Source organism: Nyctereutes procyonoides, unplaced genomic scaffold, assembly GCF_905146905.1.
Source record: "Nyctereutes procyonoides isolate TBG_1078 unplaced genomic scaffold, NYPRO_anot_genome, whole genome shotgun sequence".
Taxonomy (NCBI): domain Eukaryota; kingdom Metazoa; phylum Chordata; class Mammalia; order Carnivora; family Canidae; genus Nyctereutes; species Nyctereutes procyonoides.
Genome location: NW_026575140.1, coordinates 79,547,651 through 79,618,486, shown reverse-complemented (window position 1 = coordinate 79,618,486; position 70,836 = coordinate 79,547,651). Strand labels below are relative to the sequence as shown.

The following is a 70,836-nucleotide window of genomic DNA, read 5'->3' as shown; positions in this document are numbered from 1 at the left end:
TCATTGCTCTTTGCCTTTTTTTTGGATCAGCAGCATTCATGTATCTTAAATATTCTTCTTCTGGATCTATGGAACTGGGAAAAATTTCTTCAGTGTTTTATACTAACGTGGTACCCATGCTCAATCCCCTGATCTACAGTTTGAGGAACAAGGATATCAAAGTTACACTGCAGAAAACCTTGCTTAAAATCCAGAGTAGAAGCATGTTTTAATTAGAAGTTATAATGTAAAGAAATTCAAGTTTAAAAATTTTTTATTATTGTTTTTCAAGAAGGTGTTTTGATCATTACCAATATTGTTTCTGTGGATTGTGTCATGTGTGGTTTAATAGACTTGTCTTAATCATTTTCCTTATAGCTACCTTGTTTCATTTTTGCTTCCATATTTCTGTACCTGATACCAGTTTACTAACTAATAACATGTGTATGAAAAGAATAAATATATTGACTCTTTTCTTTTCTTTTCTTTTCTTTTGCTCTTACTGTTTCTGTCTCTAGGCTATTTCTAATCTGGACAAATATGGTAAGGTTCATAAGTCACAGGAAGTTGAAATTACAGCTTGCTCACCTAAATACAAAAGTGCCAAATACTATAGAAACATTCTTATTCTCCATATTGTTACAAACTGTGTATATAGCTTAAAGTATAATCAAATCCCTCTGATGTTTGCATTTTGTTCTATTTTCTTTTTTCTATTTTCTTATCAACTTTTCTTTTTGTTATTCTCTTCTTTCTTGTTCCCTTTGAAAATGGCAAAATCTATACTACATACCACATGCTTTTGAGAATTTCAATCAGTCCAGTTCATTTAAATTGAATTGAATACATATGACTCCACCTTTTATTGTCAACAATCATATTAGCATAGTATGATTAAAGGAATAATATATATCTCAGGATCCAAATATGGGGGGATGACTGATGTATTATAAGACTTGTCTTCATTACTATCTAAAATAACATCAAATATTTTGAAAAAGAGCATAAAATTCTCACTGTAGTCTGTTATTTATCACTTAAAAGAAAATACCACATATTGGGAGAAACAGACATTGTTTTACTTATTTAATGAAGTTTTAAATGAGAAAAGGGTATATGTTAATGATAATAAACTTTATTTCTAACAACATTTTGAGCTTATTTACATCTGTGTCTTAGTCCATTTGGGCTGTTATAGCAATATCACAGACTCGGTGGCTTATAAACAGAAATTTATTTCTCACAGGTCTGAAAGCCATTAAGTCCAAGATCGGGGTGCCTGGTGGAATAGGTAAGGGCACTCTTGTAGTTTGCAGACCTCTCATTATGTCCTCACATGGTGAAAGGACTAGTGATCTCCATGTAGCGTCTTTTATAAGGCACAAACCACACTCATGAGAATTCCATTGTTGTGACCTATGCATCTCCCAAAGGTCCCACATTCTAATATATTTGGGGGTTAGGATTTCAATATTTGACCATAGCACTTTGTCTCATGAATAAGATAATAAGCATTTAAAGTAGATTCTGTTTCCCATAATGTTCCTATTTCTCAATGTTTTCTCATTTGTATATTTAGAATGTCAGATATTGGGAGGACAAGAATTAGATTATCTTGCTTGAATAACAACAATGTTTATTGCTAAAATAATAATTAATAAAATATAATAAAGTAATAAATAAATCAGAAAGAACTTTGGGGTATAAGTTGCTTCCGGGAGTGGATTGTGGCAATCATAGAGAGGTATTGCTCAGCTCTTTGTTGACTGATAGTCCAAAGCTGATACTCCTTTGGATTCACCATTGTGTTCAGGTAGAGTCCACGCTCACTCTGAGATGTCTGTCCCCAGGTAGTAGCTTAGCATGATGAGTCATACAGGAGTTGGCCATTATCTATATAACACAGGTGTCTTCTGATAGGCAATCTTTTCATAGGGACTTCTTGTCATCCTAAACAGAGAGTTTTTGGGACTGCACTATAGTCCGAGATTTTCCTACTGTGTCCTTCCTTTCTCTCTTCTTTCTTAGGTGTCAGAGTTTCAACTCAGTCTGAAGGCCTTTATCACTGGCTCCTTCTCCCTCCGATTTTATCCTTCACAACTCTTTCACAATAAATGTCTTGCAGGTGTAATTATTTCTTGGCATCTGCTTCTTGTGGAACTCTACATGACACAGAAGATTTACACTTCACACTAACTGATTTTAACACTTAGGTATATCCTCTGATAATGCAGATAGATTGGTTTTGTTATTAAGATAGATAAGTCATGGTACAGTCTCTTTTCTCTTCAGAAAGAGACCCTTACTTATATAGTCAATTGATTTTTGACCAGGCAACAAAGTAAATCAATAGGGATAGGAAACTTTTTAAAGCAATCATGCTGAAAATACTGTTCTTGAGAAATATCATCTCCATATCACACCATATACAATGATTAGTTTTAAATGGATCACACTGCACACATGAAGTTTAAACATAAATCTTCTAGAAGAAAACATAGAAAGTATGTTGGTGTAGACAGATTTCTAAAACATATTCTAGAAAGCACTAGTCTCAAAAGAAAAAAAAATATAAAATAAACTGCATTAAAATTAGAGCATCTGTTTACAAAAAAAATTCATAGGCAACCACAGATTTGAAGAATATTTGCAATACATTTATCTGATAAAGGTATTGTAACCATAATATATAACAAGATAAAAACTGAAAGATACCTTGACAATAAAAGAATATATCATAAATATTCAGATGATTTGAAAGACATATTCCCCCAAAAGGCATGCAAATGGCCAATAGGCCCATGGAAATGTGTTTAACCTTCTGCATCTCCTTAGATGTGTAGTCAGTAGCTGCACAACACTCTTTTGGCAGCTATACTGTCGTTCCTCGCTTCATTGCATGGGCTATGCCACTTGAGAGGTTTAAGCACTTGTTAGGCCTGCTCATTGGTCTTCTTCCATGTTGGGCCCCGCCCTGGGTTGAGCCTCTACTTCAGAGGTCCAAGCACCATATGTGGGGCACCTTGAAACCCTCCATTCATACAAACACAGGCATATAGAGCTTCTCCTCTAGATGAGGAGATTCTAGAATCTGGTTATACTTCCTCTTTTCATGTGTTTTACCAGTTGTGAGAGTAGTAGCTATTTTCTGTAGTTAGTCTGTATTTTTCAACTTTTTTCTTTTCCCCCTTACAATACAGAATAAACCAATTCTTTGTTTTAAATAGACTCTTTAAGAAACACATATTATGCCATTTGTTTTTCTGATTATACTGTGTATGATACAGGTAGCACATTTTATGTGATTTTTATAGGTGGATTTACTTACTTTAGGAGACATTATCTTGTCCAATCAACACATTCCAAACCTCAATGGCAGTGATTAGTCAATAGTAGACATTTGATTTGTGTTTTCTATCATAACTATTTTTTTAACCTTTCTTTTCTCCCTAGAGTTACTGAGTTGTTAAGATTAAGTCTAGGAATTTTGTTGGTTCTTTTTGCTACCTTGGGAGAACCTTTCTGAGATTAAAACTGTGTAGAACTAAGCAGAACAAAAAGTGGGAAGAGAGACACACACTTGAATGACTTGGTCCTGTACATCCATACAAGAAGCCAAGTACATCCTCAATTTACTGATTTCATTTACCACTTTTGTGGCATAGGCTGGCTTATTTAGTTAGATTCACTTTGAATTTCTGTCACTTAATTTGAAGGATTCTTAATGTAATCTACAAAATATTCCACATATACCACACAATTCTGCATAATGTAGTAGTAAAAGAAATTAATTCTGGATCCATAGACACGAAAATATGAATCTTGTTCTGGCAGTTGCTGTTTTGAACATGGAACAGTCAATTAATCCTTCCTGCCTAATTTAGAGGATGGGCATCAAGGAGGATATGAGGGAAGGTGGATAAAGAGTCTAGCACTGTGACTAGCTAACAATAACTAATAGTGGTATAAATCTATGTCCTTAGATTTCTCTCTAATTATACTGAGAAATCATAAGGTCAAGGCCTATACCTCATTCTGTGTGTGTTCAGTCTGTCTTGCAGTCTAAATGCTCAAAAATTGTTCATTAAATGAAATGAGCCAGGAAGACCTCTAAAATAAAGAGTGTCTATTTATGGAGTTTTAGCACTCATGTACCATCTACTTTGGGTAGAATAGAACTCTCAAGACCTGGAACATTAAATTCCAGGGTTCAGGTTCCTATGGACTTAGTGTTCTCCTAGCTTTCATCCTAAAAGTACAGTGGAGGACTCTGGTTAAGGATGAAAGACTAATGTAAGCAAGTTGTCTCTATTTCTTCTTGAAATCACTAACATGACAGAAAAGGGATTAAAAATGGCACCCACTCACCTGATTTATTATTATAATCATACAATAGTAGGAATTAGGAATAGAGAGCAAGAAGAGGATGTGCATGTCTGTACAGTGATGGTACAGGTTGGAAAAGTTACAAATTCTCATCTTGGTAGTAGTTCAGGTTAGAAAACTATTAGAGTAATCTGAATTGGAGATGAAGAGAGAATATAGAAGCTGTGTAAGAGGGAAGGCCAAATCTTTCAAGGAGTTGGATTCTCTGGGATTTGGAGACTGGATGAAGATGGTAAGCAAGAAGTTTCTTGAATTTAGTTTGTAGATTAGTTGCCTGGATGATGGTGGAAATAATGCGGAAAATGATGACCTGGAGGAGGAGCAGTGGGAATCATCAGAAAATTCTGACTTTAGTTTTGGGCACTTTGGGCTTAAGGCATATAAGTAGACATAATATAGAACTTTCTGAGGGGCATTTATGGAAGTACATATACATGTAGATACAGATCTATATATGGATCTGCATTTCTCAATATAAGTGATCTTGCCACCAAAGGGACACATGCCAATGTCTAGAGAACATCTTGATTGTCATCACACCTGGTGGAGGGGGTTACTACTGGAATCTAATGGGTAGAGGCCAGGGATGCTTTCATCTTATGATACACAGGACAGCTTCACAATAAAGAATTATCTAGTCCAAAATGTCAGTAGTGCCAGGGATGAAGAACCTTGATATAATAACTATGGTTTGGGAACAGGGGAGGGGTATTAACACTTATCAGGCTCTTTTTGTGTGTCAGTCTTTTTTCTGACACTTTATATGATTTAACTCATTTAATCCCCACAACAACCATATGGGATGATTAATCCTTTAAATTCATTTTATAGATATACATAGGTGTATCTAGATATAAAAATATACATACAAGGGCCAGAGAATTTATATTATGGTCTTCAGTCTCACAATTGAGGATATTAAAGTTCAGATTTAATCTCAGTCTGACTTGAATGTCCACTCCTACTTTCTTAACCACTTTGCAGAACATCCTTTTACAGAAGTGAAATCCCCATGTTTGGATAGTGCTAAAAGTATGATTTAATATTTTACTCATGCAGTCCCCAAGAGTTTAAGAAAGTGCTAGAAATGGCAAGTGACTATGCCCCAAACTTTCCTCTTAGCACTGTGCATAGACTCCAGAAGATGATAAAGGAAATGATAAATGGAGGCACTCATTCCTCTGCATTGGGGATTAGGAATTCCTATTGTAAAATGATAAACTGGGCAAAATATTGAGTCTCAAAGGATCCAATCCTAAACCTGTGACACAGAATATGAACATGGGCTCAATAATTTCTACCCTCAGTGGAACTCATTTAACTTGGAAGGAAATAATGAGGGAGAGAATAATTTTCTGTGCTTCTAATAAATTTTCTCAGAACTACAGGTCATGGAATAGATTTCCATTTGAGTCAACTGGTTGTTTTGGAGTTAATATAATATTGTTTTTGGCCTTGCACGTTAAGAGGACTTCTGGGCAATTCTCAAATAGAGATAATGGCCTGTTCTCCAGAATACCTCTTTTAGCAATGTCAAAGCCTGAGGGCTCTGCTGATGGATATTGCCTCCTTCCTAGTCAGAAACTTTGACCCCTCAGGATTGTAGAGTAGAAGGTCCAGCAGCAGTGAGGCCTCCAGGACAAGGAAGATGAGACTCATGGAGCTACTGGAGAAGTTTGTGTTTTAGGTGCCCAAGGAGCACCCATAGGTACTGCTGTCTGTGGTAGTGGGAAGCCAGGCAGGAAATCCTGAAGTTGCTTCAGAAAGATGACCAACATCTGTTTCCTCATTTCAGATACTCCTGACAATTTCCAGCTGATGTATCCTGTTAGTACCATTTAAACTAGTGCGGTTGCTCTAAGAATGTACAAGCCTTCTTCAAATTAGGGCTTCTTTGTTATTTTGAAGTATTTGAAATGAAAACATGAAATTGGCTCTAAATTGCTTTACCATTAAATCTCAATGAAAGAAAAAAGTTTTCATTATTTGAATGATTTCAATTGTAAATTTTGAATTAAAAAATGATTTCAGACTCTGTGTTACCTTCATGTTCATAATTTTTGAATTATGGTGATTGTAAAAAAATTTATGGCTATAATTATTAAGAATTCCTGATCAGTAACTGTGTAATTCACAAAATATGATAGAAAAAAATGTGCCAATGTGCCCTGTGCTTGCATTCTCTTGTTGACCCACCCTATCCAACACACCCTTGGTAGAGCCCATCCAAATCAGTGCCACAACCATGGAAGTATGGTACTGACCTGAGACAAACATCCTGACATGGAACAATACCACTCCAAATGACTCCTGCCTTGGAGAGAGGGCAAGATAAACACATCAGTTCAATTATGGCTCCAGTAGTGGGCTGGGGGCAGATATCTGATATGATGGTAGCCATACCCACCAATGAAAGCTTCTTAGGGAACCAAAAGAGTGCCTGCTGTTCCATGCAATCACACTGCTGGCAAAGGCCAAGTCTACCCCATTCAAGCCCAAGGTGGCTCCAGACTGGCCCATGAACAATAGAAGGACTAAACCCTGCCCACAATAGGCAAGGAGAACCATTGCAGACAACTGGACCAAAGACAAACATGCCTAATCCACAATAGTAGGGCAATAGACAGAGGAGGTAACACATAGCAGGTAATAGACAGGTAACACATAACAGGTAACATGCAGAGGAGACACTCTTGAAGTGCCAAGTTCTGGTGAATAGGGGACATTGCAGGACCTCTTATTCATAAGGTCACTACTTTCCAGAGCAGGAGACATAGCTGCCTAACACATCAAAACAGACATAGTTAGACAAAATAAGTAGATAGAGAAATATGTCCCAAATGAAAGAACAGGACAAAATTTCAGCAAAAGAGCGAAATGAAATGGAGATAATAAGCCCGATACAGAATTTAAAATAATGTTAACAAAAGTATTCACTAGACTTGAGAAAAGAATGGAGAGTCTCAGTGAGTCCTTCAACAAAACAATAGGAAAAATAAAAAAGGAACCACTCAGAGGTGAAGAATTCAGCTGAAATTAAAAATAGACTAGAGGAAGCAGAAGAATGGATCTGTGACCTAGAAGACAGAATAATGAAAAGCAGTCAACCTGAACAGTGGAAAGAAAGAAAGATAACAAAAAGTGAGGATATATATATAAAATAATAATAATAATAATAAAAAGTGAGGATAGATTAAGGGAATTCAGTGACATTATTAATCATAATAGCATTTGCATTTTAGGGATTCCAGGAGGAGAAGAGAGAGAAAAGGGGGCAGAAAATTTATTTAAATAAATAATAGCTGAAAAATTCCTGAATCTAAGGAAGGGAACAAATCCAGATCCATGTGCCACACAAACCCCCAAAAACCAACTCAAGATGTTCCACACCAAGATACATAGTAATTAAAATGGTAAAAAAAAAAAAAAAGTAATGATGACGAGTATGTTAAAAGCAACAAGAGAGGAAAAAAAAAAAACCCAGTTGTATACAAGGAAAATCCCATAAGGAGATTAGGCGATTTTGCAGTAGAAACATTGAAGGCTAGAAGGGCATGGCATGACATATTCAAAGTATGGAAAGAAAACAACTTGCTATCAAGAATACTCTATCCAACAAGGCTTTTATTCAGAATAGAAAGAAAGATAAAGAGTTTCCCAGACAATAACAGTTAAAGGAATTCATGACCACTAAACCAGTCCTCCAAGAAATACAAAAGGGGACTCATTGAGTGTAAGGGAAAGACCATAAGCAGGAGTAAGAAAAGTGGGAAGCACAAACATAGTAAAATAAACATATCTATAAAAATCAGTCAAGGGGGTCACATGGTAAAAGGAGATCAAGCACGACACCATCTACCTAAAATATGGTGGGGGAGAGGAGTAAAAATTTAGTGCTTTTAGAATGGGTTCAAACTTAAACATCTGTTTGCTCAATATAGACTGCTATATGCATAAGGTATTATATACAAACATGATAGTAACCACAAATCAAAACCCAGTAATGGATGTGCAAAAAATAAAAAGAAAGGAATCTAATTATACCACTAAAGAAATCCAGCAAATTGTGAGAAAAGAGAGGAAGAGAAAGACTATAAAAACAGCCATAAAACAAGTAACAAAACGGCAGTAATTTCATACCTGTCAATAATTACCTTGAATATAAATGAACTGAACGCTTCAATCAAAAGATGTAGGGTGACTGAATGGATAAAAACAAAGCAAGGCTTGTCTATATACCGCCTACAAAGGACTCATTTTGGACCTAAAGATGCATATAGATTGAAAGTAAAGGGATGGAGAAGCATTTATTATGCAAGTGCAAGTGAAAAGAAAGCAAAGGCAGCAATATTTATATCAAACAAAATAGACTTGAAAACAAAAACTGTAATAAGAGACACAGAGAGACAATACATAATAATAAAGGGAATAATCCAACAAAGAAGGTATAACAATTGTAAATATTTATGCAACCAATGTGAGAGCACCCAAATAAACAAAGTAGCTATTAATAAAAAGGAAATAATTGATAGTGATACAATAATAATAAGGGACTTTAATACCCCACTTATATCAATGGATAGATCATCTTAACAGAAGATCAGTAAGGAAACAGCGGCTTTGAGTGACATATTGTATCATATGGATCTAACAGATATATTCAGAACATTGTGTCTGAAAAGAGTGGAGTAAATATTCTTCTCAAGTGCACATGGAACATTCTCCAGAATCGATCATACATTAGGACACAAAACAAGTGTCAACAAATTCAAAAGAATTGAAGTCATACCATGCATCTTTTCTGACCAAAACACTACGAAAATAGAAATCAACTTGAAGAAAAAATTTGGAAAGACCACAAATACATGGAAGTTAAATAACATGCTACTAAAGATGAGACAACTAAGACCTCAAAGAGGAAATTGGAAATACATAGAGACAAATGAAAATAAATACACGATGGTGTAAAACCTTTGGGATGCAGCAAAAGCTTTTCTAAGAGTGGAGTTTATAGCAATATAGGCCTACCTAATCTTAGACCTAAAGGAGCTAGAAAAAGAAGAACAAAATCCCAAACCAGTAAAGAAGGAGGTATAAAGATTAGAGCAGAAATAGATGAAATAGAAACTAAAAAATCATAATGGAACAGATCAATGAAACCATGGGCTGATTCTTTGAAAAGATCAACAAAATTGATAAACCTTTAGCCAGACTCCTAGGAGAGAGGGAGAGAGAGAGAGAGAGAGAGAGAAAGAGAAAGAGAGAGAAGAAAGAGAAAGAGAGAGAAAACTAAAAAATCAGAAATAAAAGAGGAGAAATAACAACCAACACCACAGAAATACAAAAGAGTACAAGGGAATATTATGAAAAGTTATATGCCAACAAATTGGACAAACTAGAAGAAATGGAAAAAATTCTGGGAAATGTATAACCTCTTAAAACAGAAGCAGGAAGAATAGAAAATTTGAACAGATGGATTACCAGCAATGGAATAGAATCAATAATCAAAAAACTCCCAAAAAACAAAAGTCCAGGACCAGATGGCTTCACAGGCAGATTCTACCAAATATTTAAAGAAGAATTAATACCTATTCTTCCTCAAACTCTTCCAAAAAATAGAAGAAACACTTCCAAACTCATCCTACAAGGCCAGCATTACACTCATCCTTAAGCCAGGTAAAGACATTACAAAAAAAGAGAACTATAGGTCAATATTGCTGATGAACATAGAAACAGAAATCCTCAACAAAATATTAGCAAACTGAATCCAACAATACATTAAAAAATCATTCACCACAATCAAGTGGGATTTATTCCTGGGATAGCTGGGATGCAAGGTGGTTCAATATTCACAAAACATCTAACATGATATATCCCATCAACAAAAGAAAGGATAAAAACCCATATCCTCATTTCAATATGCTGAAAAAGCATTTGACAAAGTACAGCATCCATTCATGATAAACAGTCTCAATAAAGTAACAGCTGACATCAGCTAGTATCATAAACAATAGTGAAAAACAGAGCTTTTCCTCTAAAATCAGGAATAAGACAAGATGTCCACTCTTGCCACTTTCATTCCACATAGGACTGGGAGTCCTAGCAATTGCAATCAAAGAAAAAGGAATACAGAGCATCCAACTTGGTAAGGCAGAAGTAAAACTTTTACTATTTGTAGATGACATGATACTATATATAGAAAACCCTAAAGATTCCACCAAAAAACTACTAGACTGATAAATGTAAGGTTGCAAGATACAAAATCAATATGCATAATTCATTGAGTTTCTATACATTAATAATGAAGTAGCAGAAAGAGAAGTTAAACAAACAATCCCATACATGATTGCACCAAAAATAATAAAATACCTAGGAATAAACTTCACCAAGGAGATAAAAGACTTGTTCTCTGAGAACTATAAAACATGACTGAAATTGAAGATGACAAAAAACAATTGCAAACATATTTCATGCTTATGGATTGGGAGAACAAATACTGTTAAAATTTCTATACTACCCAAAGAAGTCTACAGATTTAATGTAATTTCTATCAAAATATCAACAGCATTTTTCACAAAACTAGAAAAATTTATACTAAAATTTGTGTGGGACCACAAAAGACCCCAAATAGTTAAAACAATCTTGAAACAGAGAAACAAAGCTGTAGGTATCACAATACTAGATTTCAAGTTATACTACAAATCTGTAGTAATCAAAACAGAATGATACTAGCATAAGAATAGAAATATAGATCAGTATAACAGAGTAGAGACTCCAGAAATAGATCTATAATTATATGATTAATTAATCTAAGACAAATCTTAGATCAATTAATCTAAGAATATACAATGGAAAAATACAGTTTCTTCAACAAGTGGTATTTGGAAAACTGGACAGCTACAGAATAAAAGAGAAATCTTAACAACCTACACAAAAAATGAACACAAAATGGTTTAAAGACCTTAATGTGAGGCCTGAAACCATAAAAATTCTAGAAGAGCACAAGGAATAATTTCTCTGATATTGGCCATAACAACATCTTTCTAGTTATGTCTCTTTGAAGCAAGGGAAACAAAAGAAAAATAAACTATTGGGACTACATCAAAATAAAAAACTGCACAGCAAAGGAAACAGCAAACAAAAAGACAACCCACTGAATACTGAACAGAAGAAGACATTTACAAATGATATATCCAATAAGGGGTAAATATATAAAAAAAGAGGTAAGTATCCAAAACGTATAAAGAACTTATATAATTCAACACACAAAAAGTAATTCAATTTAGAAATGGGCAGAAGACATGAGTAGACAGTTCTCCAGGAGAAGACATACAGATGGCCCACAGACACATGAACATTTGCTCAATATCACTCATGTGAGGTGAGGAATATCATCTCACAACTGTCAGAATGGCTAAAATCAACAACATAGGATACCGAACTTTCATGCACTGTTGGTGGGAATACAAACTAGTGCAGTCACTGTTGAACACAGTATTGAGGTCCCTCAAGAAGTTAAAAATAGAGTTACTTATGATACAGTAATTCCACTACTGGATATTTACCCAAAGAATCGAACACTAATTTGAAAAGTTACATGAACCCATGTTATCTATAAAAGCTAAAATATGAAAGCAACCCAAGTGTCCACTGATGGATGAATGAAGAGATGGTATGTAAATTCAATAGAATAGTAGCCATAAAAAAAGAATGAAATCTTGCCATTTTCCACAACAGTGACGTATTTAGAGAGTATAATGCTAAGTGGAATAAATCAGCCAGAGAAAGACAAATACCATATTCACTCATATGTGGATTTTAAGAAACAGAACAAAACAAAGAAAAAATGAAACAAAGAAAAAAATCAGTCATTTAAAAAAAAAATCAGAGTCTTAAATAGAGAACAAACTGATGGTTACCAGAGGGAAGGTGGATGGAAGGATAGGTGAAATAAATGAAGGTGATTAAGAGCACACTTATTGTGATGAACACTTTGTAATGTATAGAATTGTTGAATCACTACACTTGAAACTAATAAAACTGTACCTTAATTATACTGGAATAAAGGAATAAGAAATTAAAAAATCTTTATTAGAGAGAAAGGCATTAACCTTTTTTATGGAGGTAATCCAGGAGAGACAACAACTGAATTGAATTATTGGAATCTTTGAAATATTTGATGTAGAGAAATATAGAAGCCCGTAGGCAGATCCTATGGAAATTTTTCATTTAGAATACGGAAAGAAAGAACAAACCTATGCAATAGATGAAGATGGTAGAAAGAAAGGAATTTATTTTTGCTTTTGCCTTGAGGGATGTACAATCCTGAGAGTGGAGTGTAAACTTGATTAGATACTGAGTCCCTAAGGGATTAAATAGAGATTGTGGTCCTGGGTGTAAAAGCAATCAATCCCCTTGTTTCCCTTTTACATATAGAATCTATTCCTCGGGGAAGAGACTGAGCAAACTTCTACCCTGTTTTTATAACCAAGTGCACTTTATCATTCAACTCACATTCAATCTTCCGTGTCTTTTATCAAGTAGCAAATGTGATAATAAAGACTATTTTTCTCCGCTGCTTGAGAGAACTCAAAGTTATAATCTTTCAAATCATAATGATTTGAAGTCCAGCAATATTTGAAGGCCATATTTGAAATTAGGTTTGGGCTAAATCTTTTTAGAATTAAAGAAACCAAAGCCTCAGAGCCTGAAATTGCCCTTCCAGGACCACGGGGATAAATACCAAAGATTAGGAAGTACTGATGTTTTCTGGTCTAAGGAGGGTGAGTGTCTTGATTTTGTTTATATCGATGTCCTTCTTATTTTGAGATGGAAGTCTAAAAATCTAAGATAAGCCCCTTTCTTTCCCATTTTGTGTAGTCCTGAGACTCAAGTGAAATGGGGAGGAGAATATGCTTCAGGGAAATTAGAGAATGTTTGGAGATCAGGGGGTACAGTGGATGCAGTATCTCAGTAAGTTCCCTTTCCATAGATGGAGCTCTCAGTCTTCTGGATTTATGACTTTTTATCTGTGACATGGGAGAGTAACTCAATCTCCCCTAGACTCTGGTCCCTTGGTGTTGGATTAGGAACAATATTCATGGTTTCCAATCCACCATTCTAATCTGGCTCATTAGAGACCAGCTTTAGGTTGTTAGGGTCTCTACCTCCAATTTTTCTGGTAAGATGGTCCAGTGAATAAAGAAATAGTGCCATCAGGGAAGCATGATTCTATCCTGGGCCATGCTTCTTCTTACTGACCCTTGACCTTCCAGCAGTGACATTTACATATGACAACCCTGGCTTTCCCTCTGCTGTTAAGTCTGTGATGCCCTTTGCTATATTTACCTTATTAAGACTCTAGTAAGAGAAAGTTGCATCACTTAGTCTTATGCTAATGGAAAAGGTAGATTCTATGTGTCCAGGTTGGGCTAGTCTCAGACATTCCCAGTGTACACACTCTCTTGTAAGATAAGCTGTTTCAGGAAGAGCAAGTTTTTCTGTAATGCAGCCATTTTCTCCTGTGTTCACAGATCTCCTCAGAGAAGAATGGCTCCTGGAAATGCTTCTCTTGTAACTGAATTCATTCTGGTGGGGCTCACAGACCTACCAGATCTCCAGCTCCCCCTGTTCTGCCTGTTTCTACTCATGTATGTGGTCACTGTGTTGGGAAACTTATGCTTGGTCACTCTTATCAGGCTGAATTCTCACCTCCACACCCCCATGTATTTTTTCCTCTTCAATTTGTCCTTCATAGACCTCTGTTATTCTTCTGTGTTTACACCCAAAATGTTGATTAACTTCACATCCAAGAAGAATATTATCTCCTACATAGGGTGCATGACCCAGCTTTACTTTTTCTGTTTTTTTGTTGTTTCTGAATGCTATGTGCTGACATCCATGGCCTATGATCGCTATGTGGCCATCTGTAACCCACTTTTGTATAATGTTGTCATGTCCCCTAAAGTGTGTTCCCTCCTTATGCTTGGTTCATATTTGATGGCATTCTCAGGTGCCATGGCCCACACAGGATGCATGCTGAGACTGACCTTCTGTGATGCAAACACCATCAACCATTACTTGTGTGACATCCTCCCTCTGCTCCAGCTCTCCTGCACCAGCACGTATGTGAATGAGCTGGTGGTTTTCATTGTGGTGGGCATCAACATCATTGTGCCCAGTGTCACTGTCTTTGTGTCTTATGGTTTCATCCTCTCCAGCATCCTGCACATAAGCTCCACTGAGGGCAAGTCCAAGGCATTCAGTGCCTGTAGTTCCCACATAATTGCTGTTTCTCTCTTCTTTGGGTCAGGTGCATTTATGTATCTTAAACCATCATCAACTGAGTCTATGGATGAGGGAAAAATCTCCTCTGTCTTTTATACCAATGTGGTTCCCATGATGAACCCTTTAATCTATAGCTTGAGGAACAAAGATGTTAAAATTGCTTTGCAAAAAACCCTCAGTAGAAGAACGTTTTGATCAGAATGAGTGTCTCTGTGCAGGAAGTTACAGGGCAGGGAGATTCCATGTGTTTACTTACAATATTTTTACTGATAGTGCCTTATCCTATTACTTTCTCACTGTGGTGAAGGAAATTTGATTTCAATTGGTTCCAATTTTTTTAGGGTTGGTCTGCTTCCTTTCATCATCATTTTTGCAACTTCTGTTCCTTTCCCTTATTTTCCAATATAAGAATAACATTAAAGAAGAAATTCATCTCTATTTTTATTGTCATTAATGGACTTTTTTTCTCCTGGAAAAAGATGAATGATTCTTCAAAGATCATAAAATAACACCAGTATGACTTTGTGCCTTGTGGGGTTTCTTAACTGCCATCTGTAATGTGCTGTTGGAAACATGAATCAGATAATCTGTCTGTACTCTTTTTTTTTTCCTTTCTACTGTGGAATGTGACTTCTTCAAATGTCAGTGTTTCACAATTCTAACAGATTCCATGACAGCTATCAATTTTACTCCACTTTGCAGATGTAAACCCTATACATTAAAATTCTTTAGTAAAGGTTTCATATTTACCTCTTTTCACTTAAAGTCACACATCTATATATTGACATTAATGTTAACTTCAAGTCACACAGCTTTTCATGAAGAATTCTAGAATAAGCTACTAGCTACCTGATTTCAAGCCAACTACTCTTTTTAAGTATACTTTCTTTTTTTTAAAAAAAGGATTTATTTATTTTAGAGAGAGAAAGAGAGAGCACACATGTGCATGAGTGGGAGGAGGGGCAGAGGGAGAGAATCTTCAAGTAGACTCTCTGCTGAGCCCAGAGCCCAATGTTGAGTTGCATCTCACGAGATCATGACCTGAGCTGAAACCAAGAGTCTGATGTTTAACTGACAGAGCGACCTAGGTGCCCCATTTCTAGTATACTTTCTAATTAATTTTATTTCTGTTTTAGTAAAGATGAAATATGAGAAAATGTTTCCATTTTGAATGCTGACTTTTTTTTTTTTGTAAGAAAAAAAGAATGTGAAATGTTTTCAGGGTCTTGTAATTCAAAGAACCAGATACAGGAGAAAAATTTTCCCAGGAGCATGCTATTGGTGTATAACCCAAAGAGATATATGGCCAATAAATAAAAGCTCCATCGGTAGCGAATGGACAATGGGATTTTTTAGAAACTGTATTTCATTCTCAATTTGTAACCTGTTCCATAGAATAGTGTCATTATCCTTCACTGTCCATAAAGTTTTCATTAAAAGTTATAATACACAATGACCATATATTAATAGTGGTCTTGGGAATGAATACCAATACTACGGCCACATTTGTGGGAAACCAGGTAAAGTGAGGAGAGCATATTAAGGAGATAAAATAATGGATGGTGATCAAAATTCAATTTGGGAAGAAGGAATAGAAAGTAAAATGATGGGAAAATAAAGCTTTCTGTAACTTACTTTTGGGAAGGCTCTAGAATATTATGTGGATGATAGAATTTCTCTGGATAGAATAAAAGCTGAGGTTATTTGATTTTAAAAAGTTAAACTCATAGGAGTGATGGAACTAGAAACAATAACATCACTCTTGTTTTTGTGGCTTCCATATGCTACTCCCATATGGATTTTCAAGTGCAAAAGCTGGAAGAACAATGGCAATTTGAAAGAACTATTTGATGAATAAATGAAATTGTGATGATGTCTTTTCTATAATGGGATGTGGATTGTTTTTCTTTTGAGATAATGGGCAAAACAATGATTATTCAAAAATCCTTAATATGATGTGTGAAGTGATAATTTAAACATGTTCTAAGATAACTTTAATAACATTTACTATATTAATGTTTTCTAATCTTCACTCAATGTTTAGGTATTTTGAAAGTTAGCATAGCTAGATTATTGGCTTTTTGTGGTTTTTAAATGACTACTGTTCCCCTTCTTCTACCTCAATATTAATATGCTTGATTTTCACTTAACTATTTATATGAAATAGCTGATCTTGGGTGGAGTTTTCATTTTGCTTTTCTTTTACTAAATGTTTTGATAAAATTGCGATATTGGAAAAAGGTTTATAGCTGTGGTATTTGAGATAGTTTGTAGACATTGCAGAGGTGCATTCGCTCTTTATGTATTTTATTACTATTTTAGGTGGCCCAAAGAGTGGATTTAAAAGTCATTAATCTTTTTTTTGATGACACTCAAATACAAATAAAATCTTTCAATTTCAGAAAAAATTCTTTCTTTAAAATTAGGTTCCATTCTTTCAGATTACTTTGGAAACAATAAGAAAAACAGACATAAAGACAGATTGTAAAATTTAAGGGTGGTAAAGTTTTACTAGAGGCTATTTATTTATTTATTTATTGTTAATAAATTTAAGTACTAAGAAGCTGTTTGTAACTTCTTTCAAAGGGAAGAATATGTTAGAGGAAACAAGTCAGGTGTTTTACATCCACAGCATAGGGTTATCCTTTGTAGTCTTGTATTCTTTTGTTATATGAAATGTGATAAAAGGAGTTTTGAGAGGAAGTATAATGCTACTGAAGTTGTCACAGCTGACAGTCAAATAGGTAAGCCATAGGATTCACCTGTGCCTGTATATTTGGAAGGGGATTTTTGTAATTTGGTGTGAAGGCTTGGATTTTCTCAGCTATAATAAAAAGTGGTCCTCTTAGACAAACCATAAAGAAAATGTCCTGATGCTGTAAAGTTGTTTAATGTGAACTTTCTGTAAGTGACCTACTATTGTTACTCAGGATTAGGTTTGGAATGGGCATGACCAGATTGTGCTGTGGTTAGGAATTGGCGAAAATCAGATGTAAAAGGGGTTTTAATTCTAGTGTTTTTAATTCCTGAACCCCAGCTTTGTTAAACTCATATTTATATTACCTCCCCCCCCACACACACACATGCACACAGTGTATTTAAGTCTTATGAGATTTCTGCCTAACATTTCTTTTTTTTTTTTTGGTATATTTTAAAATTGGAATTCGATTTGCCAACACATAGAATAACACCCAGTGCTCATCCCATCAAGTGCCCCCCTCAGTGCCCGTCACCCAGTCACTCCATCCCCCTGCCCACCTCCCCTTCCACTACCCCTAGTTTGTTCCCCAGAGTTAGGAGTCTCTCCTGTTTTGTCACCCTCTCTGATTTTTCCCACTCATTTTCTCTCCTTTCCCTTTTAATCCCTTTCACTATTTTTTATATTTCCCGAATGAATGAAACCATATAATGTTTGTCCTTCTCCGATTGACTTACTTCATTCAGCATAATACCTTCCAGTTCTATCCATGTCAAAGCAAATGGTGGGTATTTGTAGTTTCTAATGGCTGAGTAATATTCCACTGTATATATATAGAGCACATCTTCTTTATCCATTCATCTTTCAATGGACACTGAGGCTCCCTCCACAGTTTGGCTATTGTGGACATTGCTGCTACAAACATTGAGGTGCAGGTGTCTCGGTTTTTCATTGCATCTGTATCTTTGGGGTAAATCCCCAGTAGTGCAATTGCTGGGTCATAGGGTAGCTTTATTTTTAACTCTTTGAGGAACCTCCACACAGTTTTCCAGAGTGGCTGTACCCGTTCACATTCCCACCAACATTTCTTGAATGGGATGCAACCCACTTTCAATCTTTGCAAGAGCATTCAGGTACATGGGTCCTGTTTCCAGCTCCAGTGAGGCAGGGCTGAGTGGGACATGCTGCTGAATCCTGCAAGAGGAAATGGTTATTGTTTCAGTCATTCATTTAATTATGTAATAACAACAACAACAACAGCAGCAGCAAATATGTTTACACCTGCTAAGTATTTAGTGATGTGTGCAATGTGTGATATATCACAAACATAAATAAGGTAGAAGGATAGAAAGGTAGATTTTCATATAACAACACAGAAGAGTTACATGCTACACATAGAATCTAAAATCTGTCTTATATAGTCAAAATTATTATTGAAAATTGATTATGGTGAATCATTGTCCATGTTGGGAACTGTCATGGTATTTTTCCAAAAGTCTGGTGCCGTTGGTTTTTCTCCCTAGCATTGGCACATTTCACTATACATTCAGCTAAGCACCAGATGGTTTATATGCAGGGCTCTGTGGTAAAAGAAAAATGCATATTTGAACATTAAAATCACTCTCAGTGGGTAGTGTTACTGTTTTCTTTGTGCTGTTACATCTGTCAGACCATGTCCTTCTCAGCAAATAACTGGGAGGTCAACAGGGAAAGACAACCAGTTTTCAACTTATGGATGGTGAAACTGACTCTCAGATTTCATTGGCTTGTTCCCAATCACAATTTATAAATGGTAGAAGTTGAGTTGGGGACCCAGGTGTTTTCATTCTAAATCTATCAGAATTTTTAAAATTATTTTAAAATTTGCCATTCTTTTAAAGCTTTTAAAACATGAACAGTGGTTTTAGTGACTTAAAATGACTCAGAACACAAATAAAAGCAAAGTACTCAAAGAAGAAAATGTCTAGGAAGTGTCTTTCACATTTCATTGACAGTACTGATTGGTTCACACAGAAGAAATCAGTGGAGGTCAAATAACACTTCCAAAGTAATCCAGAGCAGTCCAGGGCAGAGACAATCCCTTTACCATACTTGAATAATTTCCACTGGTGTCTGAGGGAAGGAGAAAGTCAATGAACAATCCCATTGTATAGATTTGCAGAGGGTTATATGTCATTTATTTTTAGGGTAATGGTAATGAGGATATAGTTCTTATTCCATATCATATGATTTCATTTTATTAACCTTTTCTACTTTCTTCATACAGTCTTCTATTTTTCTTCTTCAGGCATTATTTTTAATAGCTCTGTGATGAAAAGAATTTGGGAATGTAGAAATATGGAAATATTTAGGCATAGAGAAAATGAAGGAAAGACATTAACAGACAAGTCACAGAAAGCCAAATTTCAAAGGTTTATAGATTTATAAAAGAATACTCAAGCTCATTAATATTTAGTGGAATTTAATTTAGAAATACTAGAAGAGATACAGTTCATAAATTATCCATGGGAATATGAATTGCAATAGTCTTTGGGAAATCCAATATATAAATGTACAAAATGAAAGACAATATTCTGGGAACTTATCTCATTGAAATAAAGTTACTGTCATATAAAGATGTATGTATAATAGTGATGGCATTGATTTGATGGTGAAAAGCTGGAAGATAGTGAATTCCTATCAGTATGGAGCAAATGGATAAGTTTTGATATATCTACAGCATACAACATTGAAATCATTTCAATGGAATATTTTTAAATGACCACAAAATTACATCTTTATTCATTATAGAACACCCAAAACATAAATCAATAATTAATTTACATGCATTACTATCTTAAATTATGTAGGAAACTAAATGTGGTGTTACAAACCAAAGCTACAATGTTAGCTTTTAGACCTTTACTTATTTTTTAATGCACTTGTCTCTTAAGTCATGTAGAAAAAAAAACCAGAGTTACATACCATTGTTATGATATTACCTTTTAAAATTGCCCGTGTACTTATTAATTGAAAACTTAATTTCCTTATGAGGCTTAAAGTTACTATGTAGTATCATTTCACACTACAGGACTCCCTTAAGCATTTATTACAGGACAATGAACTTTTTAAGCTTTTGTGTATCTGGAAATATCTTAATTTCTTCTTCACTTTTGAAGAAAAGTTTTGTTGGGTATAGGATTCTGGGTTGACAGTTTCTTTGGGAGGTTAACTTAGCACTTTGAACATATTAGCCCACTGTCTTCTTGCCTCCAAAGTTTCTGATGAGAAATCTGCTAAGTTTGTTAATGATCTCTTGTATGCGATGTGTCGTTTTTCTCTTGTTTCTATCAAGATTCTCCCTTTGTTTGGTCTTGCAAAAGTTTAATTTTCACATGTCTAGGTGTGAGTCCCTTTGAGTTCAACTTTCTTAAAATTCAATGCACTTCTTGGATGTTTATATTCATGATGTTCATTATTTGGGAAGTTTTAACCTTTTTTTTTTTCAAATATTCTCTCTCACACTTTCTCTTCTCCTGGACTCTCACAATGAGTATGTTGGTGAGCTTGATGTTATCACACAGATCTCTTAGATTCTCTACACTTTTTTCAATCTTTTTTCTTTTTGTTCCTCAAATTTTATAAATTCCATTGTTCTACTTCTGAGTTCACTGACTCTTTTTGCCTGTTCAAATATGACTTTGAATTGCTCTAGTGAATTTTTCATTGCAGTTATTGCAATTTTCAGTTCCCGAATTTCTTTTTTGGCTTCATTTCAGGTTTTCTCTTTCTTTACAGACATTTCCATTTTGTTTATAAATTGTTTTACTGACTCTCTTGTCTTCTCCTTTACATACTTCAGCCTCTTGAAAAAGTTACTTTAAGTCTTTATTTGGATGCCTGGGTGGCTTAGTGTCTGGTGGTTGAGTGTCTGCCTTCCACTCAGGGCGTGATCCCAGGGTCTGGGGATGGAGTCCCACATTGTTCCCTGAAGGGAGCCTGATTCTCCCTTTGCCTATATCTCACAAAGTTAAAGAGTGGAGGATGGGAGCTTCTACCGTACTAAGAACAGAAATTGAAATTAACTGGAATATACCATCCAAGACTTTCCTAGAAATTGCAAGCCTTCAGTAGACTCTAGAGTTCCAAATTGGGTTACATCAGAAAAACTCTACAAGTGCAATTTTTCTTGAGAAGGAGAGAGAGATTTCTGGTGTATTGTACTTAGCCATTCTCCTAGATTCCTCTTTTCTTTTTCTCAGCACAATGTGGTAAATAAGACCCTGTACTCCAAATATGTTGAGGAAACATGCTCTGATTAATGATTGCTACTTCCAATTTCTGAGGTGCAGATTAAAAGATGAGTAGTGTTTATTGTTGCAATCCTCCACTGTGGAAAGCTCCTTCCCTTCTTACTGAATTGACTTCCAGTAGATTTAAATACCAGTGCCCTTTTTACCCCTTTTCTTTTTGGCTTTCTTTTTTCAGCCTTTGAGAGCCTTTTGAGAGTCCTTAAAAAACAAGGACTTTCAAAATCCATTGTATACACAAGAGAAATTAAAAATTCTTTGCAAATGTATAGGGAGATGGGCTGCATCTGAAAAATCTGAAAAGACCTTAAGTTAACACCTCAGACTGATGCTTGGCACCGATACACTCTACAACAATTTAAAAAAAATAAAAAACAAACAACAACAATAAAACAGTAAACCCTGGTGAAGGGGGAAATCCAATTTCTAGGGTTACCATATTATTAAATTCATATGTTCTGTTTTCAACAAGAAATCACAAACTATATAATGAAGCAAAAAGTTTGGGCCCTTTAGAGGAAATAGCAATCAACAGAAACTGTCCCTAAAAAAGACTTCATGGCAGATCTACTAAACAAAGACTTTTTTTTCAAGATTTTATTAATTTTTCCATGAGAGACACAGAAAGAAAGGCCGAGACATAGGCAAAGGGAGAATCGGCCTCCCTTCAGGGAACAATGTGGGACTCCATCCCCAGACCCTGGGATCACGCCCTGAGTGGAAGGCAGACACTCAACCACCAGACACTAAGCCACCCAGGCATCCAAATAAAGACTTAAAGTAACTTTTTCAAGAGGCTGAAGTATGTAAAGGAGAAGACAAGAGAGTCAGTAAAACAATTTATAAACAAAATGGAAATGTCTGTAAAGAAAGAGAAAACCTGAAATGAAGCCAAAAAAGAAATTCGGGAACTGAAAATTGCAATAACTGCAATGAAAAATTCACTAGAGCAATTCAAAGTCATATTTGAACAGGCAAAAAGAGTCAGTGAACTCAGAAGTAGAACAATGGAATTTATAAAATTTGAGGAACAAAAAGAAAAAAGATTGAAAAAAGTGTAGAGAATCTAAGAGATCTGTGTGATAACATCAAGCTCACCAACATACTCATTGTGAGAGTCCAGGAGAAGAGAAAGTGTGAGAGAGAATATTTGAAAAAAAAAAAGGTTAAAACTTCCCAAATAATGAACATCATGAATATAAACATCCAAGAAGTGCATTGAATTTTAAGAAAGTTGAACTCAAAGGGACTCACACCTAGACATGTGAAAATTAAACTTTTGCAAGACCAAACAAAGGGAGAATCTTGATAGAAACAAGAGAAAAACGACACATCGCATACAAGAGATCATTAACAAACTTAGCAGATTTCTCATCAGAAACTTTGGAGGCAAGAAGACAGTGGGCTAATATGTTCAAAGTGCTAAGTTAACCTCCCAAAGAAACTGTCAACCCAGAATCCTATACCCAACAAAACTTTTCTTCAAAAGTGAAGAAGAAATTAAGATATTTCCAGATACACAAAAGCTTAAAAAGTTCATTGTCCTGTAATAAATGCTTAAGGGAGTCCTGTAGTGTGAAATGATACTACATAGTAACTTTAAGCCTCATAAGGAAATTAAGTTTTCAATTAATAAGTACACGGGCAATTTTAAAAGGTAATATCATAACAATGGTATGTAACTCTGGTTTTTTTTTCTACATGACTTAAGAGACAAGTGCATTAAAAAATAAGTAAAGGTCTAAAAGCTAACATTGTAGCTTTGGTTTGTAACACCACATTTAGTTTCCTACATAATTTAAGATAGTAATGCATGTAAATTAATTATTGATTTATGTTTTGGGTGTTCTATAATGAATAAAGATGTAATTTTGTGGTCTCAATCACTGAAAGGAGGTTGTATAGCTGTAAAAGCACACAACTCTTACATGCTATTGAAGTTAAATTGGTATAAATTCAAATTAGAGTATTAAAATGGTAGGCTATTCAATGTAATCCCCATGGTAACTACAAAGAAATATTTTATTTTATTTTATTTTTTTTTAATAAATTAATTTTTATTGGTGTTCAATTTACCAACATACAGAATAAGACCCAGTGCTCATCCGTCAAGTGTCCCCCTCAGTGCCCGTCACCCATTCACCCCCACCCCCCGCCCTCCTCCCGCTCCACCACCCCTAGTTCATTTCCCAGAGTTAGGAGTCTTTATGTTCTGTCTCCCTTTCTGATATTTCCCACACATTTCTTCTCCCTTCCCTTATATTCCCCTTCACTATTATTCATATTCCCCAAATGAGTGAGAACATACACTGTTTGTCCTTCTCTGATTGACTTACTTCACTCAGCATAATACCCTCTAGTTCCATCCACGTTGAAGCAAATGGTGGGTATTTGTCGTTTCTAATGGCTGAGTAATATTCCATTGTATACATAAACCACATCTTCTTTATCCATTCATCTTTCGATGGGCACCGAGGCTCCTTCCACAGTTTGGCTATTGTGGACATGGCTGCTAGAAACATCGGGGTGCAGGTGTCCCGGCATTTCATTGCATCTGAATCTTTGGGGTAAATCCCTAACAGTGCAATTGCTGGGTCGTAGGGCAGGTCTATTTTTAATTCTTTGAGGAACCTCCACACAGTTTTCCAGAGTGGCTGCACCAGTTCACATTCCCACCAACAGTGTAAGAGGGTTCCCTTTTCTCCGCATCCTCTCCAACATTTGTTGTTTCCTGCCTTGTTAATTTCCCCCATTCTCACTGGTGTGAGGTGGTATCTCATTGTGGTTTTGATTTGTATTTCCCTGATGGCAAGTGATGCAGAGCATTTTCTCATGTGCATGTTGGCCATGTCTATGTCTTCCTCTGTGAGATTTCTCTTCATGTCTTTTGCCCATTTCATGATTGGATTGTTTGTTTCTTTGGTGTTGAGTTTAATAAGTTCTTTATAGATTTTGGAAACTAGCCCTTTATCTGATATGTTATTTGCAAATATCTTCTCCCATTCTGTAGGTTGTCTTTTAGTTTTGTTGACTGTATCTTTTGCTGTGCAAAAGCTTCTTATCTTGATGAAGTCCCAATAGTTCATTTTTGCTTTTGTTTCTTTTGCTTTCGTGGATGTATCTTGCAAGAAGTTACTGTGGCCAAGTTCAAAAAGGGTGTTGCCTGTGTTCTCCTCTAGGATTTTGATGGAGTCTTGTCTCACATTTAAATCTTTCATCCATTTTGAGTTTATCTTTGTGTATGGTGCAAGAGAGTGGTCTAGTTTCATTCTTCTGCATGTGGATGATACAAAGAAATATTTATAGAGTATACTCAAAGTAGATGAAAAATATTTAAACCTTTCAGTACAAAAGCAACTAAACAACAACAAAAGAGTACTACAAGAAATATGGGACAAAGAGCTAGAAGACAAGTGGAAAACAAATAGTAAAATTATAGAAGTAAATCCCTCCTTATCAATAATTACTTCAAATATAAATAGATTAAAATCTCTAAATAAAAACTAGAGACAGGAAGAATGGATTTTTTTTAAAAGGAATTCAACTATATGCTATATATAAGAGACTCACCTTAGACCTAAAGACCCTAATAAGTTGAAAGTGAAGGAAGCCAAAAATTTTCTATGAAAATACTAACCAAAGTAGAGCAACGGTTGCTATATTGATATAAAACAAATAAACTTTAAATAAAAGAAATTTGCAAGATAACAACCAACACCACAGAAATACAAGGGATTATAAGAGAATGCTATGAAAAAATTGTTATTATAATTTTAATAAATATTTATCCTTTGGAAATACATACTAAAATATGACATCTGGGATTTTCTTCCAAATAACCCAGTTGTGTGTGTGTGTTGAGTAATGATGGTATAGGTAAACAGGATTAGCTATGAAATATTAAATTTTGAAACTTGGTGAAGGGGTCTGGATAGTAAATTATAACATGCTCTCAACTCTTGTATATGTAGGACATTTTTTCATATAATTTAAAACTTCAAATGTCAAAATGTCAAAGAAAAAGTCAGAATTGAAGGTGTGAATATTATAATCACTTCCATTGAAATCAAAAGGATTATAAGAGAGTACTATGAACTATGCCAATAAATTGGATAACATAGAGAATATGGATAAATATGTGGAAATTCAAAGTCTACCAAGACTAAGTCCTGAAGAAATAGAAAATCTGAGTAGACTTATGACTAGTAAGGATATTGTATCAGTAATTAAAAAGTTCCCAGTAAAGAAAAGTCCTTGACTTCATGACTTCACTGGTCAGCCAAACATTTAAGGAATAACCAACATCAATACTTCTCAAGCTTTTCATAAATGTGAGAGTATGGCACACTTCCTAACTCAGTCTTTCAGGCTACCATTATCCCGATATTAAAGGCAGACAGAAACACTACAAGAATTGAAATCTATAGACCAATCTATAGACGAATCTCCTTCATGAATATTAATGCAAATATCCTCAACAAATACTAGCAGATCAAATGCAGCAGCATTTTTTAAACATTTTTTTAAAAATTGTATTTATTTATGATAGTCAGAGAGAGAGAGAGAGAGAGAGAGAGAGAGAGAGAGGCAGAGAGAGAAGCAGCCTCCATGCACTGGGAGCCTGATGTGGGACTCGATCCCGGGACTCCAGGATCGCACCCTGGACCAAAGGCAGGTGCCAAACTGCTGCGCCACCCAGAGATCCCCTGCAGCAGCATTTTAAAAGGACTATACAAAATGAGATTATTACAGGAATGCAAGGTGATTCAACATATGAAACTGATCAAAGTGACACATCATATTAATAAAATGAAGGAAACACACACACACACAAACACACAAAATCATGCCAATTGATTCAGAAAAAAGCATTGGGCCAATTCAGCGTCCTTTCATGATCAAATTTTTCTTTTTTAAAGATTTTATTTACTCATGAGAGACCCAGAGAAAGAGAGAAGAGGGAGAGAGGCAGAGACATAGGCAGAGGGAGAAGCAGGCTCCATGCAGGGAGCCCAATGTGGGACTGGGTTCGGGACGTCAGGATCACACCCTGAGCAGAAGGCAGATGCTTAAACGCTGAGACACCCAGGCATCACATAATAAAATTTCCCTCAGACTAAGACTAGAACGAAACTACCTTAACAGAATAAAAGTTGTATTTGAAAAATCTAGGGAACATTATACTCATGGTGAACTCTGGGAGCTTTTTCTCCTAGTTCAGGGTCAAGGGAAGGACACTCACTCTCACAGCCTCTATTCTTTTTTTTAAAAATATATATTTATTTTTTATTGGTGTTCAATTTGCCAACATATAGAATAACACCCAGTGCTCGTCCCGTCAAGTGCCCACCTCAGTGCCCGTCACCCAGTCACCCCCCCCCCTGCCCACCTCCCCTTCCACCACCCCTAGTTCATTTCCCAGAGTTAGGAGTCTTTCACGTTCTGTCTCCCTTTCTGATATTTCCCACACAGCCTCTATTCAACACAGCACTAGAATTTCTAGCCAGGACATTAGACAAGAAATAGAAATATATGGTATCCGAGTTGGAAAAGAAGAAGGAAAATAATCTAGCTTCTCAATTGTTGGGATCTTATATGTAGAATATTCTAAAGAGTCAACAAAAAATTAAAACCACAAAGGAGGTTAAGAAAGTTTGGTTAGGATACAAAGTCAACACACAAAGATCAGTTGCCTTTATAAACACTAACAATTAACAATCCTTAAATAAAATTAAGAAAAAACAATTCCATTTATAGCAGCATCAAATAGAATCAAATACTTACCCAAGGAGATAGAAGACTTGTAAAATGAAAGCAAAGAAAACATTGCTAAAAAGAAAGTACAAAAGGCATAAATAAATGGAAACATACTCTATGTTCATGGATTGGAAGACTTACTATTATTAAGATGTTAACGCTACCCAAAATGATCTACAGATTCAACACAATCCAAGTCAAAATTCCAATGACTTTTTTTGCAGAAATAGAGATACCCATCCTAAAATTCATGGAAACTCAAGGATCACTGAACAGCGAAAACAATCTTGAAAAAGAGAAAAGCAGGAAGACTCATACTTCTGGTTACAAAACTTACTACAAAGCTACAATAACCAAGACAGTGTGGTGTTGGCATAAAGATGTACAGGGAGGCCAACGGAATACATGAGAAAATGCAGATATAAATTCTTGCATAATAGGAAGATTTTCTTGGATATTATGCCAAAAACAGACAAAAGAAACAAAAATAAGTGGGATTACCTTAGATAAAAAAACTTTAGAGCAAATAAAACAATCAGCCACACGAAAAGGTAATCTATAGTATGGGAGGAAATGTTGGTAAGACACATGTCGGATAAAAGTTCATATCCAAAATATGTAAGGAACACCTGAAACTCAATAGTAACAACACAAAACAAATAACTATTAAAATGAGCAGAGGACCTGAAAACACATTTCTCTAAAGAATACATATAAGTATTCCTTATATACTTATAAAGACCAAAAAGTATATGGAAAGATGCACAGTATCATTATCACCAAGGAAATGCAAATGCCAACCCCAATGTGATATCACCATATGTCTGTTTGAATAGCTCTTATCAAAAAGACAATAGACTTTGGTGAGTTGTGGAGAAAAGGGAATCTTTGTATAGTATTGGTCAAGGTGTGCAAAGTTTTCTTCATGCAAGATACCTAAGTTCTGGAGAGCCAATGTACAACATTGTCACTATAGTTAACAATACTTATGGCCAACTTTTAAAATTGCTAAGAGAGTAGAACTTAAATGTTATCACTACAAAGAAAAAGAAAGGTAATTGCATAAGGTGATAGATATTTTGATTAATTTGATTGTGGCAATTATTTGACAATCTTTACACTTATAAAAATCAAGTCATGTACCTTAAGTATATAAAATTAGTATTTTTCAATTATACCCAGTAAAGATGGGGAAAAAAGAAAAAAAAGAACTTTGACTCAATTTTTTCTTTAGTTTTACTGGGGCTGATTATATCTTTTAAAAAAATTATTTATTTATTCACGAGAGACACACGAGAGAGGCAGAGACATTGGCAGAGGGAGAAGCTGGCCCCTCACAGGTTGCCTGATGCGGGACTCAATTCCCTGACCAGGACCACGCCCTGAACCACTCAGGTGTCCCTGATCATACTTTAAAAACATAGATTTATGGTGAAATTTCAAATGCCCAAGATAATGGAGAATGATTGCAAGTTCTTTAACTAGGGAATGGCTTTCCGTGCTTTCAGAGCTCATTCTAGCATTGGTATGGATGGTTAAATAAGAGGGAGTTGTGGAAATGCTAGAAAATAGGAGCCACTACAGTTCAGTAGTAAAGTTAAGTTTAAACCTAAAAACTGCGTGAATTTGTATGGAAATTCAGGCTGAGGAAAGGGGTAGAGGTCATTGTGGTTGCAGACTCTATTGCTTAGCATGTGGGATATGTGGAAAATATTCTGAGGGTTTGCAACCAGAGTACAATTTCATACTCAGAAATATTTCTTTTAGTTCCTGCTATGTATACATTGTACTGTAGTTCGCAAATAAAACAAAAACGATGTATTTTCTTCTATAATTTATAATTTATTGGAGAATACAGGAGTTAAATGGGAAAATATCTGATGAGTGTGATATTGGAGGATGTCTTGGAATTTATGAGAACATATATAATGACAGCAGACATTAATTGACTACCATGGGACTGGTAGTGTTCTAGTCATTGTATTTAGATTTTTTCTTTTACTTACAATAATAACTTAATGAAGAGCTGTTTTTTTTTTACTATTCCATTTTACAAAGATAAATCAGAGGAAGACAGAGATTAAGTAATTTGTCCAATATATTATTAGTAATAGTGGAGGTAAGGTTCTTATACACACACACATTATTTTTTGTGTGTGTGATGAGAAGAAATAGATGGCCTCAGTTGCTGAAATGTTGCAAAAACCCAATATGGTCAGGTACAAATTTTCAGTAGATATTTAGAAGTAAAAACTTCAGAAAGAATATACAACATTGCAAATTATTTTAGAGATATCACAGGGAAGAGAATTGACAGGAGATATATCTTTAAAAATTATGATAAAGGCATAAAGAATCCTGGAGAAAGAACTCTTGGAGAACATTTTCCAATGAGGGTATGGGGAGAAAGAGAGAAATAAACAGTATAATAGATTTCCCTTCAGAGATGAAGAAGACAAAGAGATTGGAGTTCATTTTTGGCTCTATCTTGGGAGATGGGCAATCCCTAGAGTGATGAGAAACCTTGAGTAAATTTGAAGTCCCTAAAGAACTAAAGACAGATGCATGGTCTAAGGTGTAAATACAATCCTCTTATTTCCCTTTTAGATATAGAATCTAATCCCAAGGGGAAGAGACTGAGCAAGCTTCTACTGTGTTCAAAAGCAGGTGCATTGTATCATTAAACTCAACTCAATCTTCTGTATCTTATCAAATGGCAAATGAGATAAGAATAAAGATTATTTTCCCCTGTTGCTTGAGAGAATCCAATGTCATAATCAGAAATTATGATCTGTAGTTTGGAAAGGTTTTTAGGGCATATCTGAAATTAAGTGTATGCAATATCCTTTTGGAATCAAAGAGACTAAAACCTCAGAACCTGAAATTACAGTTCCAGGACTGCAGGGGTAAAGAACAATGATAAGAAAGCACTGAGATATTCTGAGCAAAGAAAGGTAAGTTCTTGAATTGCATTTATATTAATGTCTCTCTTGTTGTGAGATGGAAATCCAGAGATCAAAGATATGCACTTCCTTTTTTTATCTTGTGCAGTTTTGAGATTCAAGTGAGCAAGAATCTGTTCTAGGGGAGATTAGGGGATGTTCAGAGACTTAAGGGGCTCAGGGGTATAGTATTTCTTTCAGGAAGTTCCCTTTCCGTGGATGGAGGCTTACTGTTCTTGATTTATGACTTTTATTCGTGGCATGGGGCCTGTCCTAGACCCTGCCTGTAGGTTTAGATTAGAAACAATGTTCTAGGTTCTTTCCACACCATGTCTAATGTGCATTAGAGCTCAGGTCTTTGCACCCAATTTTACATGATGGGAGGTTTAAATGAATGAGGAAATTGTGAGCCAGAGAAGGACAATTGTGTCTTTGTTCATCCTGCTTCTCCCTTCTCCCTTGGGTTTTCTAGCAGTCATGTATGTATATAGTAGCACTGTATTTCCTCTCTAGGGTTAATTGTGGTACTCTGCTATCATTAGCTTATAAATCTCTAATAAAAGGGAAGTTAGTGTGTTTCTCAGTATCATGATAGGGGTAAATGATGATATTCTGGATCCAGATTTGGTTAGTCTCAGACCTCAGGTATTCTCTGTGTATATCCCCTCTTGTAGGATGAAATATTGTGGGAAGAGCTGGCTTTTTCTCTAATGCAATCCTTTTTTTCCTGTGCTCACAGATCCTGTTGGAGAAGAATGGCTCCTACAAACTCCTCTTTTGTGACTGAATTCATTCTGGCGGGCCTCACAGACCTACCATATCTCCAGCTCCCCCTGTTCTGCCTGTTCCTACTCATGTATGTGGTCACTGTGTTGGGAAATTTGGGTTTGATCTTTCTGATTGGGCTGAATTCACACCTCCACACCCCCATGTACTTTTTCCTCTTCAATTTGTCCTTCATAGACTTCTGTTATTCCTCTGTGTTTACTCCCAAAATGCTGATTAACTTCATATCCAAAAAAAATATTATCTCCTACAGGGGGTGCATGACCCAGCTTTACTTTTTCTGTTTTTTTGCTGTTTCTGAATGCTATGTGCTGACATCCATGGCCTATGATCGCTATGTGGCCATTTGTAACCCACTTTTGTATAATGTTGTCATGTCTCCTAATGTGTGTTTCAGTCTTATGCTTGGTTCATATTTGATGGCATTCTCAGGTGCCATGGCCCACACAGGATGCATGCTGAGACTGACCTTCTGTGATGTAAACACCATCAACCACTATTTGTGTGACATCCTCCCTCTGCTCCAGCTCTCCTGCACCAGCACATATGTCAATGAACTGGTGGTTTACATTGTAGTGGGTATCAATGTGATTGTGCCCACTGTCACCATCTTTGTCTCTTATAGCTTCATCCTCTCCAGCATCCTGCGCATCAGCTCCACTGAAGGCAGATCCAAAGCTTTCAGCACCTGCAGTTCCCACATAATTGCAGTTTCTCTCTCCTTTGGATCAGCTGCATTTATGTATCTTAAACCATCTTCTGCTGGGTCTATGGATGAAGGGAAAATCTCTTCTGTCTTTTACACCACTACAGTTCCCTTGATGAATCCTTTCATTTACAGCTTGAGAAACAAAGACGTTAAACTTGCTTTGAGAAGAAACCAGAGTAGGAGAATGTTTTGATCACAATCACTATCTGTGGGTGTAGTTATAGGACTGGTATATTCTGTTTCTTTCATCAGAATAGTTTAGGTGAGAGAGTTCACATCCTATATCTTTGTTCCCATGGTTAAGGAAATTTGAGTCATCTGTCAATTTATTTTCTATTTTTTTTTTGGCTGAGTAATGTATACTTTATTGACGGTACAAGATAGGGCTCCCCAAGCCTCTCCCTTGCAGGGAGTATAGGATGGAAACCACATAGAGGTCAAGAGATTCTCAGTGTGTTGTGGGTATGGTTGGGGCAATGACTCCCCAGCAGCTGAGAGCTTTTCTCTTCTTTTTTGTTCTGGTTGGGGCTATTGGTCCAGTGGGCTTTACTCCTTGGTATCCATATGGCCATAAAGTTGACCACCTGCTTGCTATAGTCAGGTAACTGAGGGCAGTGCCAACCCCAGAATTGAAGGTAGAAGAGTGGGTTTCATTGTTAAAGTTGAGAGAGACAACCTGGTCCTCAGTGGAGCCCCATATGCCCCTGAGGGGGCCCTATGATGCCTGCTTCACTAGTTTCTTCATGTCACGGTACTAGATAGCTTTCTCCAGGTGGCAAATCAGATCCACAACTGACACTTTAGGGGTGGAAACATAGAAGGCCATGCAGAGAGGTTCCTATTTGGCTCAGGGATGGTCTTACCTACAGCCATGGCAGCACCAGTTAAAGGAGGGATAATGTTCTGTCGGCCCCTCAGCCATCATACCACAGCTTCCCATTAGGCCTGTGCACAGTCTTCTTGGTGGCGGTGCTGCCATGGACTGTGGTTATGAGTCCCTCCATGATGCTGAAGTTATAATGGGTGACCTTGGCCAGAGAGGCCAAGCAGTTGGTGGTACAGAAGGCATTGCTGACAATATTGAGGAAGTTTCATACTTCTTATTGTTCATACCCATCAGAAACATGGGAGCACCAGCAGAAGAGACAGAGATAATGACCTCTTGTCCATACCTTCAAGTAAGACCCACAGTTCTCCATAGTAGTGAAGACCCCAGTGGACTCCACAACATATCATCACCAGCACCACCTCATTTGATGTTGGTGGGATCTCTTCCTGGAAGATGGAGATGGGCTTTGCATTGATGACACGTTCCTGTTCTCAGCCATGACTGTGCCTGTGAGTTTGTTACAGGTGGAATCATACTGGAATATGTACATCATGTAGCTGAGGTCAATGAATGGGTCTTTGATGGCAACAGCATCCACTTTTCTGGAGTTAAAAGCAGCCCTGTTGATCAGCTGCCCAACTAAATCCACTTACTCTGACCTTCACCATCAAGTTTGGGGATGTGGCTGGCACTGTACCAGATGTGACTGTGTGTCATACACGGAGGAACAGAAAGCCTAATTTGTTTCCAATTTTTAGTAGTAGATCTTCTTTCCTCAACATTTCCTCAATATCTTCTCCTTTTCTCCACTTCAGCCATTTAGGAATAGGGTTAATGAGTATATAGATCTTTGTTTTTCACATTGTCATTATGGAATTCATTTTTTTTCTCCTTGAAAAGGATAAACAGTTCTGTAAATGATAATGTAAAGTTTCCATGGTAGAGTGATCTTGTACATATGGGGGTTTTGGAATCAGGAATCAGATAATCTGTACTCTTGACTACACTCTCCACTGGACTCTAATGTACCTCCTTGAAATGTCTGTGTTTCACAGATAACGCAGTTTCCAGACATTTATAAAATATAATCCACTTTCCAGCTAAACATTATGTGTTAAGCCTCTTTGGGCAGAGATTTCATATTTGTCATAGGACATATAAGTGATTGTCAATATATATTGCATAGACCTAGTTGTGGAAGCTGAGAAAAGTTAATGAGTTCAGTTATACAGCTTATTAAAGAAATAGCTAGATCAAGTGTAGCCTCCTAATTTCAAGTCTATTGCTCTTTCAAATACTTTCTTGTGTACTTCATATTATTTTTATTTCAATAATCATGAAATATGAGAAAACTTTTTAATTTTGAAGGTTAACTGTGCTTTGTTGGCTTACATAAGAATATCTCTCAGGGTAGTGTTTTTTTTTATTTAAGAAAATAGTTTGATAGTTCTTTTTCTTGTAAAAGAGAAGTCTTATTAGGCTAGGAGGGTTGAGAGATGATTGGCGCAACAGGGAGCTTTTTCTGCAAATCATATAAAAAAAGATTTTAGGGAACCCTGGGTGGCGCAGTGGTTTAGCGCCTGCCTTTGGCCCAGGGCGTGATCCTGGAGACCCGGGATCGAATCCCACGTCGGGCTCCCGGTGCATGGCGCCTGCTTCTCCCTCTGCCTGTGTCTCTGCCTCTCTCTCTCTCTCTCTCTCTCTCTCTCTCTGTGTGTGTGACTATCATAAATAAATAAATAATTAAAAAAATAAAAAAAAGATTTTAGAATGTTTGTAGGTGCTTGTAATTCAGAGATGAGGGTATGGGAGAGAAAGGAACCCAGCAACAAACATTAGGCCAGGACCCAAAAACCACATGGACAATAAACAAGAAAGTGCTCTGAAGAAAAGGACTATGTGATTTAAAAACCTCATTTCAATCTGAATTTGTATCCTGCTCTTTAGAGTACAGTAATATTCCCCACTGTCCATAGAGCTTTGATAAAATTTTGATAAAAAAAGACTGACTACTTTAAAGAGACTTCATCCTAAATTCTACACCTGAAACCAATATTACACTATACTCTAACTAAATAGAATTTAATAAAAACTTGAACCAAAAAACCCAAAATCCTTAGTCAAATTATAATTTAAATATTTCTAAGAAAACAATAATATTTGATATTTTATCAGTTTTCAAATTTTCACTCAGATTTCGATATTGTGAAATTCAGCATCACTGGTTTGTTGGCTTGTTTTTCAGTTGTTCCATGTCACTAAAACCTTGACTACAGCTTATTTATTTTTTAAAATTAATTTGTTTATTCATGTTTTTTTCTTGGAGTCCAATGTATTCACAAAGAAAATTTATTTTAAGTATAGTTAACCTAAATATTGTATTAATTTCATGTATACAACATAATGATCTGATTTCATTATGTACTGTGGGATGCTCATTGTGATACGTGTAGTTACTGTCACCTTATAGTCACTGACTTACGGCTTTAAATGACGTCTCACACCACACCCCCTGACCTCCACATCAACTTACTTGATTTTCATTTACCTAGTTGTGTTTATACAAAATAATTCATTATTTTCATTATATTTTATTGTTTTATCACCTGTTTTGATGAACTTGTGTTCTTTATTGAGAAAAAAATGTCAATATGTAAATAATGTCTGTGCTATTCAGGAACCCTTATAGACGTTGCAAAGATGTGTGCACTAAGTTATATATTTTATCACTATTTGAGGTAGCTAAAAGTATGTGTTAAACCTAGTCACTAATCTTTCACTTGACAAGCCTCAAAATACAAGTGAAATCCTCATTTCAGACAAAGACTTTGAGAAATGATAATTTTTTATTGCAGAAAGAACAAACTTTCTTTTGAGTTAAATTGCATTTATTCATGTTATTAGGGAAAAAGTTCATTAAAACTTAAAAAATTATAAAGACAGTTACTAAAGTTAAGATATGCAATATTTTAGTCAAAGCAACTTGGCTGACAGGTTTGCGGTTAGTAATTGAAGCACTATCTGTGTTTGGTGACTTTTATTTTTCAAGAGGAGAACAAGTCAGGTGTGTCACATACGCACCTTTGTGTGAGTTATCCCTTATGGTTTTTGCTTTTCTGTGTTATGTGAATGGCCATAAAACAAGTTAGGTTAGAAGATATGAGTCTATTGAAATTGTCACAGCTAGGAGTCAAATAGGCAAGTCATGGGATTTTTCTGCATCTGTGTTCTAGGACAGAGTTGTCTCTGAGTCAGTATGAAAGCTTGGACTTCCTTGGCAATAACTTCAAATAATCCTCCTTGTTTAGGACCAGAAGCAAAGTTGATTACTTTCTTAATTTGCTTAATGTAAACTTTCTGTTAGTGAGCTGCTATGGTCACTTGGAACCAAGTTTGGAAGGAGCATAATCAAGGAACAAGGAGGTTAAGGTGTCATAAAAAACAAAAGTATGGGACACCTGGGTGGCCCAGTGGTTGAGCATCTGCCTTTGGCTCTGGTTGTGATCCCAGGGTGCTGGGATCAAATGCTGTATCAGGCTGCCCGCAAGGAGCCTGCTTCTCCCTCTGCTTCTCCCTCTGCCTATGTCTCTATCTCTCTGGGTCTCTCATGAGTAAATAAATAAAACTTTTTTTTTTAAAGCAGAAGTACAAGAGATTCTGAGTTCCATGTCTTTTTAATTGCTGAACCCCTAAATGTATTGAACCTCATTCTCCATTCCTCCTTACACTGCCTCCTTAACACACACACCCTCACACACATTCACTGACACACACATACACATTATTCAAGTCATATTTTAAGAGACCACTGCTAACATGATTGCATTGTATGCAACCCACTTTCAGGTAGAAGGTTCCTGGTTCCATCTCCTGAGAGGAAGGGCTGAACAGGAAGTACTTGTAAATCTAGGAAAAGGAAATGATTATTGCTTTTATCATTTGCTTGTTCATGGAAACACACATACATATGCACACACATTGTACTAACACACATGAACAGTCACTTGCATGCACACACACACACAGCATTTTGTATCTCTAAGTACCAGCAATGTGTGGCATTGGGGAATATGTCACAAATATAAATAAGGCATAGTAAGGGAAGGGTATAAATGTAGATTTTCTTAATGCAACAGAGTAGATAGATTATAAAATAAATCTTATGTCATCAAAATTACTTCTTAAAATTGGTTTTGTTGAATTGATTTCCATGAAGGGGGACAGACATGGTATTTTAATCTGAGTTTGACATACTAGTTTTTTCTCTTGTGCATTGGGACAATTCCTTGTATTATCAGCTGACCACCAGGTGAAGTAGTTGGTTTTTCTGCAGGGCTTGGTTGAACGAAATATGTACCTTTGAAGATGAAAATCATACCCTGCGTGACGTTTTACCTTCTGAAGAAGATTCTTAGCTTCCTCAGTGAGTAGGATGGCTGGTGGCATCAAAGGGGCTGCTGAAAGTCTCTGTCTGACATGAAGTTAAATTAACCCACTTCAAATATTAATATAGAGACAGACAGGGTGTTACCATTGCTCTGAATGTGTTTCAGTTTTTCTGCTGTGTCACATCCCTCAGTTTATGAATTCCAAAGAGAATTCAGGTGAGACAAAGAAGAGAGGGAATCTTAATTTTCATTTCATAGATGATGAAACAGATGTTCAAATGTCTTTATGGTTTGTCTCATATTACAACTTGAGATTAGGACTTGGTGTTTTGATTCTAAATATATCAGGGTATCATTATTATTAACATACTATACTTTAAAATATGAAAATGTGAACGTGAAAATGGTTGCAGTAAATAAAAAGTCTCAGGACACAAATAAAAGCAAAATGCTAAACTAAGCAAAATGTCAAGAAAGTATCTTTCCCATTTTATATTTGTAAGCTCTATTGCCTAAGTTAGGGTGTGTGAATATATTCTTATTTTATACTGGCCCATGCAATATATGGAATCACATAAGGGTAGACTTCATTAATCACTTCTATGTTCTCTTCCTCCTTCTTCTGGGTGGAGGTGGAACACCATGAGGATCCACCGAAGTTGTGAAGCTGTGAACTAAAGCTGGAGCATGATTGCAACAGTATCACGGTGGAGGATGGGAGAACCTGGAGGCAGATAGATGGCTCTGGGCCATGGAATAGTCTATTTATACGTCTGCATGGTCATTATAAGCTGGTCATTTTATAATATTGATTGAAGTGTATATTTTGTACGCATTCATATGTGTATTCATGCTGACCTACACAATAAAGACTGAAAAACTTGGGTTATACCTGTATGTAATTAAATATCACAGTAATCAAAAAGCCAAGACTCAGAATAAAGGTTCAGGTAAAGCTAACAGCCTTCCAAGTACAGAACAGCTCACACAGAAGAAACTCGCAGAAGTAATATGTGGAGTAATCAAAACTGGTCTGGGGCAGAGATAATGCTTTTACTACTTAGTGAAGAATTTCCACCAGTGTCTGTGGGAGGAGCAAAGTCCGTAGAGAGCCGCATTGTATAGGCCTATAGTAGGCTATATGTCATTATGTATAGATGATTTAAAGAGGAGATTGTTCTCATAACATATTATATAATTTCATTTTGTTAACTCCTCTACATTCTTTTCTTTTTTTCTCCATGTTTTTATTTAAATTCCAGCTAGTTGGGCAGCCCCGGTGGCTCAGTGGTTTAGCGCCGCCTTCAGCCCAGGGCCTGATCCTGGAGACCCTGGACGGAGTCCCACGTCAGGCTCCCTGCATGGCGCTTGCCTTTCCCTCTGCCCGTGTCTCTGCCTCTCTCTCTCTTTCTCTGTCTCTCATGAATAAATAAATAAAATCTTAAAAAATAAATTCCAGCTAGTTAACATATAGTGTGAAATTAGATTTAGGTATAGAATTTAGTGATTTATCACTTACATAAAACACCCAGTGCTCATTACATTTGCCCTCCTTAATCCCCATCACCTATTTAACTCATCCTCCCTCCACTTCAGGTAACCACCAGTTTGTTCTCTGTAGTTAAGAATTTATTTTTGGAATTCTTTTTTCTCCTCTAATATTCATGTGTGTGTATCGCATTTCTTTATCATTTCACCACTCAGTAGGTATTTGGGCTCTTTCCATAAATTGGGTATTGTTGATAATGCTGAATCAACATTGGGGGCATGTATCCCTTCAAATCAGTATTTTTGTATTCTTTAGGTAAATACCTAGTAGTAAAGTTGCTGGATTGTGGGTTTTGTTCCATTTTAACATTTTGTGGAACCTCCATACTGTTTTCCAGAGTGGCTGCACAAGTTTGCATTCCCACTACAGTGTAAGAGAATTTCTTTCTCTGCATCCTCCCTAAAATCTGTTGTTTCCCGTGTTGTTAATTTTATCCATTCTGACAAGTGTGAGGTGAAATCTCAGCTGTAGTTTTTATTTGTATTTCCCTGATGATGAGTGATGTTTAGCATCTTTTCATGTATCTGTTGGCCAGCTGTATGTCTACTTTGAAAAAAATATCTATTCATGCCTTCTGCCTGTTTTTTACCTGGATTGTTTCTTAGATGTTGAATTTTATGAGTTATTTATATATCTTAGATACTAACCTTTATTGTATATGTCATGTATAAATATCTCCTCCAATTCTGTAGGTTTCCTTTAAGTTGTGTTGATTCTTTCCTTCACTGTGCAGAAGTTTTTTATCTTGATGAAGTCCCAATAGTTTATTTTTGCTTTTGTTTGCCTCCATCCAGAGTCATATCTAGTAAGAGGTTGCTACAGCCAATGTCAAAGAGGTAACTGCCTGTGTTCTCCTCTAGGATTTAAATGGTTTCTGTTCCACATTTAGGTCTTTCATCTATTTTGAATTTATGTTTGTGTCTGGTGTAAGAAAGTGGTCTAGTTTCATAATTTTGCATGTTGCTGTCCTGTTTTCCCAACACCATTTGTGGAAGGGATTTTTTTTCTATTGAATATCCCTTCCTGCTTTGTTAAAGATTAGCTGACCATACAGTTGTGGGTCCATTTCTGGGTGTTCTATTCAGTTCTATTCATCTATGTGTCTGTTTTTGTGTCAGTACCCTACAGCTTTGCAATAACTTGAAGTATGGAATTGTGATGCTTCCAGCTTGCTTTCCTTTTGAAAATTGCTTAGGCCATTCAGAGTCTTTGTGGTTCCATACAAGTTTTAGATTGTTTGTTCTAACTGTAATAAAATGCTAGTGGTATTTTGAGAGAGATTGCCTTAAATGCATACATTTGATATGGACATTTTAACAAAATTTGTTCTTCTAATCCAAGAGCATGAATATCTTTCCATTTTTTAACGTTGTCTTGAAATTTTTTCATTAGTACAGATCTTGTACCTCTTTGGTCTGGTTTTTCCAATGTATTTTTATGGATTTTGGTTCAATTGTAAATGGGATCAATTCCTTGATTTCTCTTTCTGGTGCTTCATTATTGGCTTATAGAAGCACAACACGTTTCTCTACACTGATTTTGTATTCTGTGACTTTAAACTGAATTTGTGTATCAGTTTTTAGCAATTTTTTCTTTTCGTTTTTCTTTTTGTTTTCCATGGAGTCTTTTCGTTTTTCTATATAACATATCATGTCATGTGCACGTAATGAATGTTTAACTTCTTCCTTGCAGATTTGGATGCCTATTATTTCCTTTAGTTGTCTGCTTGCTGAGGCAAGGACTTGCAGTACTCTTAAATAACAGTGGTGAAAGAGTACATTCCTGAGTTGTTTCTGACCATAGAGGAAAAGCTCTCAATTTTGAGAATTTTTTTTGAGAATGATATTAGTTGTGAGTTTTTCATATATAGCCTTTATTATGTTGAGGTAAGTTACCTCTACCTTTACTTTGTTGAGGGTTTTTTTTTTTCCTAAACTATGAATGGTTGTTGTATTTTGTGAAATGCTTTTTCTGCATCAGTTGAAAGGATCTTATGGTCTTGTCTTTTCTTTTATTAATGTGGTGTATCATGTTGGTTGATTTGCAAATACTGAAACACCCTGGCAACCAGGAATAAATCCTACTTGATCATGGTGATGGTTGTTTTAAGGTACTTTTTTAGAGCATGTAGGTGGCTCAGTTAATTAAACATCTGATTCTTGATTTCCACTTATGTCATGATCTCAGGGTCATGAGATCAAGACCTACATCAGGCTCTCTGCAAAGCTGAGAGTCTGCTTGAGATTCCCCCTCCCCCTCTGCCTTTCGGCAACCTCAGGTTATTTCTCTCTCTCTCTCTAAAATAAGTAAAATAAATCTTTAAAGGACTGTATTTGCTAGTCCTTACTAGTCTAAAGGATTAGATTTGCTAGTATTTTGTTGAGAATTTTTACATTCATGTTACTCAGGAGTATTGGTCTGTAACTCTCTTTTTTAGTGGAATATCTGTCTGGTTTTGGCATCAGGATAATGCTGACCTCAAGAATGAAATTGGAAGTTTTCCTTCCATTTCTATATTTTGGAATAGTTTGGGAAGTATAGGTATTACCTCTCCTTTAAATGTTTGGTAGAATTCCTCCGTGAAGTCACCTGGCCCTGGACTTTTGTTTGTTGGGAAATGTTTGATTACTGATTAGATATCTTTACTGGCTATTGATCTGTTCAAGTTTTCTATTTATTCTATTTCTTCTAGGTTTTAGTAATTTATACTTTTCAAGGAATTTATCCCTTTCTTCATAATATTCTTCTATAATAGTTTTTCATAATATTCTTCTATAATAGTTTGTATTTCTGTGGTGTTGGTTGTCATTTATCGCTCTTTTTTAAGATTTTATTTATTTAGATCCTTTCTCTTTTCTTTTTGACAAGTCTGGCTAGGGGTTTTATAATTTTATTGACCTTTTCAAAGAGCTAGCTCCTGGTTTCATTGATCTATTTTATTGTTTTGCAGTTTCTATATTGTTTATTTCTATCTAATCTTTATTATGTCTATTCTTCTGCTAGCTTTCAGCTTCACCTGTTTGTTCTTTTTCTAGCTCCTTTAGGTTTAAGGTTAGGTTGTTCATTTGAGCTTTTTCTTGTTTTTTGATATAGGTCTATATTGCTATATAATTCCCTCTTATGATAACTTTTGCTGCATCTCAAAGGTTTTGGATTGTCATGTATTCATTTTTATTTGTTTCCATTTTTTTTTAAGTTTGTTTTTGAGGGATCCCTGGGTGGCGCAGCGGTTTGGCGCTTGCCTTTGGCCCAGGGCGCGATCCTGGAGACCCGGGATCGAATCCCACGTCAGGCTCCCGGTGCATGGAGCCTGCTTCTCCCTCTGCCTATGTCTCTGCCTCTCTCTCTCTCTCACTGTGTGACTATCATAAATAAATAAAAATTAAAAAAAATAAAAGGTTTAAAAAAAAAAGTTTGTTTTTGATTTCCAGGTTAACTGATTCATTGTTTCATAGCATGCTGCTTGACCTCCATGTATTTGTGGTCTTTCCAAATTTTTTCCTTGTTGTTGATTTCAGGTTACATAATATTGTGGTCAGAAAATATGCATACTGTGATCTCAATATTTTTGTACTTGTTGAGGTCTGATTTTTGATCTAGTATGTTTTCTATTCTGGAGAATGTCCCATGTGCCCTTGAAAAGACTATGTATTCTGCTGCTTTAGGGTGAAATGTTCTGAATATATAAGTTAGGTCTATCTGGTTTAGTATGTTTCTCAAAGCCATTGTTTCCTTGTTGATTTTCTTAGATGATCTGTCCGTTGATGTAATTAGGGTGTTAACGTCCCCTACTATTATTGTATTATCATCAATGAGTTCCTATATGTTTGTTATTAATTGTTTGATATATTTGTGTACTCCCATGTTGGAGGTATAAATCTTTTAATTGTAAGAGCATTGTTGGATAGTCCCTTTTATTATGATATAAGTACCTTTCTTCATTTCTTGGTACAGTTTTTGGTTTAAAATCTTGTTTGTCTGATGTAAGTATTGATTCTATGGCTTTCTTTTGACATCCACTTACAAGGTAAATATTTTCCATCCTCCCACTTTCAATATGCAGGTGTCTTTAGGTCTAAAATGAATCTCTAAAATGAGGTGGCAAAAGGATAGGTATTGCTTTTCTTTTATCCATTCTGACTCTTTATGTCTTTTTATTAGGGCATTTAGCCATTTTTATTCAGAGTAATTCTTGATAGATATGAATTTTGTGCTGTTTTATTACTTATTTGTCATTGTTTCTGGAGGTTTTCTCTGTTCCTTTCTAGTCTTTGTCACTGTTGGTCTTACTTTCCCAGTCAGAGTCCCGTATAATATTTCTTGCAGGGCTGACTTATGGTCATGAACTACCTTTAGGTTTTGTTTGCCTGGGAGACTTTACTCTCCTTCTATTCTGAATGATAGCCGTGCTATATAGAGTCTTCTTGCCTGCAATGTTCCCCAGTCAGCATGGAAAATATATCATGCCGCTCGCTACTAGCTATCTAAGTTTCTTTTGAGATATATGTAGCTAGCTTTATGTGTGTTCCTTTGTAAGCTAGGGGTGTCTTTTGTGTTTCTGCTTTCAGAATTTATTTTGGTAAGGTCTTTTCTTAAAGACCATCTTCAGGCATTATTTTGACAGCTCTGTAGTGATAATTTGAGAATATAGAAAAATGGATATATTTAGGGGTAAAGAAAAGACTGCTTCAATCACCAGAGGTATTAAAAAGTATAATGATTGAATCAGAACCAGATATCACAATCATAATTCAAGTTTAGAGGTGATTTAGCAGTCTGTAAATTTATGTGGAGTCTCTGAATATAGGATTAGAGCATTTTATATCTCATCTGCCTGGATGAGCAACATCTTTCAAAATAGAAATAGACCTGAGTTTGAAGTTGGAAATAACGCTAGCTCAGTTAAGCAAACTGGAGAGTGGTAAGTAGTTGACCCTTGGTCTATGTATTCATATATACTCATTATGCAATTTTTCTGGGTTTTATCTTTCTGTAAATAGGACACAGTATTGAGAAGTTGACAAGCTTTGTGAAATATTCAGTCTTTTTTCCCCTTGAATATGCTTTTGGTTCTTTCTCACTCTCTTCTCCTGCTGGGATTTCTGAAATGTATTTATTGATATACTTGGTAGCATCCAATAAGTGCCTTATGCTTTCTTCATTATTTTTCTTTCTTTCTTATTTCAGTTTGCCCTTCTGAATGAATAATTTACAGGGATGTTGAATACCTCTGTTGAATTTTTTAGTTCAGAAATTGCATTCTTCAACTCTATGATTTCTGTGAATAATTTTAAGTTTTCTGGTTCTTATTGAAGTTTTCTCTTGGTTTCTGTATTGCTCTCTGACTCCAGTGAGCATCTTTATGACAGTTGTTTTGAATTCTCTGTCAGGCAAGTCATATCTTTTCATTTCATTAGTGTCACTTTGTGGAGATTTCTCTTAGTCCTTTCTGGAAAGTATTTCAACTTGCCTTCATTTTCATTGACTCTCTACATTGGTATCTGCACAGTAGACAAAACACACATCTGTCCTAATACTCATGGACTGGCCTTGGACTAGAGAAGGCACCACCAACAAACTCAGTCAGAGACTGAAGATCTCTCAAGTCTCTTTGTTCTTAGTTGTAGCCCTCCCCCTGCTTCCTTTCATGCCCCCACCCCCATCCATTGTGTGCCAGGTTGTGTCTGTATTCTAAAAGAGCAACACTGAAGCCAATTCCTCAGGCAGCTCACAGATAAAGTTGAGTTACTAGACACATAGTGCACATTTCCTCCTCCCCCTAGAGAAGCTGTAAGAAAGGGGTTTTCAATTGTTTGCTCTATGCTGAACCAGGTGATGGAACTCTGGTGACTTCCAGCCCAAACCACCATCTCTTTTGTGTCTCTCTCTGGGCAGCTAAAGTATGCCATGTCATGTATCCCCTCTACTTGCTGACACAGACTATCTTGAATCCAGTCTTCTTAACACACCTAATAAAACTTGGAGCATTGGACATATGGTGTACTTCTTATCCTCCCAGGAAGAAGCCAGGAACTGAGAAGTTTTCCTAATTTGAAGGTGCTGTGCAAAGATAAGTGTTAAAACAAGGGGACATCTGGAATTTCCGTAACAGTTTTAAAGTGACTAGATTTGTAGTTTAACTGGGAACAGGACTACCTTAACTATTGTCTGGATTTTTTTAAAAATGGGAATATGTATGTGAAACATTTTGAATTAGAGTGTTCATGAGGCCAGGAGGCTCTAGGGTTTCTTCTGCCATATTTTTGACCTGGAAGTTGGAATTTATTTTTGGCTCCTCTTGGGGGATGTCCAATCCCTATAGTGAAGGGACGCCTCAGATAAAATTTTAAGTCTCTAAGGAATTAGAGATATATAGTGGTCCTTTGTGTAAATAGATCCCCTCAATACCCTATTACACCAGAAACCATTCCCTGTGGGAGAGACTGAGTAAGCTTTTGCCCTGTTTATGACTGAATACATTATATCATTCCACTCACCTTAAGAATTCTGTGATTTACCAAGTGGCAAAAATGATAATAATCAAGGCTGTTTATTTCTGTGTGCTGCTTAAGAGGACTCAGAGTCAGAAGTTACTATCTGTGGTTCAGAAGGATTTCCAGGACACATAAGAATTACTTGTGGGGTACGTGCTCCTACGATCAAAACAAGCCAACCTTTGAGGACTAAATCTGCCCTTACAGGACCACAGGGCTAATTCTGGTAAGGAAGAACCAAGGTGTTCTTGCCTAAAGAGGGTGAGTTTCTGAATTCCATTTATACTCATGTCTTCCTTTTGTGATGGAAGTCCAGGGATCTAAGATATGCCAGTTTCTTTCTAGGTTTTGCAGCCCTGAGACTTACCTGAAATTAGTAGAAGGACGTGTTTGAGGGGAGCGTGATGGTGCAGGGAAGGTTCAGAGATGTTATTAGGTTCAAAGGATGCTATTTATCATTCAGTTCCATGGACAGATCTCTCACTTTTGTACATTTATGGTTTTAACTCTTGTGACATGGGGCAGGAACTTGAGCTCTCTTAGACTCTGGTCCTTGATTTTTGAATTAGAAAGAATGTTCTTCATTTCCACCACATCAAGTACAATCCCATTAGAGGCCAGCACCAGTTTGGTGGGGTTGCTGCCTCCATTTTACTTGTTAGGGTAAGGGTCATGTGGTCAAAGAAATGAAATGAGAGAAGACGATTCTCTCTTGGTCCAATCTTCTCCCCTAACCTTTGGTTTTCACAACAATCCTGTTGGCATATGGAAGCACCGGCCTTCTTGGTGTGGGTAACGTTTTGAATGTCTTTGCTTATGCAGCTTATAAAGTCTCTAATGAGGGAATGCTCATATCACTAGATTCATGATAATAGTAAAGGGGATTCTGTGAGTCCAGGTTGGGCTAGTCTCAGATATTCCCAGAACAAACCCAACTCTTAAGAGGAGATATGGTGGGAAAATTTGAATTGTTCTCTGTGTAACTTTTTCTTTTGTGCTCACAGATCCCTTTAGAGAAGAATGGCTCCTGGAAATGCTTCTCTTGTGACTGAATTCATTCTGGTGGGGCTCACAGACCTACCAGATCTCCAGCTCCCCTTGTTCTGCTTGTTTCTACTCATGTATGTGGTCACTGTGCTGGGAAATTTATGCTTGGTCACTCTAATCGGGCTGAATCCACACCTCCATACCCCCATGTACTTTTTCCTCTTCAATTTGTCCTTCATAGACCTCTTTTATTCATCTGTGTTTACACCCAAAATGCTGATTCACTTCACATCCAAAAAAAATATTATCTCCTACATGGGGTGCATGACCCAACTTTTCTTTTTCTGTTTCTTTGGTATTTCTGAAGCTTATGTGCTGACATCCATGGCCTATGATCGCTATGTGGCCATCTGTAACCCACTTTTGTATAATGTTGTCATGTCTCCTAATGTGTGTTCCCTCCTTATGCTTGGTTCATATTTGATGGCTTTCTCAGGTGCCATGGCCCACACTGGATGCATGCTGAGACTGACCTTCTGTGATGCAAACACCATCAACCATTACTTGTGTGACATCCTCCCTCTGCTCCAGCTCTCCTGCACTAGCACCTATGTGAATGAGCTGGTGGTTTTCATTGTGGAGGGCATCAATGTGATTGTGCCCACTGTCACCATCTTTGTGTCTTATGGTTTCATCCTCTCCAGCATCCTGCGCATCAGCTCCACTGAGGGCAGGTCCAAAGCCTTCAGCACCTGTACTGCCCACATAATTGCAGTTATTCTCTTCTTTGGATCAGGTGCATTTATGTATCTTAAACCATCTTCTGCTGGGTCTATGGATGAGGGGAAAATCTCCTCTGTCTTTTATACCAGTGTGGTTCCCATGATGAACCCTTTCATTTACAGCTTGAGAAACAAAGACATTAAACTTGCTGCGAGAAAAACTCTGAGTAAGAGAATGTTTTGATCAGAGACAGTGTTTATCTTTGTAGTTTTTTTGTAGTTGTTTATATATATAATATATAAGGAGATTCTGTGTGTTTAAATAAAATGCTTTTAGTGGCAATCTTCTTAGCATTTTTCCTGATATGGTAAATGGAGAGTGAGTCTTACAATATTTTTAGTCTTTATGAAATAGGTCTTCTTTTCCTCACCAATACCACAATATCTTCTCCCCCTTTTTTTCCTGCTTACTAATAGCATTAAATAAGAAACATGTTGTCTCTTTTTTTCTCATTTGTATTTTGAATTTGTTTTTCTTCTGGAACATGGTAAGTGATCTAGAATGTATTACATTAGGTAACAGGAGGGTAACATTGTATTACTGGTTGTTCTTTCTGCCACTTGGTATTATCATATATATCTGATACTCTGTATTTCCATTTTCCCATCCTATTATTGGGAAGAATATGACTCCTTTGAATGGCAGAGGTTGAAGTTTCCATAATGACAATCAACGTTAATCCATTTTGCTTATGCAGACATCACATATCAAGAGATTTTTTAGGCAGACTTTTCCTTTTTACCTTTGTACAGCTAAACCAATCACACATCATCAGGGAAATAGAAATCAAACGTACAGGGAGCTATCACCTCACACCTGTCAGAATGGATAAAATCAACAACATAGGAAACAGCAGATGTTGGTGAGTATGTGGAGATGACAAGGAGAACCCTCTTACGCTGTTGGAGAGAATGCAAACTGGTGCAGCCACTCTAGAAAACAGTGTAGAATTTTATGATTTATCACTTACATACAACACCCAGTGCTCATCACAACCTGTTCCTTCTCTAATTGCCATCTCCCATTTAACCTATTCCTCTACACACCTACCCTTCAGCACCCTGTTTGTTTTCTTTAGTTAGGAATCTGTTCTGTGGTTTTCCTCTCTTTTTTCCTCCTTTGTTCGTTTGTTTTGTTTCTTAAATTCCACATATGAGTGAAAGCATATGGTATTTGTTTTTTACTGGCTGATTTATGTCACTTAGCATAATACTCTTTAGTTCACTCATGTCTTTGAAAGTGGCAAGATTTCATTCTTTTTTATGGCTAATAAAAAATACACACACACACCACATTATCTTTTATCATTTCATCACTTGATGGATATTTGGGCTCTTTCCGTAATTAGGCTATTGTTGATAATGCTGTTCTAAACATCGGGGAGCATGTATACCTCTAATCAGTATTTCTGTATCCTTTCAGTAATACCTTGTAGTATAATTGGTAAGATGTAGGTTAGTTCTATATTTATCCTTTTGAGGAATCTCCATACTGTTTTCTAGAGTGGCTGCACCAGTTTGCATTCTCTCCAACAGTGTAAGAGGGTTCTCCTTGTCATCTCCACATACTCACCAACATCTGCTGTTTCCTGTGTTGTTGATTTTATTCATTCTGACGGGTGTGAGGTGATAGCTCCTTGTACGTTTGATTTGTATTTCCCTGATGATGTGTGATGTTCAACATCTTTTCATGTGTCTGTTGGCCATCTGTATGTGTTCTTTGAAAAAAATGTATATTCATGGCTTCTGTTCATTTTGTAACTGGTTTATTTGTTTTTGGGTGTTGATTTTGATAATTTCTGTATATATTTTGTGTACTAATCCTTTATCATTTGCAAATATCTTCTCCCATTCTGAAGGTTGCCTTTTACTTGTTGGTTGTTTCCTTCACTGTGCAGACACTTGTTATCCTGATGAAGTCTCAATAGTTCATTTTTGCTTTGTATCTCTTGTCTCTGGAGACATATCTAGTAAGAAGTTGTTACAGCAAATGTCAAAGAGGTTACTGTTTGTGTTCTCTTCTAGGATTTTGATGGTTTCCTGTCTCACATTTAGATCTTTCTTACATCTTTAATTATTTTTGTGTGTGGTGTAAGAAAATGGTCCAGTTTAATTCTTTTGTATGTTGCTGTCCTCTTTTCCCCAATATAATTTGTTGAAGAGATTGTCTTTTTTATTCCATTGGATATTATCTCCTGCTTTGTTAAAGGTTAGTTGACCATATAGTTGTGGGTCCATTTCAGGGTATTCAGTTCTATGTCTTTCATTTACATGTCTGTTTTGTGTCTGTACTCTACTGTCCTGATCACTACAGCTTTGTAATTTAACTTAAAGAACAGAATTGTGATGCATTGCACTTTTCTTTATCAAGATTGCTTAGGTTATTCAGGATCTTTGGGGTTCCATCCAAATATTAGGATTGTTTGTTTTAGCTGTGTATAAAATGCTGGTGGTATTTTCATAGGAACTGCATTAAATGTGTAAAATGCTCTGGGTAGAATGGACAGTTTAACAATATTTATTCTTCCAATCCACAAGCATGAAATGTCTTTCCATTTTTTTGTGTCATCTTTAAATTCTTTCATTGGTGTCTCAGTTTTCAGAGTGCAGATCTTTTACTTCTTTGTGTGATTTAGGTATTTTATAATTTATGGTGCAATTGTAAATGGTACCTATTCCTTGATTTCTCTTTATTCTGCTTCATTATTGGCATATAGAAATATAACAGATTTCTTTACATTGATTTTGTACCCTATGAGTTTAATTCATGTATCAATTTTAGCAATTTTTTTTGTAGATCTTTGGGTTTTCTATGTAGAGTACTATGTTGCTCTGCAAATAGTAAAAGAATGACTTCTTCCTTGAAGATCTGAATGCCATTCATTTATTTTTGTTGTCTGATTGCTGAGGCTCAGCCTTGCAGTACTGTGTTAAGTATTCATGGTGAGAGTGGGCATCCTTGCTTTGTTCCTGAGTGTGAAGGAAAAGCTCCACTTTACCCACACTGAGGATGATATTACCTGGGCTTTTCATATATGGCTTTTACTATGTTGAGGTATGTTCCCTCTACCCATAATTAGTTAAGGGTTTTTTTTTATCATGAATGAATGTATTTTTATCCATCTGACACCCTAAGTTTTTGAGTGGAGCATTTAGTACATTTACTTTCTGAGTAATTATTGATAGATATGAATTTAGTGCCCTTTTATTACTTGACTTATAGTTTCTAGATATTTTCTCCATTTTTTTTCTAATCTTTGTCACTTTTAGTCCTTCCTCAATATGGCCTCTTCTCTCCCTCTAGTTATGAAGTTTATCTTGTCAGTACTCAGGTCAATTTTGTGAGTATTCAGAATGATTTGATAGTTATCTAGTTGTGCTCAGGGATAAGACCAGCACAAGGTCCTCCCACTATGCTGTCATTTTAGCTCCCCCCACCATAGTCTCCCATCCTTAATAATAGAACAACCAGACATAAGGAAATAAATATAGGACTTGAATAACACAATGAACTATATTTATCAGACATATAAAAACATTTACCTAATAAAAGCAGACTATTCATATCCTCAAATGTACATGGGTATTTTCCATAATAAATCATATGTTAAGCTACAAATTGAATCTTAGTAGATTTGGAGAGAGAATTATCATAGACGGTATTGCTTTCTTTTTTAAAAAAGATTTTATTTATTTATTCATGAGAGACATAGACAGAGAGAAAGAGGCAGAAACACAGGCAGAGGGAGAAGCAGGCTCTATGCAGGGAGCCCAATGTGGGACTCGATCCCAGGTCTCCAGGATCAGGCCCTGGGCTGAAGGCGGGGCCAAACTGCTGAACCACCGGGCTGCCCAAGGTATTGCTTTCAACCACAACAGAATAAGGTTAGAAATCAACAACAGAAGGAAAATGAGAAAATACACAAATTTTTGGAAATTAAGCAGTACTATCTTTAAAAAAAAAACAATGGAGCAAAGAGGAAAACAATAGAATTTGAGGAATATTTAAATATGAATGAAAACAAAGTCACAACACTGAAAAACTCATGGAATATAGCAAAAACAATGGCAAGGGGAAAATTTATAGCTATGCAAGCCTACATTAAAAAACAAGAAACAGCAGCATCTGGGTGCCTCAGTTGGCTAAGCCACCAACTTAACTTTGACTCAGGTCATTATCCTGGGGCCCTGGGATTGGCCTCTGCCTCAGACTCCCTGTTCAGTTGGGAGTCTCTTCTTCTCCCTCTGCCCCTTTTATGGCTCTCTCTCTTTCTCTTTCTTTCTTTCAACTGAATACATTTTTATTTTTTATTAAGGATTTATTTTTTTATTCATGAGAGAGAGAGAGAGAGAGAGGAGAGAGGCAGAGACATAGGCAGAGAGGGAAGCAGGCTCCACTCAGGGAGCCTGATGTGGGACTTGATTCCCGGACTGGGATCACACCCTGAGCCAAAGGCAGATGCTAAACCACTGAGCCACCCAGGCTTTAAAAAAAACAAGAAATATCTCAAATCAATGACATTACCTATTTTACAACTTATGTAGTTGTAACGTAGGAAAATAAGAGGAAACTAAACACAAATCTAGCAAAAGAAGGAAATAAAACTAGAGCAGGAAATATAACTACAGCAGTACATAAAATAGGGAATAAAAAAAAGATAGAGAAAATCAATAAAGCCTAAAGTTGGTTCCTTGGAAATATCAACAAAACTGACAAACTTTAGCTAGATGGACTAAGAATAAAAGATTGAAGATTCAAATTAATCACATCAGAACAAGATATTGTTGACAAGAACAAAGTGGTCACTACTGAGTATTTACCCCAAAGATAGCAATGTAGTGATTCAAAGGAGAACCTGCACCCCAATGTTTATACCAGCAATGGCCACAATAGCCAAACTATGGGAAAAGCCCAGATGTCCATCGACAGATAAATGGATAAAGAAGATGTGCATATATATAATGGAATACTACTTAACCATAAAAAGGGAAACCTTGCCATTTGCAATGACATGGACAGAACTAGAGGGTATTATGCTAAGTGAAATAAGTCAATCAAAGAAAAACAATTTATGATCTCCTTTATGTGGAATTTGAGAAACAAAAGAAAGGATCATAGGGGAAGAGAGGAAAAAATAAAATGAGACAAAATCAGAGAGGGAGACAAATCACAAGAGACTCTTAATCATAGGAAAAAAACTGAGGTTTGCTAGAGAGGAGGGGGGTGGAGGGTTGTGATAACTGGATGATGAATATGAAGGAAGGTATGTGATGTAATGAGCACTTGGTACTATATAAGACTGATGAATTACTGACCTCTACCTCTGAAACTAATAATACATTATATGTTAATTAAAAGAATTTAAATTTAAAATATTTTAAAAATCAAAATATAAAAATACATAGTAATACCTAAATTAAACTAAATTGGAGAAATATATATGTCTGAATTATTAAAAGTATAAATTATGAAGGTAGGTAAATAAATAATAAATAAATAAATAAATAAATAAATAAATAAATGCCATATGACAGTAACTGGGTAGTGACAGATGGGAACTGCATTGTCATGGAGAAGATTTTTTTCTTTCTTTTTAAAATTAAATTCAATTTACCAACATATAGTATAACATCCAGGGCTCATCACATCATGTGCCCTCCTTAATGCTTGTCACCCAGTTACTCCATCCGCCCCCTCAGCTCCCCCTCAGCAACCCTGCTTTTTTCCCAGAGTTAAGAGTTTCTCATGGTTTGTCTTCCTCTCTAATTTTTCCCCATTCAGTTTCCCCTCCTTCCCTTTATGATCTCTTTCACTATTTCTTAAATTCCATATATAAGTGAAACCATATGATAATTTTCTTTCTCCAACTGACTTACTTAACTCAGCATTATACCCTCCAACTCCAACCACATTGATGTAAATGGTTGGTATTCATCCTTTCTGATGGCTCAGTAAAATTCTATTGTATATAGACTACACCTTCTTTATCCATTCATCTGCTGGAGGACATCTGGGCTCATTCAAAAGCTTGGTTATCGTGAAGATTGCTGCTATGAACATTGGGATGCAGGTGCCTCTTTGGATCACTACATTTGTATCTGTGGGGTAAATCCCTCATAGTGCAATTGCTGAGACATAAGGGTAGCTCTATTTTTAACTTCTTGAGGATCCTCCACACTGTTTTCCAAGGTGGCTGTGCCAGCTTGCATTCCCACCATGTGTAAGTGTAAGTGGGTTCCTCTTTCTAAGCATCCACGCCAGCATTTGTTGTTTCCCGTCTTCTTAATTTTACCCATTCTAACTGGTGTAAAGTGGTAACTCATTGTGGTTTTGATTTGTATTTCCCTGATATCCAGTGATGTAGAGCATTTTTTTATGTTGGCCATTTGTATGTCTTCTTTGGAGAAATGTCTGTTCATGTCTTCTGCCCACTTACTGATTAGATTCTTTGCTCTTTGGGTGTTGAGTTTGATAAGTTCTTTATAGATCTTGGACACTAACCTCTTATCTGATAACACATTTGCAAATATCTTCTCACATTCTGTCACCGGATTTTTGTTTTGTTGACTATTTCCTTTGCTCTTGCAAATGTTTTTATCTTGATTAAGTCCTAATTTTTCATTTTCTATTGTTTCCCTTGCCTTTGGAAACATGTCCAGGAATATGTTGCAGTATGTGAGGTCAAAGAGGTTCCTGCCTGTGTTCTCCTCTAGGATGTTGATAAATTTCTGTCTCACATTTAGGATTTTCAACCATTTTGAGTCTATTTTTGTGTATAGTGTAAGAATATGGTCCAGTGCCATTCTTCTGCATGTGGCTGTCCCATTTTTACAACACCATTTATTGAAGAGACTTTTTTCCATTGCATATTCTTTCCTGCTTTGTCAAAGAGTAGTTGACCCTAGAGTTGATGGTCCATTTCTGTATTCTGTATTCTGTTGCATTGACCTGTGTGCCTGTTTTTGTGCCATACTATGTTGTCTTGATGATTACAGTTTTGTAATAGAGCTTGAAGTCAGGCATTGTGATGCAACCAGCTTTGGTTTTCTTTTTCAACATCCCTCTGGCTATTTGAGGTATTTTCTAATTCCATACAAATCATCAGATTATTTGTTCCAACTCTGTGAGGAAAATCCATGGCATTTTGATAGAGATTGCATTGAATGTGTAGGTTGCTCTGGGTAGCATAGACATTTTAACAATATTTGTTCTTCCAGTCCATGAGCATGGAATATTTTCTTTTTTTAAATTTTTTTTATTGGAGTTCAATTTGCCAACATATAGCATAACACCTAGTGCTCCTCCTGCCAAGTGCCCCCCTCATTGCCCATCACCCAGTCACCTCAACCCCCGCCCACTTCCTCTTCCACTACTCCTTTTTCATTTCCCAGAGTTAGGTGTCTCTCATGTTTTGTCACCCTCACTGATATTTTCACTCATTTTCTCTCCTTTCCCTTTATTCCCTTTCACTAATTTTTATATTCTCCAAATGAATGAGACCATATAATGTTTGTCCTTTTCCAATTGACTTATTTCACTCAGCATAATACCCTCCAGGTCCCTCCACTTTGAAACAAATAGTGTGTATTTGTCGTTTCTTATTTTTTTTAATAAATTAATTTTTATTGGTGTTCAATTTACCAACATACAGAATAACACCCAGTGCTCATCCCGTCAAGTGTCCCCCTCAGTGCCCGTCACCCATTCACCCCCACCCCCCGCCCTCCTCCCCCTCCACCACCCCTAGTTCATTTCCCAGAGTTAGAAGTCTTTATGTTCTGTCTCCCTTTCTGATATTTCTCACACATTTCTTCTCCCTTCCCTTATATTCCCTTTCACTATTATTCATATTCCCCAAATGAATGAGAACATACACTGTTTGTCCTTCTCCGGTTACTGTGGCCAAGTTCAAAAAGGGTGTTGCCTGAGTTCTCCTCTGGGATTTTGATGGAATCTTGTCTCACATTTAGATCTTTCATCCATTTTGAGTTTATCTTTGTGTATGGTGCAAGAGAGTGGTCCAGTTTCATTCTTCTGCATGTGGATGTCCAATTTTCCCAGCACCATTTATTGAAGAGACTGTCTTTCTTCCAGTGGATCGTCTTTCCTCCTTTATCGAATATTAGTTGACCATAAAGTTCAGGGTCCACTTCTGGGTTCTCTATTCTGTTCCATTGATCTATGTGTCTGTTTTTGTGCCAGTACCACACTGTCTTGATGAACACAGCTTTGTAGTACAACCTGAAATCTGGCATTGTGATGCCCCCAGATATGGTTTTCTTTTTTAAAATTCCCCTGGCTGTTTGGGGTCTTTTCTGATTCCACACAAATCTTAAAATAATTTGTTCTAAGTCTCTGAAGAAAGTCCATGGTATTTTGATAGGGATTGCATTATACGTGTAAATTGCCCTGGGTAACATTGACATTTTCACAATATTAATTCTGCCAATCCATGAGCATGGAATATTTTTCCATCTCTTTGTGTCTTCCTCAATTTCTTTCAGAAGTGTTCTATAGTTTTTAGGGTATATTTTGAGAACCATTTGAATGGTAAATGGTTCTCCAACCTTTTATTTTCAGGTTGTAGGTGTCCTTCTGTCTAAAATGAGTCTCTTGTAGACAGCAAATAGATGGGTCCTGTTTTTTTATCCAGTCTGAAACCCTGCGCCTTTTGATGGGGTCATTAAGCCCATTCACGTTCAGAGTTACTATTGACAGATATGAGTTTAGTGTCATCATGATATCTATTTAGTCCTTGTTTTTGTGGATTGTTCCACTGAACTTCTTCTTAAAGGGGAGTTTTAAGAGTCCCCCTTAAAATTTCTTGCAGAGCTGGTTTGGAGGTCACATATTCTTTCAGTTCCTGCCTGTCTTGGAAGCTCTTTATCTCTCCTTCCATTTTGAATGAGAGCCTTGCTGGATAAAGTATTCTTGGTTGCATGTTCTTCTCATTTAGGACCCTGAATATATCCTGCCAGCCCTTTCTGGCCTGCCAGGTCTCTGTGGAGAGGTCTGCTGTTACCCTAATATTCCTCCCCATGAAAGTCAGGGACTTCTTGTCTCTTGCTGCTTTAAGGATCTTCTCTTTATCTTTGGAATTTGCAAGCTTCACTATTAGATGTCGAGGTGTTGAACGGTTTTTATTGATTTTAGGGGGGGATCTCTCTATTTCCTGGATCTGAATGCCTGTTTCCCTTCCCAGATTGGGAAAGTTTTCAGCTAGGATTTGTTCAAATACATATTCTGGCCCTCTGTCCCTTTCGGCGCCCTCGGGAACCCCAATTAAACGTAGGTTTTTCTTCCTCAGGCTGTCGTTTATTTCCCTTAATCTGTCTTCATGGTCCTTCAATTGTTTATCTCTTTTTTCCTCAGTTTCCCTCTTTGCCATTAACTTGTCTTCTATGTCACTCACTCGTTCTTCCACCTCGTTAACCCTCGTCGTTAGGACTTCTAGTTTGGATTGCATCTCATTCAATTGATTTTTAATTTCTGCCTGATTGGATCTAAATTCTGCAGTCATGAAGTCTCGTGAGTCCTTAATGCTTTTTTCTAGAGCCACCAGTAGCTGTAGAATAGTGCTTCTGAATTGGCTTTCTGACATTGAAGTGTAATCCAGATTTTGTAACTCTGTGGGAGAGAGGGCTGTTTCTGATTCTTTCTTTTGAGGTGAGGTTTTCCTTCTAGTCATTTTGCTCAGTGCAGAGTGGCCAAAAACAAGTTGTATTGGAACACGGGGGAGTATCACTGGTCCGTCCAGCTGGTCTTCTGGGGGAGGGGCCTGCTGTGCTGATTTTCAGGTGTTAGCACTTGGGGGAGCTGCTCTGCCCCTGCCTGCTGCAGGGCTCAGCGGGGGTTGTTTACCCCGTGAGGCCCCAGGAGGAACAGCCGCAGTTGCTATGGCAACTCTGGAAGCCTGGATTCAGCCTCCGCAGGAACTACGGGGCTCGGGGCTCTCGGTTCTCCGTCCGCAGGGCCTGGAGGCTCCGGGGCGGGGCCGCTGATCTGCTCAGCTCGGGGCAGGAGCGTCCTCGCTGTCCTGGGCCCTCCCGGCCTCTGCCTGTCCCGGGGGAGGCCGGATCCTGGGCTGTGTCCCGGCGCCCTGTGCTCCGGGGCCTGCGCTGGTGGATTCGCGCTCCCGCCCCGCAGCCCCCTCCGCGGAGCCGCCGCCCGAGCCCCTCCGAGCTGCTCCGGCCCCGCCGTGCGCGCTGCAGCCCTTAGGGAGCTCGGCGCACTCTCCCGGGGCGCAGGTGTCTGTTAGTGTCCCCGGGAGCCCGAGGGCATCCCCGCCCTCCTGGGTCCTGCTCCAACTCCCTGCGAGCCCCTTTCCGCCCGCCCGGGAAGGTTGGTGCAGCTCCTGCTCCTCCGGGACGGGGCTCTCCTGTCCTGGGGACACTCGCCCCGGCCTCAGCCCGGCTCCTCGCGGGGCCCCTCCCCCTCGGAGGCCTTTTGTTCCTTTATTTCTTTTTCCCCGTCTTCCTACCTTGATAGAAGCGCGAACTCTTCTCACTGTAGCGTTCCAGCTGGTCTCTCTTTACATCTCAGCGTATTTGTCGTTTCTAATGGCTGAGTAATATTCCATTGTATACATATACCACATCTTCTTTATCCATTCATCTTTTCTAGTCATTTTGTGTCTTCCTCAATGTCTTTCATAAGTAGTGTTCTGTAGTTTTTGGAGTACAGATCCTTTACCTATTTGGTTAGGTTTATTCCTAGGTGTCTTAAGGTTTTGTTGCATGTAAATGAGATTGACTCTTTAATTTCTCTTACTTCAGTCTTATTGTTAATGTATAGAAATGGAGCTGATTTTTGTGCATTGATTTTGTATCCTGCCACATTGCTGTATGAGTTCTAGCAGTTTTAAGGTGTCTTTTGAGTTCTCCACATACAGTATCATGTCATCTGCGAAGAATGAGAGTTTGACTTTTTCTTTGCCAATTTGAATGTTTTTTATTTCTTTTTGTTGTCTAATTGCTGAGACTAGACCTTCTAGTATTATGTTGAACAACAGTGGTGAGAGTGAGCATCCCTGTCATGTTCCTGATGTTAGGGGAAAAGTTCTCAGTTTTTCCCTATTGAGAATGATATTTGCTGTGAGATTTTCATAGATGGCTTTTATGATATTGAGGTATGTTTCCTCCATCCCTACACTATGAAGGTTTTTTTTTTAAAGCTTTTATTTATTTATTCATGAGAGACACACAGAGAGAAGCAGGGACATAGGCAGAGGAAGAAGCAGGCTTTCCATAGGGAGCCCAATAAGGGACTTGATCCCAGGACCCTGGGATCACTACCTGAGTCAAAGGTAGATGCTTAACCACTGAGCCACTCAAGCATCCCTGTGAAGAGTTTTAATCAAGAAAAGATGCTGCATTTTGTCAAATGCTTTTTCTGTATATATTGAGGATCCTATGGTTCTTGTCCTTATTTATATTAATGTAGTGTATCATATTGATTGATTTGTAGATGTTGATCCACCATTGCAGCCCAGGAATAAATTCCATTTGGTCATGGTGAATAATCCTTTTAATGTAATGATCCTATTGGCTAGTATCTTGATGAGAATTTTTACATTCATGTTCATCAGGGATATTGGTGTGTAATTCTTTTTGTTGGGGTCATTGTCTGGTTGGGATCAAGGTAATGCTGGCCTCATAGAATGAGTTTGAAAGTTTTCCTTCCATTTCTATCTTTTGAACCAGCTTCAGAGGTATAGGTATTAATCTTTCTTTAAATGTTTGGTAAAGGGATCCCTGGGTGGCTCAGCAGTTTGGAGCCTGCCTTCGGCCCAGGGCATGATCCTGGAGTCCTGGGATCAAGTCCCACATCAGGCTCCCTGCATGGAGCCTGCTTCTCCCCTCTGCCTGTGTCTCTGCCTCTCTCTCTCTCTCTCTCTCTCTCTCATGAATAAATAAATAAAATCTTAAAACAAAATAGATATTTGGTAAAATTCCCCCCAGGAAGCCATCTGGCCCTGGACTCTTGTTTTTTGCGAGTTTCCTGATTACTGCTTCAATTTCTTTGCTGGTTATGGGTCTGTTCAGGCTTTCTATTTCTTCCTGTTTCAGTTTTGGTAGTTTATAAGTTTCCAGGAATGCATCCATTTCTTCCAGATTGCCTAATTTGTGCCATAAAGTTGCTCGTAATATGTTCTTATACTTTTTTGTTTTTCTTCAGTGACATGGTTTAAAATGCTCTCTCACACCATATCCCCTAACCTCCATATCAACATGTTTGATTTTTTAAAAAAGATTTTACTTATCTATTTATTCATGAGAGACACACAGAGGAAGAGAGGCAGAGACATAGGCAGAGAGAGAAGCAGGCTCCATACAGACAGCCTGATGTGGGACTCGATCCTGGGACTCCAGGATCACGCCCAGGGCCGAAGGCAGATGCTCAACTGCTGAGCCACCGAGGCGTCCCAACATGCTGGATTTTCAATTAACAACTTCCATTTATATAAAATAGTTGGCTTTGGTTGCATTTTTGTTTGTTTGTTTTCTTTTACTTACTGCCTGTTTTGATGAAATTGTTTTTATTATTAAAAAAGTATGTCAAGATATGAATAGTGATGCGGGATCCCTGGGTGGCGCAGCGGTTTAGCACCTGCCTTTGGCTCAGGGCACGATCCTGGAGACCTGGGATCGAATCCCACGTCGGGCTCCCGGTGCATGGAGCCTGCTTCTCCCTCTGCCTATGTCTCTGCCTCTCTCCCTCTCTCTCTTTCTGTGTGTGACTATCGTAAATAAATTTTAAAAAAATTAAAAAAAATAAATAGTGATGCTGATATTCAGGATCCATTAGAGACATTACAAAGATGCATCCATTTGTTATTGATTTTTATCACTATTTGAGGTAGGTAAAAGTATGTGTTAAACTAATCTTTCATTTGAGAAGCCTCAAAATACAAATGTAATCTTCAAATTCAGAAGACTTACAAAAACAATAATTTTTTATTGCAGAAAGGATAAAAACTACCTTTTGAACTAAATTCCATTTTTTCATGTTATTTGGGGAAAAGTTCATTAAAATTCTTATAAAACTTCTAAAGACAGTTTATTAAAGTTGAGGTTTGAGAAGTTTTTGTAAAAACAACTTACCTGACAGCTTCCTGGTTAGTTACTTACCCAGTATGCATGTTTTGGACTTCTTTCAAAAGGAAGAGAACCAAGTCTGGTGTGTTACATGCACAACATAGTTATCCCTTATGGTTTTTGCATTTCTGTGCTATGTGAATGGCCATAAAACAAATTAGGAAAAAAGGAAGAGTTTACTGAAATTGTCACAGTTAGCAATAAAGTAGGTAAGTCACGGATTTGTCTGCACCTATGTCCTAGGACAGAGTTGTCCTGAATCATTATAAAAGCTTGGACTTTCTTGGCAATAGCAGAAAATGATCCTCCTTGTTCAGCACCAGAAGCAAAGTTTATTATTTTCTGAATTCGTTTAATGTAAATATTCTGTAAGCAGCTGCTAATGTTGCCCAGACCAGGTGAGCATGAATGAGAATGAACATCATCAAGGTACACTGAAGTTAAGGTGTCTTGAAAAGCAGAAGTACAAGGGATTCTGAGTTCCATGTCTTTTTAATTGCTGAACTCTTGAATGTATTGAACCTCACTGTTCACTCCTTACACTGCTTCTTTAAACTATCTCTCATTCACACACACACACACACACACACACACACTCACACACTCACACATGCCTACACTCAGTGTTCAAGTCATATTTTATGAGATCACTTCCTAACATTGATTGCGTGGTATGCAACCCACTTTCAAGTAGATGGTCCCTGGTTCCAGTTCCTGAGAGGAAGAGCTGAGCAGGTGAATGTAGGAAAAGGAAATAGTTATTGCTTTTATCATTTGCTTGTTCATAGAAACACACATACACATGCACACACCTGTGTACTCACGCACTCACATGCACATTACTTGTATGCACACACAGCATTTTGTCCCTCTGAATACCCAGCTTTGGGGTGTATGTCGCAAATATAAGTAAGGCATAGTTAGAGAAATATATAAATGTAGATTTTCTTAAAGCAATAGAATAGATAAATTCTAAAAGAAACCTTATGTGGTCAAAATTACTTCTTAAAATTGATTTTGTTGAGTCAATGTCCATGTTTGGGGACAGGCATAGTATTTTCCCCTGAGTCTGGCATAGTTGGCTTTTCTCTTGTGCATTGGAACATTTCACTGTATTATCAGCTGCCCACAAGGTGAAGCAGTTGGTTCATATGCAGGGCTTTGTGTACAACGTATGTATCTTAAACAGGAAAATCATATTCCGTGTGAAAGAGACTCTCCTCTTCCTCAGTAAGTAGGATGGCTGGTGGCATCAAAGGAAGAGGCTATTGAAAATCTCTGTCTGACAGGGCGTTATGATTGCTCTTAACATGTCTTAGTGTTTTGCCTGTCATGCCTGTCAATTTATATATTCCAAAGGGAAGTAATGTGAGATAAGGAGGAGAGGGAACTTAGTTATCATTTCATAGATGGTGAAACTGATGCTCAGATGTGTTCATGATTTGTCTGTTGTTAATAATGCTGCTACAAATATTGGGGTGTATATATCCCATGAATCAGTATTTTTGTGTCCTTCAGGTAAATAACTAGTAGTGCAATTGCTGGATCCTAGGGTTGTTCTATTTTTAACTTTTTGTGGAACTTCCATAATGTTTTCCAGAGTGATTGCACAATTTTGCATTCCCACCAATAGTATAAGAGGTTCCCCTTCCTCCAATATATGTTGTTTCCTGATATGTGAATTTTAGTCATTGTGACTGGGGTGAGCTGATAACTCCTTGTAGTTTTGATTTGTATTTCCCTGACGATGAGTGATGTTGAGCATCTTCTCATGTGTCTGTTGGACACTTGTATGTTTTTGGAGTAATGTCTATTCATGCCTTCTGCCGATTCTTTAAGTGCATTATTTATATTTTGGATGTTGAGTTTGATAAGTTCTTTATATATTCTGGCTACTAAACTTTTTTTATAATAATTTTATTTTTTATTGGTGTTCAACTTGCCAACATACAGAATAACACCCAGTGCTCATCCCGTCAAGTGCCCCCCTCAGTGCCCGTCACCCATTCACCCCCATCCCCCGGCCTCCTCCCCTTCCACCACCCCTAGTTCGTTTCCCAGAGTTACGAGTCTTTATGTTCTGTCTCCTTTTCTGATATTTCCCACACATTTATCATGTCACTTACAAATACCTACCCCCATTCTGAATGTTGCCTTTTAATGTTGTTTCTTTCTCCAAGTGGAAGTGTTTTATTTTTGATGAAGTTGCAATAGCTTATTTTTGCTTTTATTTCCCTTTGCTGCAGGAGACACATCTTGTAAAAGCCTGCTACAACCAATGTCAAGGAGGTTACTGCCTATGTTCTTCTCTAGGATTTAAATGGTTTCCTGCCTCACATTTAGGTCTTTCTACAAATTGGAATTTATTTTTGTGTATGACGTAAGAAAGTGGTCTACTTTCATTCTACTGCATGTCACCGTCCAGTTTTCCCAACATAATTTATTGAAGAGAGTGGTTTTTTTTTTCCACTGGGTATCCTTTCCTGCTTTGTCGAAGATTAGTTGACCATATAGTTGTGGGCCCATTTCTGGATTTTGTATTCTCTTTCATTGATCTATATGCCTGCTTTTGTGCCAGTACCATACTGTGTTGATCACTATAGCTTTGTAATGTGAGTTGAAGGCTAGAACTGTGATCCCTCTAGCTTTGGGATTCTTTTTCAAGGTTGCTTTGGCCATTTTGGTTGTTTTGTGGTTCCACACAGGTTTTAGGATTGTTTATTCTAATTCTGTAAAAACTGTTGTTGGAATTTGGTAGGGATTGTATTAAATGTGTAGATTGTTTTGGGCAGTATAGATATTTTAACCATACTTCTTCCCATACATAAGTGTGAAATGTCTTTACATTTCTTTGTGTTGTTTTGAATTTCTTTCACAAGTATTCTATAATTTTCATAGTGTAGATCTTTATCTCCTTGTTCGTTTTTTAATTTTAATTTTAATTTTAATTTTAATTTTTTCCTTGTTAGCTTTTTTAAAAAGATTTTTATTCATTTACTCATGAGAGACACCGAGAGAGACAGAGAGAGCCAGAGACATAGGCAGAGGGAGAAGCACGCTCCCTGAGAGGAGCCCAATGTGGGACTTGATCCTGAATCTCAGGATCATGCCCTGAACTGAAGGCAGATTCTCAATCACTGAGCCATCCAGGCATCCTTCTTTGGTTAGGTTTATTCCTTGGTATCTTATGGTTTGGTGCAATTGTAAGTGGGATCAATTCCTTGATTTCTCTTCTGCTGCTTCATTATTGTTGTACAGAAATGCAACAGATTTCTCTACATTGCTTGTGTATCCTACGAGTTTAACTGAATTTGTGTATCAGTTCTAGCAATTTTTTGGTGGAATCTTTTCAGTTTCCTATATAGAGTATCATTTCATGTGCAAATAGTGAATGACAACTTCCTTGAAGATTTGGATGCCTTTTATTCCTTTTTGTTGTCCGATTGCTGATGCTAGGACTTCCGGTACTATGTTAAATATTATTGGTGAGACTGGACATCCCTTTCTTGTTCCTGAATTGTTTCTTGCTCCTGAGGAAAGCAGAGATTTTCCTCTGTTGAAGATTATATTATCTGTGGGTTTTTCATATTTGGCTTTTACTATACTGAGGAATGCTCTCTCTACTCCTAACTGGTTGAGGGTTTTTATCATGAATCAACATTGTTCTCTGTCAAATGCTTTTTTCTGCATCTATTGAGAAGATCATACTGTTCTTATCCTTTCATTTATTAGTGTGGTCTATCATGTCAATTAATTCGTTAATATTGAACCACCTTGCAGTGCAGTAATAAATCCCACTTGATTGCGGTGAATGATTCTTATAATGTAGTGTTGGATTCACGTTGCAAGTATTTTATTGAGAAGTTTTGCATCCATGTTCATCAGAATATTGGCCTGTAGTTTAGTGGGGTCTTTGTGTGATTTTGGTATCAGGGTAATGCTGACCTCACAGAATAAATTTGGAAGTTTTTCTTCTATTTCTATTTTTGGGATAGCTTGAGAAGAATAGATATTAACTTTTCTTTAGATGTTTGGTGGAATTGGCCTATGGGGCCATCTACCCCTAGACTTTTGTTTGGAGATATTTGATTACTGATTCTATTTCTTTGCTGGTTATTGGTCGGTTCACACTTTCTATTTCTTCCTGTTTCAGATTTGCTAGTTTACGTGTGTTTAAGAATTTATCCCTTTCTTCCAGATTGTCCAGTCTGTTGGCATATAGGTTTTTATAATGTTCTCTTATAATCATTTGTATTTCTGTGGTGTTGGTTGTTATTTTTCCTCTCTCATTTGTGATTCTATTTGTTTGAGTCCTCTTTTCTTTTTGACAAGTCAATTTTATTAATTTTTTCAATGAACCACATCCTGGTTTCATTGATCTGTTCTATTAATTTTTAGTTTCTATATCACTTATTTCTATTTAATCTTTATTATTTCCCTCTTCTGCTGGCTCCACTTGTTTCTTTTTTTGTTTTTTTGTTTTGTTTTGTTTTGTCTTAGCTTTTTAAAGTGTAAAGTTAGGTTGATTATTTGAGGTTTCTCGTGCTTCTTTTTTTTTTTTCCTTGCTTCTTTAAGTAGGCCTGTATTGCTGTACTTTCCTTTTCTGACTGCTTTTGCTGCATCCCAAATGTTTTGGATCACTGTGTTTTCATTATCATTATTTTATGTTTTTTTTTACATTTCTTCTTTAATTTCCTTGATGATCTATTCATTCTTTAGTTGCAGCAGTTTAACCTCTATGTATTTACAGTCTTCCCAAATTTTTCTTGTGATTGATTTCAAGTTTCACAGTGTTGTGATAGGAAAATATGCATGGTGTGATCCCATGTTGAGGGTATAAGTCTTAACAATTAGATCTTCTTGTTGGATAGTTCCCTTTATTATGAGATAGTACCCATCTTCATCTCTTGTTACAATCCTTGGTTTAAAATCTAATTTGTCTAATATAAATATTGTTTTTCTGTCTTTTGACATCAATTTGCATGGTAAATATTTCTCCATCTCCACACTTTCAATTCTGCAGGTATCTTTAGATCTAAAGTGAGTCTTTCATAGGCAGTTTATAGATGTTTTTTAATCTATTCTGTTACCCTATGTGTTTTGATTGGAACATTCATTCCATTTACATTCTGAGTCATTATTGATAGATATGAATTTTATTACCTGTTTTGTGTTGTTTCTGGAGATTTTCTCTGTTCCTTTCCAGTCTTTGTCACTTTTGTTCTTTCTTTCCCAAAGAGTCTCCTTTAATATTTCTTGCAGGGATGGTTTAGTGGTCATGAATTCCTTTAGTTTTCATTTTTCTTGGAAATACATTATCTCTTCTTCTAATCTGAATAATAGCCTTGATGGATAGCATCTTCTTGCCTGCAATTTTTCTCTTTCAGCACATCCAATATATCATGTCACTTTCTTCTGGCTTGTCAAGTTCCTTTTGGCAGATATGCTGCTAATCCCATTTGTCTTCCTTTGTAAGTTAGGGACTCCTTTTGTCTTGTTGCTTTTACAATTTTCTTTTTTCTTAAATAACTACTTTAGGCATTATTTTTGACAACTGTATGGTGATATTAATTTGGGAATATTGAAAAATTGATGTACGTAGGCATAGAGAACAGATTCCTTCAATCACCAGAAGTATTATGAGGCATAATGGCTAAATAGGAACCAGAGATCACAATCATAATTCAAAGGTAGAGATGATTCAGCAGCCAGTAAATTTGTGTTAAGTCTGAGAATATTGAGTTAGAGCATTTTATATCTTATCTGACTATAAGCATCCTTTCTGGAAATTGATATAGACCTGAGTCTGAAGGTGGAAGTCAGATTAGCTCAGTTAAGAAAAATGTAGAGTGGATAAGTGGTTGACCCTTGGTCTTTGTATATGCATATACTCACATTGCAAGTTTTGTGCATTTTATTTTTCTAGGTCATAGTTTTGGGAATCTGCCATGATTTGGGAATTTTTCAGCCTTTTTTTCTTTGAATATGCTTTCTGGTTCTTTTTCACTTTCCTGCTGAGGCTTTTTTAAATTATTTTTATTTATTTATGATAGTCACACACACACACACACACACAGAGAGAGAGAGAGGCAGAGACACAGGCAGAGGGAGAAGCAGGCTCCATGCACCGGGAGCCCAACGGGGGATTCGATCCGGAGCCTCCAGGATCGCGCCCTGGGCTAAACGCAGGCGCTAAACCGCTGCGCCACCCAGGGATCCCTCCTGCTGAGGCTTTTGAAATGCATATATTGATCCACATGGTAGCATCCAATAAGTCCCTCATGTCTTCTCCACTATTTTTCATTCTTCTTTCATTTTGCTTTTCTGACTGAATAATTTTCAGTGACCTTTAACCAAATTCAGTGATCCTATCTTTTGTTTGATCTTGTTTACTTTTGATTCCCTGATGAATTTTCCAGTTGAGTTATTGTATTCTTCAGCTCCATGATTTCTGCTTAATACTTTTATAAAGAACCTATTTATTTCTTTGAGAGAGAGAGAATACAAGTGTTAAGGAGGAATAGAGGAAGAAGCAGACTCTCTGCTGAGCAGGTAGCCTGACAGGGGACTGGATCCCAGGCAGACAATTAGCCAACTGAGGCACTAATGTGTGCCTGTTTAATATTAAGTTTTCTGTCTCTGTGTTGAAATTTTCCCTTGATTTGCAAATCAAGTCATTGTTCTCTGACTCCAGTGAGTATCTTTATGACAGTTATTTTGAATTATCTATCAGTTAAATCACATCTTTTCATTTTATTAGTGTTAATTTGTGGAGATTTCTCTTATTCCTTTTTGTAAAGTATTTCAACTTGCCTTCATTTTCATAGACTCTCTGCATTGGTGTCTGCACATTAGACAAAACACTGATCTGTCCAAATATTCATGATCTTGCCTTGGACTCAAGAAAGTACCACCAATATGGTCAGAGACTCTGGAGGCCTCTCAAGTTTTTGCAGGTTAATCCTCTTTCTTTGTTCTTAGTTGTTCCTTCACTCTCACCCCCAAGCATCCATTGTGTTAAATTGTGTCTGTGTTCTAAAATAAGCAACACTGAAGCCAATTCCTCACCCAGCTCACACATATTTTGTGCTATTGGACATGTGGTGTACATTTTCTCCCTCACCCAAGAGAAGCTGTAAGAAAGGAGTTTTCAATTGCTTGCTATATACTGAGCCAGTGGGAGGATTTCTGGTGACTTCCAGCCAAACCACCATCTTTTTTGTCTCTCACCCTGGGCAGCTAAGTATGCCATGTCTTATCTCTCCTCTGCTTTCTGACACAGACTATCGGGAAGCCAGTTTTCTGAGTAGACCTAATAACAGTTGGGGCATTGGATACACGGTGTACTTCTTGTCCTCCTCAGGGAGAAGCTAGGAACTGGGGAGTTTTGTCCCAGTTTGAAAGTGCTGTGCAAGGATAACTCTTACAACAAGGGGATATAGAATTTTCTTGGCAGTTCCAATATGACTAGATTCATGTTTTAACTGGGGGTAGGATTACCGCAATTAGTATCTGGATTTCTTACAAAGGGAATATGTACACAAAACGTTTGAATCAGTGTGTTCATTGTGGCTAGGAGGTTCTAAAGCTTCCTCTTCTGCTGTCTAGCTGAACAGGAAATGATAATTTCTTTTTGTCTCCTCTTTGAGAGATGCCCAATCCCTACAGTAGAGGGAAACCTTGAGTATAATTTTGAGTCCCTAAGGAATTAGAGATACATCATGGTCCTTTGTGTAAATAGATCCCCTCAATACCCTATTACACCAGAAACCATTCCCTGTGGGAGAGACTGAGTAAGCTTCTGCCCTGTTTACGACTGAGTACATTATATCATTACACTCACCTTAAGTCTTCTGTGATTTACCAAGTGGCAAAAATGATAATAATCAAGGCTGTTTATTTCTGTGTGCTGCTTAAGAGGACTCAGAGTCAGAAGTTACTATCTGTGGTTCAGAAGGATTTCCAGGACACATCAGAATCACTTGTGGGGTACGTGCTCCTACGATCAAAACAAGCCAACCTTTGAGGACTAAATCTGCCCTTACAGGACCACAGGGCTAATTCTGATAAGGAAGAACCAAGGTGTTCTTGCCTAAAGAGGGTGAGTTTCTGAATTCCATTTATACTCAGTCTTCCTTTTGTGATGGAAGTCCAGGGATCTAAGATATGCCAGTTTCTTTCTAGGTTTTGCAGCCCTGAGACGTACCTGAAATTAGTAGAAGGACGTGTTTGAGGGGAGCGTGATGGTGCAGGGAAGGTTCAGAGACGTTATTAGATTCAAAGGATGCAATTTATCATTCAATTCCATGGACAGATCTCTCACTTTTGTACATTTATGGTTTTTACTCTGTGACATAGGGCAGTAGCTTAAACTTTCCTAGACTCTGATCCTTTAAGTTTGAGTTAGAAAGAATGTTCTTCGTTCCCACCACATCAAATCCAATCCCCATTAGAAGCCAGCACCAGTTTGCTGGGGTTGTTGCCTCCAATTTACTGGTTAGGAGAAGGGTCATGTGGTCAAAGAAATGAAATGAGAGAAGACGATTCTCTCTTGGTCCAATCTTCTCCCCTAACCTTTGGTTTTCACAACAATCCTGTTGGCATATGGAAGCACCGGCCTTCTTGCTGTGGGTAACGTTTTGAATGTCTTTGCTTATGCAGCTTATAAAGTCTCTAATGAGGGAATGCTCATATCACTCGATTCATGATAATAGTAAAGAGGATTCTGTGAGTCCAGGTTGGGCTAGTCTCAGATATTCCCAGAACAAACCCAACTCTTAAGAGGAGATATGGTGGGAAAATTTGAATTGTTCTCTGTGTAACTTTTTCTTTTGTGCTCACAGATCCCTTTAGAGAAGAATGGCTCCTGGAAATGCTTCTCTTGTGACTGAATTCATTCTGGTGGGGCTCACAGACCTACCAGATCTCCAGCTCCCCTTGTTCTGCTTGTTTCTACTCATGTATGTGGTCACTGTGCTGGGAAATTTATGCTTGGTCACTCTAATCGGGCTGAATCCACACCTCCATACCCCCATGTACTTTTTCCTCTTCAATTTGTCCTTCATAGACCTCTTTTATTCATCTGTGTTTACACCCAAAATGCTGATTCACTTCACATCCAAAAAAAATATTATCTGCTACATGGGGTGCATGATCCAACTTTTCTTTTTCTGTTTCTTTGGTATTTCTGAAGCTTATGTGCTGACATCCATGGCCTATGATCGCTATGTGGCCATCTGTAACCCACTTTTGTATAATGTTGTCATGTCTCCTAATGTGTGTTCCCTCCTTATGCTTGGTTCATATTTGATGGCATTCTCAGGTGCCATGGCCCACACTGGATGCATGCTGAGACTGACCTTCTGTGATGCAAACACCATCAACCATTACTTGTGTGACATCCTCCCTCTGCTCCAGCTCTCCTGCACCAGCACGTATGTGAATGAGCTGGTGGTTTTCATTGTGGTGGGCATCAATGTGATTGTGCCCAGTGTCACCATCTTTGTGTCTTATGGCTTCATCCTCTCCAGCATCCTGCGCATCAGCTCCACTGAGGGCAGGTCCAAAGCCTTCAGCACCTGCAGTTCCCATGTAATTGCAGTTTCTCTCTTTTTTGGTTCAGGTGCATTTATGTATCTTAAACCATCTTCTGCTGGGTCTATGGATGAGGGGAAAATCTCCTCTGTCTTTTATACCAATGCGGTTCCCATGATGAACCCCCTCATTTACAGCTTGAGAAACAAAGACATTAAAATTGCTGTGAGAAATACTCTGAACAGGAGACAGTTTTGAGCAGAAAGAAATTCTCTCTGTGTAGTTTATTACACACAGGGAGATTCCGTGTGTAAATAAAGCACTTTGATTGGCTATCTTCCTACGTTTTCCTAATACGATAAAGGGAGAGTGAGTCTCATATTTTATTTTTAGTCTTTATAAAATAGGTCCTATTCTTTTCCTCATCAATACCACAATATCATCCTCATCTTTTTGTTCTGCTTAGTAATAGCATTAGGTAAGAAACATATTGTCTTTTTCTTTTCCTGTTTTCAGTTTGAACTTGTTTTTTCCTCTGGAACATGATGAATGGTCTTTAAAGTATTGAATTAAGTTACAGGAGGGCGACAATTCATTATTGAGGGTACTCTTATATGCCACTTGTTATTTAAAAATGTATCAGGTACTCTATTTGTATTCTCATTTTTCCATCCTCCAATTGGCAAGAATATGTCTCCATTAATGGCAGAGGTTGAAGATTCTATAATAACAATCAAGGTTAATCCATTTTGTATATGTAAACATCACATACCAAGAGTCTTTTCACAGACTTTTCTTTTTTACCTTTGTATAGTCAAACCAACACATATCTGATCATCAAAATATATTTATTGTATGGATGGGAAAGTGAAACTTAGTATACTTAGATTTACCTAAAATCACACAGCTTTTATTTTTTTATTTTTATTTTTTATTTTTTTCACACAGCTTTTAAAGAAAAAGTTTAGACTAAGTTCTTAGCTTTCTGGTTCATGTCTACTACTCTATGTAGTCTATTTTGCTTTACTTTCTTCTTTGTTTATTTCAAGTTTTTATTTAAATTCCACTAGTTGATGTACAGTGTAATATTGGTTTCAGGTGTAGAATTTCATGATTTATCACTTACATAGAACACTCAGTGCTCATCACAACCAGTTCTCTCCTTAACCCCCATCACCCATTTAATGCATCTCCCCATCCCCTCCACTCCAGCAACCTTCAGTTACTTCTCTGTTATCAAGAATCTGTTTTATGGTTTGCCTCTCTCACTTTCCCTACCCCCCATATTCATTTGTTTTATTTCTTAAAATCCACCTATGAGTGAAATTATGTTATTTCTCT

The 70,836-nt window shown here is 37.0% G+C and overlaps 5 protein-coding genes across 5 annotated transcripts in view; all 5 read left to right on the top strand.

Annotated features, from left to right (window-relative positions):
* LOC129496955 (olfactory receptor 8B3-like) overlaps positions 1 to 212 on the top strand; it is an 8,372-nt gene extending 8,160 nt beyond the window's left edge. Inside the window, exon 2 of the mRNA XM_055305301.1 lies at positions 1 to 212. This exon is cut by the window's left edge and continues 749 nt beyond it. Coding sequence (XP_055161276.1) covers positions 1 to 212 — 212 coding nt within the window.
* A 13,702-nt stretch (positions 213 to 13,914) lies between these two features.
* Positions 13,915 to 14,847, top strand: LOC129497454 (olfactory receptor 8B3-like). Its single transcript, XM_055306352.1, has one exon. The coding sequence runs from the start codon at positions 13,915 to 13,917 to the stop codon at positions 14,845 to 14,847; it is 933 nt and encodes a 310-aa protein (XP_055162327.1).
* A 16,246-nt stretch (positions 14,848 to 31,093) lies between these two features.
* On the top strand, positions 31,094 to 37,270 carry LOC129497450 (olfactory receptor 8B3-like). Its single transcript, XM_055306350.1, has 2 exons — positions 31,094 to 32,009; positions 37,242 to 37,270. Exons 1-2 carry the CDS (start codon positions 31,094 to 31,096, stop codon positions 37,268 to 37,270), a joined length of 945 nt encoding a protein of 314 aa, XP_055162325.1.
* An 8,843-nt stretch (positions 37,271 to 46,113) lies between these two features.
* On the top strand, positions 46,114 to 47,046 carry LOC129497455 (olfactory receptor 145-like). The gene has a single exon (XM_055306353.1). It carries the CDS (start codon positions 46,114 to 46,116, stop codon positions 47,044 to 47,046), a length of 933 nt encoding a protein of 310 aa, XP_055162328.1.
* A 21,774-nt stretch (positions 47,047 to 68,820) lies between these two features.
* Positions 68,821 to 69,753, top strand: LOC129497460 (olfactory receptor 145-like). The gene has a single exon (XM_055306359.1). The coding sequence runs from the start codon at positions 68,821 to 68,823 to the stop codon at positions 69,751 to 69,753; it is 933 nt and encodes a 310-aa protein (XP_055162334.1).
* Positions 69,754 to 70,836: the final 1,083 nt, after the last annotated feature.

Excerpts from the sequence above, each read along its gene's own strand:
- LOC129497455 (XM_055306353.1), top strand. The coding sequence starts at position 46,114 with ATGGCTCCTGGAAATGCTTCTCTTGTGACTGAATTCATTCTGGTGGGG.
- LOC129497454 (XM_055306352.1), top strand. The coding sequence starts at position 13,915 with ATGGCTCCTGGAAATGCTTCTCTTGTAACTGAATTCATTCTGGTGGGG.
- LOC129497450 (XM_055306350.1), top strand. The coding sequence starts at position 31,094 with ATGGCTCCTACAAACTCCTCTTTTGTGACTGAATTCATTCTGGCGGGC. Across the intron at positions 32,010-37,241 it reads TGCTTTGAGAAGAAACCAGA|TTTATGAATTCCAAAGAGAA; the intron begins GTAGGAGAATGT and ends CACATCCCTCAG.
- LOC129497460 (XM_055306359.1), top strand. The coding sequence starts at position 68,821 with ATGGCTCCTGGAAATGCTTCTCTTGTGACTGAATTCATTCTGGTGGGG.